Source organism: Panicum virgatum, chromosome 8K (assembly GCF_016808335.1).
Source record: "Panicum virgatum strain AP13 chromosome 8K, P.virgatum_v5, whole genome shotgun sequence".
In the NCBI taxonomy this organism is placed as follows: domain Eukaryota; kingdom Viridiplantae; phylum Streptophyta; class Magnoliopsida; order Poales; family Poaceae; genus Panicum; species Panicum virgatum.
Window position 1 is genome coordinate 1,997,024 of NC_053143.1, and position 52,470 is coordinate 2,049,493.

The window sequence follows — 52,470 nt, forward strand, 5'->3', positions numbered from 1 at the left end:
TCTGCTGCATATCTGCCATCTGAATCAAAAGAGATTCAAATGTTAGCTGAGAGCAAAAACAGGATACTGGTGCGTCAAAGAAAAATTCCTAGAGACAAGTAGGATGATGCAAAAATTCCGAGCTTTTACCAGCAATTGCTCAAGTAAAAGTTACACATTTTTGCTATTCAAAGGAAGAATTGATTCAACTCCTAAGATAAGGTTTTGCTAGGGTCTTTACATACACTCAGAATCAGAATTTCTGTGCTGAACATAACAAATGTAGAGGTTCTACAGATAGATTGGGTGACCCACCAATTCCCAAAATTTTATAGCTTACAGAGACTAAAATTTAGAACAACTTTTGTATAAGACATTTTGACAGTACGACCTTCTAACCATGTTGAAAAATTTCAGGATTGCAAACTGTTCATGCAGACAGAAACACAGGGCTTTACTTTTTGGATCAAAACCCTAAGAAATTTGGATCTAATAATTCCCAAATTTTTACAGAACTTAACTAACAACTTAATGCAACTTTTATTCCATAACCATACTAACAGAATTAATCCTTAGATACACCCAAAAATTCAATCTTTCTGCAGATCATGATTGCTAGATTCTCCTTAATCATATTATACACACCATGCTAAAAGTGTATCCTTAATGCTCAATCATGAGTGTCCTACTCGCCCTCTCAAAGAAATGAACTGCCAAGTACTCTTGGTCTTACGAAGTTAGTCAGATGGCACATTATAAATACGTCTCTCGCTATATTAGCTAGTCGCATTTCTATCCGTGATCTCCTATCAAACGGAGTTAGCATACCTGCAAAAGATGCAACAATATATATCCAATGAACCTTTCAAGCCAGCATGTCAAGAAAGCGTTCCCATTTATTACTGTTCACTATAGAAACAACATCTGTACAATTACCGCCGTACAGAGAACGTTAACATACGTTTCCAAAAGGTTACGTATTGACTGTGAACCGTATTAAACGGGGGTATGCACAGTGATCACCACACCCTGTGCCTAACCATTTACTCCCAATATAGTCAACCGAAGTTGGTATATTGGCAGCATCTCAAGTAAGGGCCACTGCTTGAGAACCAGCGTTCGGATTCACATTACCGACGGAAGGACCAAGCTCACTTAGTTGGTCAAGGCCAACACACTCCGCTGGCCGAGGATCCTTACCTTCTTACCTGGGCGATGAGTGCGTCGTTACAAAATTTAAGGTTGATTGTGCATGAAAGTAAATTTTAACAGAAATTAAACATTGCTGGGCGCCCGAAAGTTAGATATTATATAAAGTATAGCCATCTTTAATACCCATACAACATACTTTACCCTAGGGCTTTACGAACTATGCACAAACCTTAACGGTACCAACGAATTTTGTACAAAGCATTTGTTAACAAATTTTATACTAAAAAGGGTTTTTAAGATTATAAATAACTCCGGTATATACTGGTTCGCTCTGATACCAGTTGTGGCAGAACCACTTTAGAATTACACTGGCTCAAGTGCAAAGGGTATCACCCGCAGGTAATACTAACTCAGTTGCACTTCAAACAGTATAATCCTTTGGTCTGTCGGGTAACGTCCCGATAAACCATCGGAATCTCGGATCGAACACTAGTATATCCCACACGAAGGCGGGTCAAAGTTATAAACAACCATCGCATTATTACATCACTTAGAGGTACATTATTACAAACTGAGTTTTGAAACTGAAGCAACAACAGTACTCAGAGTTAACAGCGGGTATAAAACATCGACGGGCACTACACATCGCAAAAGACAACTCATTAAGCCTAAATGAGTTATCACTCATCTGCATCCTGGCCGTTCGGCTTCGGGTCCCAAACCACAAACCAGCCCTCAGGCAGAGTACAAGGCCAGGTCAGACTAGCTATCTGCTCCTCAAAAGTCATCTCTGAAACAAAATAACAACACAGCAAGGCTGAGTATACTAATACTCAGCAAGACTTATCCGTCATCGGTATAAATAGAACCGTATCTAGACCATGACAGGCTGAAAGCTCTAGGTTTATTTTGCTTAAAAGCAACAAAGAGTGGATCCTTATTTTCAAACTTTTAGCTTTCAACTTTCTAGTTCTTTAACCATTCTAGGTAAGCATCTATACTAAGCATTCATGGTAGAAACTTAATCAAGCATCAAGATTAAACTCTTATCATAATGCTCTTCTTACTCTGTGTAGCAAAGGGGTATAAGCAGTCTCATATACCGCGAGAAACGGACGATTCGAATCGATTTTCAACCTTGTAAGGTAAACCTAACTCACACGCTTGGAGTATTGTCGAGTCACACCCAAGCAACCGTTGACCTTTCTTTCCATCTCGTGGAGAGGGTCACTCTCCCCGACTACAGGGTACCACCTCGCCCCTGCAGCCGTGGTGTAGCGCTACAATAAATAAAAACGTCCTATCTCTAAGAGAGAGTGAAAGGTATCTCCACGACCCGGTCCGATTGGTTACTAGGCTTACCGCTACCATATTCACGGCATGTGGCTAGTACTTTCAAATGCTTAACCACCGCTACCACACCTTTCGACCTTAACAAATTTCATCGACACCGACAGGTCTCAATCAAAGACATGAATCATCGCACATGACCCGTCCGTCATCCTTATAGTGATTGCATGTAAATAAACAGTACAACTCCTATCAGCTCGCGAGTGACAGGCAACCACTCGACTTTTACCGGCATTATTAGCTTAGCATCTAGTCGGAGATAATGCTAGTACTCAAACAAGGATACCTAGGATCATGCAACTAAGGTTTCAAACAATTCCTAAATACCTAATGCATCAGTAAAGGAATTATAGGTTGCATAAGTGAAAGTATTTGGGATATGTCCGGGGCTTGCCTTCTGAGCTCTCAGGAACGGAGTTAGCAGCCTTGGGCTCTTCCGAGCGTTGGCTCGGGTCTTCTGCTATTTCTATTACGTTAGCTTGGACTTCAGGGACTTCTCCTTCTGGTTCCTGGATCACTTCATAGTCTCCATCGGCTAACGTCGAGGTGCCTACATGATGCAATGAAACCAAATTAAAATTGAGTAAAGCTTTCCTTCCTAAAGAAAGGAAAGGTTAAGCAAAGCAAGGAAAAACACACTTAATCACACTAAACAACTGAGTTGTTTTCATTAAGTAACATAAATTGCTTTCTAAATTAATTTAACTATTACATGAAGTAAGGTGGGTGGGTGTTAGCTTGGAACAAGCAATATTTAAAAGACACCCTAACAAAAATAAGATAGGAACAGGTTCTGAAGCTAGGAAAATTATACAGCACAGATCATTTAGGGACTAAACCACATACCAAAAAATCAACTCATTTTATGCAGCCAATAATTAACTAAAATTCTAGCAATCAGACAGCATATTTAAATTAAACATTTTGCACAGATTGCACCATAGCAAGATTAGGTCCAGAAATTTTACTGAACCCTCCTAACAAGGAAATGCAGCTACTGTAATTTTTCCAGCAATTAATTCTGTCTGGAACAGTGGTATAAAATCCAACATTCAAAAGCATTGATATATCTTAACAGAATTTTAACTACTGATTCAGACCAAGACTAATGCTCAAATTCTAAAGAAGATGAAACATGTTATAAAGAGTGTTCAGTAAATTTTTCAAGAGTTACCAACAACTAGATCTTGCTCACAAAAATAAACTCATACTAGCATATCTAATTCAAATAGTGTAGCTAGACAGTTTCTCTGCACTAGATAATTTAACCATGAAGTACAATCATCAAATAGAGTCTAGCATAAAATCTTAGCTTCAGAAACTGAATATAACAATCAATACAAAATAAGTAAGCATCAGCTCATGTAAGCAAGAAATATTTTCTAACCTAAGCTACCAAGCAAATCTATCCATGATATTTTAGCAGCAACACAGGCATAGAACGAGGAATTATTCTGCCAAAACTCAACCCTAGCCGAGCTATAGTACTAAAGTTTTAGCTAAAACATGCTTTTACTAAATGATTTTGTAACATTAAAAACATGCAGAGACTGACCAAAAGTTATTAACCAAAGTTGTAGAGCTAAGTTACAGGAGTACAGCAAAATTAGTTTCACATTTTTCTAATTTTTTCTACGATTAACTATGAATTTTCAAACTTCACTGGAAAACAAAGAAAGAGGGACTGAAAATTTGTAGATGGCCCCCTAGAAAGAAACAGATCCTTGCAATGTGGCCCTTGGCCACAACTCGCGGCGGGGGTGGTGCTGGCTGGTGAAATTCCGGCGAGCTCGCTCGCCTGCGGTGAGGGGTAGGGGGTGGAGCAACTCAAGAGAGGGCCAGAGGGGCTAGGAGTAGGGTTTGGCTCGGGTTGGGAGGTCGGGGCGGCGCTGACCACGGCAGCCAGGAAGCCATGGCGGCGGCCGGGGGCGGCGCTCGCGTTCCGGCGAGGGCACGGCGCAACACGGCCAGCTAAGGCGCGCATGGGCTAGAGGGGGTTCCAGGGATGCTGACCGGCAACCTGGATTGGAATGGAAAGGTCGGGAGGTAGCAGATCAACGGCAACTGACGGCGGCGGCGAGGGGTGCTCGTCGGCGGGATATCTCCGGCGACTGGCTGACGGCGGGAGGTGGTCGACGAGCTTCAGTGAAGGGAGGCGCTGCTGCTGGTGTACTCGGGAAGGGCTGGGGCGTAGCGTAGCTGCGACTCCATGGGCGAGCAGACGCGGCGGCGGTGGAGAGAGACTCCGGCGAGGTCGTGCGCAAGGGAGGAGGAAGGGAGGGACGGTTCTGGTGCGCGGAATGGAAAGGAGGGAGCGGTGCGTATCGGCTCGACTAGAGGGAGAAAAGGGGCTCGCCGGGGCCTTGCCACGCAAGGCCGGCGAGGTGGCGTCGGGCGGTGGCGGCGCGCGTGCGTGGTGGCACTGGAGGAGGCCAACACGACGGGGGTGGGGTCAGGGGAGCTGCAAGGGTGCCACGCAGGGCCGCTGCACGCCTGGAGCTAGCAGCTGCGTGGCGCCGGCGGCGCGGCGGCGCTCTGCATCGCCGGCGGAGAGGGGAGAGAGAGGTAGGAGAAGGGGGGTCTGCCAGGGACTTGTTTGTAAATTACAAAATCTCCAGGGATCTGACTGTAAAACAGTTTTTCCTACTATTCTAGAGCTCAAATGAAGTTGGTCCAAAAATGAAAGTTGTTCAACTTTTCAAACTCTACAACTTTGCTTTAAGGACCTAAGCCTGAATCTCAAAGGATAACATAATCCTTTGAAAATTAAGAGGAGGATTCAAATTAAATGGGTTTTCACTAATTATAATGCTATTTCACAAAGACCAGGTGTTTAAAAGTAATTTTTCTGCAAAGTAATGATTACATGAACATTTACAAACAAAACCCTAAACATTCAAACATTTACCTCCCTAATTCAAACATTTAGCACAAAAGTACTCATTATTTCATGTAATTGCACATATGCCCTTAATTTTATAAATTTAGCCCAAAAATTGCATGACATTTAAACTCAAAAATCATGATTCATGTCTGAATCCTATGTTTTAAATCCCAAGTAAAGTTTTAAACACCAGGGGTGTCACATTCTTCTACCATTATAAGACCATATTATTTTAAGACCTTAACGTGGGATGACATGCTATTGAAACCTACTTTTGAATGTCATGTAATGCCTCACAGGTTTTTAAATTTATATTTGCAAGTTGCTTTTGGAACCTGCTACAAAATTGTTGATGCTATATAGTTTTTTGTGCGCTCCACTTTTTGTCAAGGTTTTCTTATTTTGTCAAGCTCACAAGCCAACTCCAGCTGGCTCGAGCTTGTCAACGAGCCGAGCTGAGCCGAGTCGAGCCTTAAGTTTGGCTCATTTATTTAACCAAGCCGAGCTGAGCCGAGCCGAGCCAAGCCACCTTTGTACCAAGCTTTCATGAGCCGAGGCAAGCCTGGCTCGGCTCGTTTCCACCCCTACATAGGTCCAAATCGAAGCCCTCGACGATGCTTACAACTTTGGTATTCAACATTTTGTCATTTGAGGTCATTTAGATCTCCAAATTTTCTCTGCAAGATTATGTTGTCCTGGGTTGTGCAAATATATCTGAGGTTGACATGATCTCATGGATAACTTTCTTTATCTCTATTCATTCATGCTTAAGTCTCTCAAGCCCAAGGTTCATTGAATGTGTACACCTAGGAACATGAAATGGGTTTTTCAACCCATATGGTCCATTAGTAGATTGGTTGGGCTTCATCCGATAGGCTGGATTCCTTCGGACTCGTAGTTGGTTTCGGGCTCTGGATATAAATGCCCCAAATTGGGTTGTTTTTCTGCAAAAACACAACATACTCCAACATAATGCACATGTGAAAACGGGGTTATTTCAAGTACGAAGTGGCGAGTTAGTATAAGAATTAGTCCAAAATCTCCACTCTCCACCTAAATAGCACAAAAAGTGTACCATTAACGACTGCCAACAAAGGCCGAGGGTGTGCGGGCGGTATGGGAGTGCCGACGGTGTATGCGTGATTGACGGACAGAGAATTTTTTAAAACGGCAAATCGGGCATGCGGGCGGACGGGGGTTTTCGGCTTCACCACGAGGCGGTCGCGACTACCCTTTTCTATTTTTTAGTAGTACTTGGTTAATGGCCCGTGCGATGCTACGGGCACATAATTTTTAACAAAATAAAATAATTATAATATATAGATCCCACATACCATGGTTACACCTTTAAGAAAATCTCATAGGACATAAATGTAATTTTTATCGCTACCTTAACTGTAGCCAAGATGGAAACCAAATACTAATTTTTTAGCCTCATTTTTATATAGTCCGGTTTGGCTAAACTCTTGCACTTGATGTAGGAGATCGCCTTTGTACTAAACTGAAAGCCACTTATTACCATATAACATATTAAGGTGACCATGCAAATACACAGCAAAAAAAAATATCAAATTTGTCTGCCTTCTGTTGAAGCAACACTGGACAAATAGTTGATTTTCAACCCCTGCTCGTGTCACAATTCACAACACCCACAATGGTACAATTAATTAATGCTGATTTATCTAGCAATGCAGTGCCACATTAATCAATCGATAGTCTAATCAATCGATAGTCCTCTCGCACCTACAACATCTGATGTGATAGCGACTTCTGAAAAAAAAGTCCCGGACCCAAACAAGGCCTAAATGTTGAAGCAGGCCGCTCGCCACTCCGCCAGGCAGCCGCGGTCGGGGCGTGCAGAGTCTGCTCCGCCGGCGCGCGATACAGCAGATGCAGCGCGGCGAAGGCGGGGGCGGGAGAGCTCGTGCCGTATCGTGGCCAGCTCCGGCGCCTCGACCCCTCGGATGTGTTGATGGTGATGACGGACGACGGGGCCAGGATGGTGCCGGCGACGCGGCCACCCCCACAAGCAGCATCTTCATCAGCGTGCGCGGCGGTGAGGCCTGTGGCCGGTGTGCCGTGGCGCCGGGCGGAGTGCGACGGGACGCTTGGCCGAGCAGGCTGCGACGGGATGGACGGGCAGGCTGCGGCGCCACGGGCGCGGCGAGGCCTGCGACAGCTGGGCGGACGGGCTGCAGCGGCGAGGCCGGCGACGGCTGGGTGAGCGAGCGGCGGTGCGCAGCTCCAATCGGGTGGGGTGCTCGCCCCTTGGCACAGCTCCTCGACGACGGCCACGACAAAAGCAAGACCGCTGGAGCTCCTCCAAGCACATCAACGAGATGCGATTTGCTCTTATTCGGGTCTGATTTGAGTTTATTGTGCTTGATTTATTCATTTCCATGGATTGTTAATCGATTTCATGGATTTCTCTCTTTCTTAATCGATTTCGTGGGCGTAGTGCGCCGTGGCCTCCGTCGGCGGCCATCCCCCACGCCGGCGCCCCTCCCTCTCCCGCCGCGGAGCCGGACGTCGGACCGTGGAGCTGCGGCGGCCGGATCCCGCGCGCCGCCGTCCACCTCTTCCTTCCTACCTCGCCGCGCCCCTCCTCCCTCCTCCCTCCTTGCAGCGCGGCCTCCCGTGCCCGCCTGCTCTCGGGCCTCGCCGTCGCGGGGGACCCGCTCGGGACGGCGGCGTGCGTCGCCGTGGGGTTCCAGCTCGGCCCGATGCTCACGACGGCGGTTCATCCAACGCCGCGAGGCCCGCCGTCGGCCATCGGGATCCAGCTCGCCCCGGTGCTCGCGGCACCGCCCCTCCCCTGCTCCCTCGGCTGCCACGGCGGCCGCGAGCGGGCGGCAGCAACGGGAACCAGCAGCAGCGCGGATCCAGGCCGACACGACGCGGAGGGGCGTGAGCGGAGCCTCGGATCGAGCCGGATCCCGATGGCCGACGGCGGGCCTCGCGGCGGCGCTCGTCCTAGCGCTGCTCCCGGGCGAGGCGAGGCTCGCCAGGCGCACGGTGTGGGCGGTTCATCCAACGCGCGAGAGCGCCCGACGGCTGGACGAAAACAATCGGACGTTCAGCATCGATCCGTGGCTGATCGATCGCACGGAGGACCATTGGTAGACAAAAAAAAAAGTATTAGTTTGTGTCTTTTTAGTTGTAGAGATAGAGATAGTGATATATATAAGTAGTAAGTAGAGAAGAGATAGAGATTTTAGTAGTAGAGATAGTAGAGAAGAGATAGAGAAAAGATTTTTTTTTAGTAGTAGAGAAGAGAAGAGGAGAGAAGAGGAGAGAGCATATTCAGTAGTTTGTCAGCACACTACTAAAAAAAAGTAGTTTGAGTAAAGGTAGAAAGGTCTGTCCATAATAAACAACAAAAAAAGCCGCACTGCAGCCCAGAAGCTGTTGTGCCGCCGCTTCGCCGTCCATGGCCGCCGCCGCTTCGCCGTCTATGGCCGCCGTCGCGTCGCCGCCTGCGCGCCGTTTTCACGCCATCGCTCGCTGACGGAGCCGCCCCGCTGGCCTCCAGTGTCGTCGCCTCGCCGCTCGTGCGCCGTTGCCCGGAAGCCGCCTTGCTGTTTGTGGCCGCCGGCCTCTGCTGCCCTCATCGTCGATTGTCGTGTGCCGCTGTCCCACCGCGCTGAGGAAGGTCGTTGGAGATGACGGGGAGAAGAAGTTCAACAATTCGATTTATTCGTTGTTCTGATTTCAACAATTTATTTTCGCAATTTCTACATTTTTAGATCAAATGTTAAATATGTTGACGAGAGATGTTGAAAATTCTGTGCGGAATGTTGAATATGTTGAAGGAAAATGTAGAACGTGTTGAAGAAAATATTAAACATGTGTGCAACTTAATTGGGCCAAGGTGAACTTTAAAGATAGACGACTCCCCATTTCCGTCCAACTTTAAGCCCATTTCAGTTTACGTTGGACTTGTCGCTTTCCTAGGCTGGAAATCATATACATCTTCCGAAAAGTAAGTTTTTTCAACTTTTACTGTTTGAGATTCGTGCACTACACTTCTATTGTTAGATCCCAAAACCCTAATCCTCCTCCTCTTTCCCTCCCCTCTCTCCTAGTCCCCGACGACGACATGGGCGGGCGGGCGGCCGTCGTCCCCGCCAGCGCACCCCTGGCGCGCGCCGGCCAACCACTCGCCGCCGACGAGCTCCAATGTTCTCGCCGCTGCGCGGCGCCGATGCATCTCGCCGCGCGCGGCCGCTTCCCACCATCGTTCGCCCTCGCAGCAACCACGCGGCTGCCGCCTCGCGCAGCCCTGCGCCGTCGTGCACGTGCCGCTGCCGGCCGGAGACCAAACGGAGCTGCTGCTGTTGTATATTCAACTTTTCGAAACACTATATTCAACATGCTAAAACACTATATTCAACATTTTAAATAAACTGGTCCAACATTTGAAACAAAAAATGTTGAAGTAATTCATCCAATTTGTTGAGCCAGTACAATCAAACTGTTGAACATAGTGAATGAAAATATTGAACATAGTGAATCCAAATGTTGAACTAGTTGAATGGGCCATCACTAATTGGGCCTTGATGGGCTTTATAGATAGATCTCTTAACTCCTTTGGGCAGATGGATAAGAAGCGATTGTCTAAAAAAAAAAGATGGATAAGAAGCGCTTTCCGTCCAGTTCTAGAACTCGCACTACTCCCGTGTCCGTGTGATCCAAAGACCCGAATCGTCCCGTCACGTAATTCCCATAGCTGGAACTGGAAGCTCTTTCTCCCCAAAAGAAAAAAAAAGTAGAGGAGCCCCGCTCTTCCCTCCCTTCCCCTCACCGCCTGCGGCGGCGCCTGTTCGATTTCTTCCCCTCGCGCCCTCTTCAGCTGTTCCGGGTTCCAATCGAAACCGAGAGCGCGCGGGACGCGCGGAATAGGGAGATCCAGTGGCCGAGCCACAGAGGGCAAGTTAGATTAGTTGACCGAGGTTACCGGCCGCCTTTGTGTTCTCGTGTCATGGGGATGATGTTGCTAAATCGCCTCATGTTCAAGCAGGAGCGGAGGCGTCGCCGGCGAATCCGAGCCCACAGTAAGCCTCCCCTTGGTCCTCTCGATCTCTCTGTTATTCGTCTCTGCTACGTTGTGCTCATGTCCTGAATTGAAATCTGTCAGTACTGTTACCTGTTCTGCGTATTTTTGCTCCATGCCCTTATGGGCGACGCTCAATTGCTGCCTTTTATGTTTCTTCATAAAAAGATTAGATTTTTATGGTGTTTGCTGGTAGCGGCTTATGTTTTCCCACTGTTATCCAGTGGAAAAATACTCTCCTTTTGGTTGGAGGAGCAAACCGATACATTTAGATTGATATAAGCAGTCTATCCAATTCATTGTTTGTTGTGACCATATAAAATGTTAGATCGGTGGATTCTTGCGTTGAAATGTGGAATTCTGCATGAACAAAATTGGAACAAATTCCGTAGTAAATTGGCTGAAAGGCTCCTCCATCATGTACTTGGGTGGATGGCAATGTTTTTGCTGAGGGCACACAGCAATTTTTTTATGGTTCGTACTCCATTGAAGCTTTTTCCTTGAATTGAAACAAGTCGCCTTTTATATGCTTTGGTGTAGTAAGGTTTATAGTAAGCAATTTAGTATTCTTGTATATGTTGGACACTAGAAAAGGTTGTATTGTTATGCACATGTTATGATTGTTTTCTCCTGTTAATATTGATATTATATCTATTTATTTAGTAACATGCATGATACGCCGCAGATCAAAAGTCTACTAAAGTGCCCAAGGAAAAGGATTCACTCTGCCAAGAAGATGATCATTATGAGGATGGTAAAACATCAAGATATTCAGGGCCGAATCTTCCTGAGGTATGGCATAAACGTTGGTTATGGAAAGCTTATATCAAAACTAAAACATCAGTATTCTTTCTTTAACTGCTCAAATTGATGGACCTATGCTAGCTACATAAAAGTTTGTGAAAAAGATCTATTATTTACCCCTTTGTTATTGTGATACTGAAAGCTAAAGTCTAGTTTCCTCTATACTGATGTGAGTTTAGTCACATACTTACATGGCAACCATAACAAAAGTCTTTGTTTGAAATATTCAGCTTCCGGAAACCTGTGCACCTTTGGTTCACTTCCCCCCTTTGAAAGATGGAAACACATAACCAAATGCCATCCTTTTTTAACTTGATTACCATCTGGTCGGTAGTTACTTGCAGATTTACATGAGTCATTAAAAGTACCTTGTAGAACTTTGGCAGTTTTTGTTACATATCACTTTAAGATGAAGTAACAGCCTAACAGGTCCCTGCTTTGTAGTTCCCCATTCTGAGTTCCTGGGCTCATTTCTCTATGAAACCTTCCACTCGCTCTTTGTAGAAATAGGAGCAATCATGGCTGTATGGTTGGAGAAAGAGAAAGATGATCACTTGTGAACTTGAGGATACATGCATAAGTGAGACACTTCACTGAATTGTTCCATTGCTATGCTGCAAACAAGTTTCGACAAGTCTCCACATTTCCCTGCTCAGTATTGATTTCACTACAAAGCTTCGTACATCTACAGATGTCCTATTGAACTGCACATCCTTGTATGGTCTGCTGCGTAGTTGTGAAGGCATGTGCCATGTACCTTATTCTGTAGCTGCCAAAGCTTGCTAGGCTGTTTAAGTATCCATTAATAATTTGTACCATATGCAGAAGTTAATATACAACATGCCGTTTAGGATATTGACATGGTTTGCAGTGTGAAGGTTTGACCAATAATTTCTTTAGAATTATGACATTGAAATATGATATAGTGATAGTAGCTTGTCGCTTTAGCTACTAATAAGAAGTGTTATTTTGGGTAAACCCAGAGTCACCAATACCACACTTCTAGAAATAAGGAGAAGACAAGCTTACCTAATATGAACTACAATTGTATTGCATTGCACTATGTGTCGCTTGCACATTTGTACAAACATGAAGAGACCACCTGTGATAGAATTTTACTAAACGTAACCCCCGTTGCTTAAAAAAATCTGAAGAAATTATTTGCCTCAACAGTTCCAATGTTGAAGTTTTTTCTTTTCCATGCTTTTGCAGGATGTCTGGTGCCATATACATTCCCTAATGCCACTGCGAGATGCTGCCCAATCTGCTTGTGTATCTCATGCGTTTTTACGTTCTTGGAGGTGTCACCCCAATCTAAATTTAACCGAGACAACAATCTGCTTGAACAAAAGTGCATGCAGAAAAAAGGGTGGTATAGCAAGGTTTTTCACCATGAGAGTTGACAACATTCTGAAAAATCACTCAGGCATCGGTGTGAAAACACTCAATCTTGTAATCCCTGATTCTTGCAAGGTTGATACACACTGTCTTAATCGTTGGCTTCAGATTGCTATTGCACCTGGGATTGAAGAAGTCCTAATTTCTTTTCCTCAAAATTACAAGACAAAGTACAGTTTCCCATGCGCACTTTTATTTGGTGGGTGTGGAAACTCAATTCGACATCTCTGTCTCATTGACTGTGCCTTCCGTCCCCCGGTTGGATTTGATTGCTTGAGAAGCCTGACAAAGCTGCATCTATATGAAGTTTGTATCACGGGGGATGAGTTAGGGAATCTTTTCTCCAATTGTTTCACTCTGGAGCAGGTGCAACTCAGGTCTTGCGGTGAGCTAATCTCCCTGAAGATGCCATTCTGGCTGGAGCAGCTCAGCTTCCTTCGTGTGTCTGAATGCAACATGCTCCAAGTGATTGAGATCAATGCTCCAAACCTCCACACTCTGAAATTCTTCGGTGACCCAGTACACCTCACACTTGGAGAATCAGCGAAAGTGAAGAACCTAACATTTAAGCATTCAAATAATAGCTCTATCAGTTATGCTATTACCAAGCTTCCTTCCACTGTGCCAACTCTTGAAACTCTTGGAGTAACTTCGTTTAGCGAGGTATCCTCTGAAACTTTAGGTTACAGATACCAGTGTTATGATGTGTGACAGTAGTCATGCCCTGAAATATATTTAACCTGGTATGTTTATGCAGATTAATACACCTGTGGTAACCGACAAGTTTCTTAATCTGAAGTGTTTAAGGATTTATCTTTCTGGTGATGAGGTTTCCCCCCCAGCCTATGACTATTTGTCTTTGGTTTCGTTTCTGGATGCTTCACCTGCCTTGGAGACTTTCATCTTGAGTGTAAGTTGCTTTTCATCTTGCATATTCAGAGAAGAAGTGTTTATCTTGCAATATCTGTGGTTAGATTTAAAGGACACCAATTTGATCCCTTGCAGGTACATCACAAGGATGTGAAGCATGGTTCTGTTTTTGGGAATGCCTCGCATATGAGGCAGATTCTTGGGCACAAGCATGACAGGCTCAGGAAGGTGCAGATTAATGGCTTCTGGGCAGCAAAGAGCATGGTTGAGCTAACTTGTCATATTCTTGAGAATGCAACATCCCTTGAAAGTCTTACAGTGGACACCATATTTGATGGGTTCATGGGTGGTGATGTCCGTAGGTGCTCTATCCAAAGGGGAAGTAAATGTAGGCCCATTCCCAGGGATATGATATTGGAAGCACATAAAGCGCTCACGGCTGTCAATAGGTACATCCTAGGAAGGGTACCTCCTGCAGTTAAGTTAAATGTTTGGGAGCCTTGCAGTCAGTGCCATGCTATAGATGTTCAGTCACCTTAATTTTCCAATATTTGACCATTCTACAGTGCTGCGTACTGTTCCCATGACTGTTCAGTTTTAGTCTGATCTGAATGCATTTTTTTTTTTAGCTTCATGTGTGTGAGGGACTGAGGGTCGAGTCAATAAACAACTATTTGGATGGTGTGGTTTGCACTTTGTTTCTTATGTTATCATACTATTTCGACGTTGTGGTTTGATTTCGTTTTGGTAGTTTGCTTGGACTTAAAGTTCATTGGGCTTTATAAACCTCAGTTATGATCCGTAGGCGGGCTGCTATATATTAATGCCCTGTTGTTGCCGTTGCATAGCTGCAGTGTTGCATTTCTGCCTGATGGGCACCGCGCCACTAGTGTACTGCATCGTTTTATCAAGTCGGTCTCATACTTGTGAGGAAGTTGTATGAACGGAATGAATAGGCGCCAGGATCACGAGCAGAAGCTGCCGGAGCTGAGGAGGAACCGCTCGATCACCGCCGCCCTCTGAAATAAACCAGCTCTATGTCACGAACTCAACAATTTGTGTAATCTTTACTCTCTAATCTCACAAATATCACTCCACAAGTCCTCGTAATAGTAGAAATGTCTCTTTCTCACGATAGAAACCGTTCTTGTCGTCTTCCTCCTGCTCTCTTTCTCACGAATGAGAAAAAATATTTTAGTATTTGGTCAATTCGTAATTTTGATGGGTCTGTATCTTCTCACACCTTCTTTGGACCTTACAAGTAGGTCCAAATTGGTGAAAAAAGTTTTTAATTTGGATAAATGTAACTACCCAACGAAAGAATTGATATCCGCTCCTCTGTTTGCACCTCCAGATGATGAATTTTGGTAGCTAGAGATCAATGTAACCTGTTAACATTGCACAATTTTTTTTTTCTTTTTGACGGTTCACCTGCCTGAGATTTCATTCATTAGCCCATACACGTGCAAGTATGAAGCTCCAAGCTTAACAACCTCTGCCTGGTCAGATCAAATAAATTCAAGATGGGAATGGGTCGGTCCGGACCTGGCCTTGGACCCGGCCCCTATGGCCCCAAAGCCGATCTATGAGGCCACGGGTCGACCCAATTCAACGTTTGCATGCGGTCTCATTGACTCAATGGGTATAATGGGTCGCCCCATTCAAATATATTGAACACTAAATATTACAATAACAAACATATCATACGATCAAATTTTATCGAAATTGGTTGAAATTTGTTGGAGATGACTTAATATAACTGACATCTATTTTGTACAAAACGATATGGCTAGATCTATACATGGACCCCACATCAAGAGCCGGACCTTAGAAATAAAACCTCGTGTTCACAATATAAAATTTGATCGAACAACTACTTTGTGCAAAGCGTTATGGCTAGATCTGCACGTGAGCCGCACGTCAAGAGCCGGACCCTGAAAATAAAATCACGCGTTCTTTCTTTGGTAAAGCTTGCTTTCTTGAACCAAGATATTGTGCAAACTTCCCTTTAATCTTCTTTCGGAAATGTGTATAAGTATACTTTGTGTGTTCTTGTATGCACACTTCAAGGGGGAGTTTGGCTTATATCTTGTGGACTAACAGTTTCTTTCAAGTTTATGTTGTATAGTCTCACTTGTTGGAGAAAAGAATATGTCAAAGGATGTTGAATGGTTCCCGATGGTTTTTGGATGATCTAGTATTATTCCGGGAGATTCCACTCTTTTTGGCATTTGGACGATGAGTGAGTTTAAGAATGGAAGAAACTAAAGAATGGAACTCATTGTTAGCTCTCTATTGTGGAAATCCATGATCAATTCAACAACGGGTGGTAACTCCTACTTCCTAGTTTGCAAATGTTATGAATTTTACCTTTTGGTATCCTTGTGAGTTGCTTTAGGTAAAGGAAGAACTATGAACATAATATGGATCTTGGATGGTCACAAGAGCTCATTCACCATAATAAATCAATTGGGAGCTATTATTTTTCAAATGAATTGGACTTCACTTATCCAAGTCATTGATGTTTTGGTTGTCAATTCAATATAATTTTGTATGGTAATCCATCTACCTTGGTGGTGGTACGTATTCATTGGCGTAATTTCCATTGTTGCAAATTTCTTATGCCATGACCAAGATATAGGATGGAGTCCCCTAAATTCTTAATAGAACCAAGTGCATACGACAAGAAATTCGAACACTTGGTGCACATATCATGGGGGAGCCTTTCCTATGTCTTGTGTCTTTGAGACTAACCATTTCTTCTAGTGATCATATATGTAGTCTCTTAGTGAGAATGAGTTTCTCAAGGCTTAAATTATCTTGTTGAGTTGGATTGACAAATGGTGCATATATATTTGTCTTCCTCATAAATGTATATGCACTATCAAAAGGAGGGAACCTAATCTATGCTATGGTGTTCGACCCTTAGTGATCCACATGCCTTCCAAATCAAAAGGGTCACTATATGTGTGAAACTCAAGCTTGTACTATTGAAGCTATCTCTTGCCTTTATGTCTTATGATGGTGGCAACAAGAACTAGAAATTGGAACTCAATGTTATCAAGTGCAAGCTTTGAGAAGATTGTGGTGAAGAAAATGATCATCGATGAAATCAAGCCTTGAAACACCTAATTGAAGATTAAGGTCATTGATCCAAATAAATTCATAGAAGATAATGATGAAATTCATGATCAAGAGTTTTGAAATGTCCATGATGGGAGAGTTGAAGTATCTTATTGGATTAGAGTCAACCAACTCAAAATATGCATGCTCATTTGTCAAACCAAGTACCATAATCAAGGTCCTTTGATTTAAAGTTTTGGCCCTTTCAATTGGTATTTCAAGGACATGCTCAAATAGTTTGACATCAAGCATGCCAAGCCCATCAAGACAACAATTCTAATCATTGGACATCATAATCTATATGAAGAATGTGAGGCTTAGAGCAAAGGTATATCGCTCCATGAACTCTTGTAATATCTTTAATGCATCTAGGCCCTAACATGCTAGTGTGTGCATGTGTATGCAAAACCTTGAGTCACACCATGAGTTTGTCTTTTGGTGGTGATTGAAGAATTATTTAGATATTTGGTTGATACCTCGTGTGATGATAAGGACATGTTTGTCTTGTCAAGAAAATATTATATAAGTGAGGTATGACCCAAATATGCTAATTTCTCAAAAGTTTGACCTAGGGCTTTGTATACTTTGTTTCATAGAAAAAATAGGTGAGAAATACTATGTGCCAAACCATTACCTCATTGTTTTCCTTCACTTTTATCCCCTAATTTCTCCTTTTGGATGGAAACACCTTTTTGGAGATTGATGCCAAAGGGGGAGAGATTTTGGGATAATAGTTTAAAGAGGGAGAGTTTTTGCCAAATAAGATTTCTAATTTGTATGGTGTGTGCAAGAATAGATTTCAATTCGGTTTCTTTACTAAGGACCACTCATGATAGTATGTGATATTCATGTCTTGAATGGTGTAATGGTAATATCAAGATCTTTGGGTGAAATCACATATCATGAGCATCACGGTTATCATGTTGGACACCTTGCACCCCACGGATGCTAAGATATAGAAGGAATTCCAAAACACTACCTTAGTATGTGCATTTGGCGTTGCATGCCAAAAATATGAAGTTTCATTCAATACACATACTTAGGAGGAAATTGCTATATCTTAGGATTCAAAATCTTATTTTTAGCAATCATATGTAAGCTTTAATTGTGTTGTCATCAATCACAAAAAAGGGGGAGATTGAAAGTGCATCTAGGCCCCCTTGTGGGTTTTAGTGGTTGAATGACAAAGCAATTAAAGAACTAATGAGTTTGATGAGATTTGGATAGGTATCATTGCAAATAAGCATACCAAAGTCATAATATCTCAAATTGAAGAAAGAGCAAGCAAATTGAAAAAGCAAAAGAGATATAGTTGCAAGGGATATTATTTGGTCTCAATGGTGGCTTGCTTGAATGAATGAGTAAGGATTGATATAAAACGGTATTTTGATCAAGAAGGAAGAAATATGATCAATAGCTTTATATTTTAATAGAAGTGAACATTCTTGGTTGCTTGATCACAAAAAGGACGAAATATGATCAAGAGATGAATATTTCAATAGAAGTGAAGATCCATGGTTGATGGACCATAAAATTGCTATACGGATAAGTTTGTTGAAGGAATGAAATCCAATGAATATATAAATTGTGATGCAAGGCTACATGTGATTGAAGATGGCAAGATGGTTATGGGTTAGTAAGAACTTGGCTACGAGGTACTAAGTGAGGGAGAAGGGCAAGCGAAGGGCTTGGCGCCGAGGAACCCATGCTAGGGTGAAGAAGCAAGTTAGTGCTAACATTTATGGACCGGTCAAGGCCATGGATAATCACAAGTTGCTAAGTATCAATCATTGTTAAATCATATGGATTTGAGTGTCTTAAGGATGTCAAGTTGATTATTGATCATATATGATGAAGAAAATCAAGGCACTAGCTCAAGAAGGATAATGCTCAAGAAAGCGGCAAAGAAAATGTTTGCAAACTCTCAAAGTGTGATTTTGAAGAAAAGCGGCATTATGGAAGTATTCAAGCTCAAGAGTATGCTATTATGTTTATTATTTGATCTTGAGTATAGATAATGTCGTACTATCAAGAGGGGTGCGACGTTGATAGCTTTGCTTATGACTCGGTGCTCAAACCTAACCTTTCAAGTGCTAACATGAGAGAAACAATTATCAAAACACATTCACCTGATAGTCTTGGACATTGATTTCAGTTGGAATGGGTTGTCCTCTGAATAAGCTTTCCATAGAGTCCAAGATCATCGAATTCGGAGTCCGGAGTAAAAAGTTATGGCTTTTTCTCTAAGGTTACCTAGGCTGTCTGAAGGAAATCCGGACACTCCGGGGCAACGTCCGGAGACTCCGGAGATTTCTGAGAAAAATGATATGCTAACTTTGTCCGGAGTATCCGGACATATACCCAGAGTTTCCGGACATATTTTGAACATAACGGCTAGTTTTGGGGGTCCGGAGTCTCCGGACATATACCCGGAGTTTTCGGGTCTTAACAGCCCAACGGCTAGTTTTTGGGGGATGAGTATTTATACCCCTCACCTTCTCCCATTTGGGGCTGCTGGTTCCCCACACGAAATACACATATCCACAGCCATAAGAAGCTCTCCCCACTCTAGATTTGCAAGAGATTTGAGAAGAGAAGTGAGTTGGGGTTGAGAGAGAGATTGGGAAGGAAGTTTGAGTGAAAGTGAGCAAATCCATTCTTGAGCATCCGAGTTCATAGCGAGAAATCTTCGTGGCATTTGTTACTCTTGGGGATTCACTCCCCTAGACGGCAAGGAGTTGCCCGGCGAGCACCCAAGGATTGTAGTGTGCCGCGGGAAGTTTGTGAAGGTGTGATTTCGCCTCCGCAAGGGAAGAAATCAAGAAGTGAAGTGGGAAAAGGGTTGAGAGCGACCCGGCTTCTTTGGAAGCACCCAACGGAGATGTAGGAGTCCTTGAAGGGCTCTGAACTTTGGTATAACAAATCCTTGTCTCACTTGTTTTTGATTTTGTTGATTTCACTACTTGTTGCTTGTGCTAGCTCCTCTCTAGGATTTGAGCTTGATCTACTCATTTGCAAGTCTCTAGCTTATACTATCTTGTTAGAGTCACTCTAGAGGATCCCTAGGTACTTGCAAATTTACTTGATCTAATTTATGTACCTCGTTTCAATATTTCCGCATTTGTAGTTTCATATCAGGAGGGTCAGGGCGTGAACACCGGAGACTCCGGACTAAACATCCGGAGTGTCCGGACGCATACCCGGAGTATCCGGGTTACTTTGTCACTAACCGTTTGAAAAGTGTTTTAAGTTATAGAAACGCCTATTCACCCCCCTCTAGGCGACATCAAGGTCCTTTCAATTGGTATCAAAGCTAGGCTTCACATCAAAGCTTAACCGTCGTGAAGAAAGATGTCAACGCCTAATGAGGTACTTATTGAGCCACTTGTAAGTGATGGCTCTAACTATGCTTCTTGGTCTGCTCATATTCTTAATGTACTTAGAACCATGGGTCAACATGTTGAGCGGATTTTAGTTGCTAGCATTCTTCCACCAAAATTTGATATTGATCATATCGATTGGAAGAATATCACTCAAGAGGAGTTAGAGTGCTTGCAACTCAATTCTTGTGTTACTAACTTCTTGTGGAGTTGGCTTTGTAAAGATATTCAGGATACTATTCTTGAAATGAAGGATGTACGTAATGATGCACATCTTATTTGGGTCATTCTCAAGAATGCATTTGTTGAAGAAACACATAAAGTTAGTGAGTCAATTGAGGGTTGTTCAACCTCTTCAGCAGTAGCTGATCCTCAAATGACAACAAGTGAAGAATCAATCTCTGAAGATCAGTTTGGTCCTTATTCATCTCATCATCATTGCTTCATGGCCATGTCAGAAGAAGAATTAAATTCAGATAGTGGTGATGATAGTGATGATGAGGATGAAGAGTTGATGCTTGAGCTTAGAAAGATGAACAAGAAAAGCAGAAAAACAATCTTTGAAATGATGAAAAAGGTGGTGAGGCAAGATCAAGAGGTCAAGAGACAAAAGAAGCTTCTCAATAAGAAAGATGAAGAAATCAAGTGTCTTGCTCTTGTAGAATAAATAAATCAAGGTCTCAAGGCTCAAGTAGATGAGCTCACTAGCAAGCTTATGAATGGGCAAGCTTGTCATATGGAGCTCAAGTTCTCTAATGAAAGGCTTGTAGAACAACATGCCATGTCAGAGGTAGCTCATGAAGTCATGATCACAACAATGAGATCATATGAATCCATCAACAACACTTGCTCACAAAAGAATATGAAAGAGAAGCAATCATGGTTTGAGAAAGTAACATTGAAAGATTGCAACGATGATCTAGTTCTAGAGAATGAAGTACTTAAGCAAGAAGTTGAGAGGCTCTCAAGGGACTTGAAAAAGATGAAAGACAAGAGTGTAGTACAACCTTCTCAAAATAACCGTGAAACCATGGTGAAGAAGCTTGAGAAGGGTTCAACCGTACAAAGCTCATGCAATCAAGTACACAAGCCCAACAAGAGCAAGAATAAGGAGCAAAGTCAAGATAAGATCAAGATCCCTCTCACTTGTTTTAATTGCAAAAAGAAGGGTCATCATGTGAGAGATTGCTCCTTGATGAAAGAAAAGAAGGATACTAGCAAGAGCCAAAGTAAGAAGAAATGGATGGCTCGCATCATGTGCTTCATATGCTTCAAAATGGGACATTGTGCATCAATATGTTCCAACAAGGTTGACAAGACCTCACTACCAAAGAAGAAAACAACAAAATCAAAAAGGAAGTGTTATGGTTGTCATGAGAAGGGACATGAAATTGCATCATGTCCTCGCATTAAGGATGATCTTGGGAAATCATTGAACAAGAGGCAAATTGGCAACAAGCAAATCAAAAATCAAGATGAGAAGATGGGACATATTAGTAAGAAGTGTCCCAATGGTAAAATCTCTAAGCCCAACTCCTTTGTTGATTATTCTTTGCTTAGAAAGGTTAAAAATGGAATTTGTGTTTCCAAGGTGCCTTGTTCACCTTATGGTGGTGTAAGCATCTAGGCCCTTAAGGTATGTTTCGGTGATTAATGACAATCGTTAATTGTGACTAATGAGTTTGTGCAGCTTAAAGAATTATTATCGCTCATTGGATCATATGTCAAAGAGGCCCCCAAATTTCATTATTCAAAAAGGCGATCCCAGTATTCATTTCAAATATACAACAAGACTAAGGATCTTTCTAGTTCTAAGTGTCACAAGGTTGAGAAGGACACTTAGATTAGTATAGGTTTTATAGTTTTGTAGAGGTCGCACTATTAAGAGGGGTTAAGGCCAAGTAACTTGAGCATGGACATGATCTTTCAAAAATGGATGCACACTATGGTCACTCAGGTTATTAGAAGTTCAAATAAGTGGTTCTCGACTCATATCTCAAGAATATTTGGATTTCATTCAAGACTCAAATCAGAAAAGGCAAAAACAGAAAAAGTTCTATACACCGGTTTAACCGACGCTCTCAGTTTTCTATACGTCGGTTAAACGAAGTACTCAGTGTCTGGACAAGTGTGAACACCGGATTAACCGACGCTATTCAAATTTAACGTCGGTGCAGTTGTCCAGAGGGTTGGTTTTTCCAGGGTTTTGAAGCTTACATTCGCCGGTTAAACCGACGCTAGGATTTGAGTCAACGTCGGTGCAGTTGTCCAGTGAGATGAAATTTCAGTTGATCAAAAGGGCAACTACACTCACCGGTTAAACCGATGAGGCGTCGGTCAATTGGCCCAATCAGTAACGGCTAGTTTTTTGAAGGGCAGTTGACATTCACCGGTTAAACCGGCGATGACATTTGGAGGGACGTCGGATTAACCGGCGATCACGACTTTTCTGGCAGCATTTTCTCCAACGGCTCTATTCTCGTGGGCTGCCTATATATACCCCTCCAATGGGTCATTTTGTAACTCTTGACACCAGGCAACATCCATACACTCATACTATAGTCAAGAGCCACCTTGAGCTTCATCTTTCACACATTTGTTCATTCAATCATCCAAGAAGCAAGGCTAAGGACTTGAGTAGAGAGAAGCTTGTGTGCATCCGTTCTTGGTGATCGGTTCTTGCTCAAGTGAAGGCCCTAGCTTGTTACTCTTGGTGATTGGCATCACCTAGGCGATCTTGGTGATCGAGGTGTTTCTCGCGGAGCTTGCCAAGGATTGTGGGAGCCCGGAGAAGGAGATTGTACGTGGCTTGAGCTCCACCACGCCGGGATGGTGAACGGAGACTCTTAGTGAGCGCCCACGTCTTGGTGACATGGGAGGTGACAAGACTCTTTGTGAGTGTCACAACGTGGATTAGGGGTGTGTGCCAACACATCGATACCACGGGAAAAAATCCGGTTGTCTCTTGCCCGCTCTTTACTTTCAAGCACTTACTTTCTTGCAATTTATTCATATGCTTGACTTAGAGATCATAACTTAGCTCTACCTTGCTTAGCTTCATATCTTGTAGTTTCTCTCATAGCTTGTGTAGGTTGCTTAGTTAGCCGGTCGGTGAATTGGAGCCTCACTAGCATTGCATAGGTTAAGGTTGTTTTATATTGCTTTAGAAATTTGAAAAAGGCCCAATTCACCCCCCCCTCTTGGTCCATCGATCCTTACAGGTGGCACAAAGGCCATTTGGGTTACCTAAATATCTTGTGACTAACATTCAAGGACCCAACATGGATTGGGTACCAAAATGTGCTTGAGAGAATCTATAGGTACTTGGAGATGCATTGAATACTTGGCTCACTTGAGATGAATTATATTTCAAATCATATGTCAAGATTCTTTCAATTGATATTTCTCATAATGCGTGGAAAGGGTGCCAAGTATGGATATTATTGTTCTACTTCAAGACTCAATGTCATCTCGGTAACAAGTACTTCACTTGCAATATCTAGCATCTAGCCTTGTGTAGGTACGGTATCAGTTGTTTACAACTTGTTGTAGTGGTAAACACTTGGGTGGCTAGATTAGTTTTAGTTAAAATTCTACTTTATGCCATGTGATGCTTTTAATGGCTCTCTAGTAGAGCATGATCTTTGGATGGTTGTAGATGATAAATTCTTGGTATTGGCTAACAAGAATGGAAATGTGGATGATCAAGCATTTGTTGATATTTGAAAATTCATACTCATCGAGATGCTAGGAAATGCATATATTGGATTTCTCAATCTTTGATGGAAATTTCTTATATGTGACATCTAATCATCGGTGAAAGCTCATTCAACTAGTTTCAAGTATCACAATGATCAACTCATCGATGGTGTTAGTAAGGATATCAAAACTCTCCTACATGTTGCTTTGGTCTATGATTATTATCTATATACTCTATGGAGACTAACCATGTAGGTGAAGCAAAGAGAAATTAAATGAGCCTCCCACTATAAGCAAGATCATTGAATTGGACTTTATTTGTGAATTTCAAACCAAACAACTCAAGAAAGAACTATTCTATGGCTATATATGTGTTTATGAAGAGTTAACTTGAGGGATTTGATTACTTGGCTCACATATGAAGATGCAAAGCAATGCCAAGAGATAAGTTTTGAAGAATCAAACTCAAATTCTAGTGGATTCATTCATTGTTCACATTCTAGAAGTCTCCACAAGAACAACATATGATAGATTGCAAGGGTATCATTGTTATCTAATAAACAATCTACATGATATTATGGTTGTGAGTATTTGTTGGCTCAAGTGTCTTACTTTGCAAAATTTATTTGTGCCTTAACCCAAGATATAGGATTTGCTCATCTTGAGCCTTTGATGAACTCGTGCATGTTTATTATAATTCAAATACTTGGATGCACATATTTAGGGGGAGCTCATTCTATGTTTTGTGGTTATGAAACTAGCTTGCTTTCAAGTTGAAGTTCATGAACTTTTCATCTAGTTCTTTTTGTCTTTTTCAATCCAATCAATCTGGTGGTGAATCATTGATCTTTTTGCAAAGATTTTTGGTGGAAAGATTCACCATGTTGTTGTGAACTTATGGTTCAAATTTCATAATTTTTGGAGGTTGTTTGATCGAGTTTCGGATTTTTCTATCCTCTTCACGAAGGCTGTTTTGGGAGCTGTGGAGTCTCCGGACGTTTACCCGGAGTCTCCGGACTTTAATGCTGATTTTCGAAATTTTAGCTGCAACACTTTGTGTATTTGTGTTTTTGCTTCCATTGATCTTGAAAGTGCTTTCTAGCAACATTTCTTGGCTCATTAGTTTATTCATAGCTAAGTGAACTTGATCTTGCTAGAAGAGAGGGATTCATTTCCATGGCCTTGACATAGGGAAAGTGCTCAAAGGAACCATACAAACATATGCAAGCCTCAACACTAGCCAAACCAACTTGAAATACCTTTATGGCGATTTCCTCAGCTTGTCCCGGAGAGTCCGGGGTAGCGTCCGGACAACATTTCCGGAGTATTCGGACATATACCCGGAGTCTCCGGATACCGTTGCGCCCACTGCTAGTTTCCTGTGAGAGAGGTTTGAATTTCGGAATACTGCTCTTGAGCTGCGCAGGCATCGAGGCGCACTTGCTTGAGCTTACGCGGCCGGCCATGGCGGCCCCGTCTCCTCCAGGAAAATCTCTCTTTATTGGAGTCCCACGATTCCGTGGCCGGGGGTGGTTGCTGGTAGTTTTACTCCACGTGATGTCTGCTCCTCCCCTGCTGAGGTGTGCGTGTTTCCCGGTCCATGACATTGCAATTTCCGTCGTGATCATCTCCGATTTGCTGGTTTCTCTCTTTGCATAAACTTCAGTTCAGCTCAATGGATACATGATCTATCAATTCATAATTTGATTAGATTTTATGTGCACTTTTAGGGGTAGCGCGAGAGGGTGAGAGCACCTGAACTTCTCCCCAATGACAGGATAAAAGGCCAAACAATTCCAACGAGCAGAAGCCTAATTTTCATAGGAAAAAGTAGTAAACGTCCAAAATTTTCAAACATAGAATCCTGAAATTCAAAGGATCAAATGAACAATAGTGACATCTAGTAGGATACTAGGATACCCACATTCAAAACAGGAACAGTCTGTGTCAGCTGTTGATGCAATGCCCTTTAATTTGTGGGTATCACAGAGGTAGACGACTAGCTAGAATACCTTTGACAGGCTATGGATATTAGTATAATTGAAGCTGGTATTGCACTGTACATATTTACATTCACTAGAAATTAAAAAAAACACTATCTATTTACTGCAACTATCCAAGACTAACTTTTTTTTGACATAGCTATCCAAGACTAACTTAATCAAGTAACAACTAGAATATCAAATTGAAGCTTAAGTTCTACTAATATCTACTTAAGGATGAATCATCTAGAGACAACCCGTGAATTGGAGGCACGAGTGTTCAAGAATGAGCTCAGCTGGCTCCAGAGAGAAATCTTGGAACCATAGAGCCGCACACTAACTGATTTCCTTGACCCTTCTCTGATAAACTCCAGCTCCCTCGACACACCATGCTCAGCATAGCTGGGTTCTTCGAGAAACGGCAGGTCGATTGATCCCTCAGACTCGAGGTTCTTCAGCCACCCGCGGAGTAAGTAGTTTATAACCTGATGGACAGAAAATTATTACAGATCTCATTGATATAAAAACTACAATAATCAAGTAAACAATCATAGAAAGTTTCCAGGAGTGTGGTAATTAAAATACACTCTCCCAAATAGGACCATTCTGGAGTTCAAACATCTATGCCTGAGGAAATGTTGAAAGATTGAAGTAGGTCGCCACTCTCATCAACTCATTAGCCAGTTGGCAGTGACAAAAAGGTCCAAGAAGGAAAATTATTTTTGTAAAATTGAGGTGGAGCTGCGGATTCAATTGTTGAAGACAATGATCTCCAGAGAGTTATGTAATGTTCTACAATATACCGAGCTTTTTAGAGGCTATCAATTGTACATGGCCACTACAGATGAATAAGAAGAGATCCTTGTCTCATACACTAATTAAGGAATTGTTATGCCTGCTAATTGTAATTGCACTAAAATTCCTAGTAGATTTCCCCCATACGATAGCATTATGTTCTTAACAGAGAAACATTTTTTCCCACTTTTGCGGAACTCATTAACTTCTTTGTTTGTGCACGATTATGTTATTATGTTAACTATATGTAATCTGGTTAGGATAGTTATCGCGCAAGTACCATACTAATGCCGTTCATTTCCCTGCAGGAGGATTGCACTGGATAGTGCCCCTACAACATGTTGTCCAAGTCCCAACAGTTATTTGAACTAGTTTATGTCATCTACTTCGATGATGAACCCCTGATTTGTATCTTGTTCACTTATAGAGAACTCCTTGAAAATAAATGTATATCCGAAATCCATTAGAAATTACCGCTTGGAATATGACATTAAAACCAAAAGGAGAGCTGGAATTTATAAATGAAGTGCAATCCTAACCTCAGGGACCTCATCATGAGGACAATGACCGGCAGGGCTGATTTCATAATAAGGTGCTTCTGGCACCTGCTGTTTGACTTTGATTCCCCAAATAGGTCTAACCCAAGGATCCTCTCTTCCATACATAAGAGATATGGGGACACCTTGGCTTTGGCACCTACAAAATGATGAGTGTTAAAATGGAACAGGCAAATTTTTATGTAATGTTTCACTAGATCATATCTAACTCACCTAGAGATTGCCTCTTGGAAGGATATCTGACCCCTTGGGGCAAACATGATGGAGGCAAATGATGCAGCAGCAGCTGGGTGTTGTGTTATCTCCACAATACGAGAGAATACCTTGTCCACATTTGTTGAGTGGTCAGCATATACTTGTTTGAGTATGTCATGTATGCTTCTTGGGTCACTTATCTTCTGCCAACTAGATCACAGAGGAAATTACAAACAATTAATTTCTAGAATCCAATGTGTGCATGATTTACAAATTTACATGATACGATGCGGTAAATGTTTTGCTCACATGAGTCTATTTCCAAAATTTCAGTTTCACAGGAGTAATAAGTAAACTAGATCTCTATGATAATATTATTTTCAAAAGTAAAATCTACACATATAATGGTTCTCAAAATATGCAAATCTCACAGAAAGTTCATTGATTAATACAGGAAGTTAATACTTCAGAAATTATTAGTCCGCATCAGGGAGAAATCTATAGTAAAAAAAATTGAATATGTTCTCCATTACTAATAAACAACACTTACACTGCTTCAGTAAGTTTCCTCACAAATGATGGAAGAGGAAATGTCCCAGCCCATGGGAAAATCTTTGACAATCGTGGAGATGTAGCAGGGTTAGGAAAGAATCCCCAAAATGGTGTTGCATTAAGCAATGTGACGCCTTTTACAAGGTGTGGACAGGACGCAGCAAAATACAGAGCAACAAATCCTCCAAGAGAGTTCCCCACAATGTAAACTGGCTCACGGATAACCTGGAAGCTTATGAGATATGTCGTATAAATCTCATGATGAAATTATATGGTATTTACAAGCAACCTTTAAAAGCTTCTCCATAATACAAAGCAATAGATAGTTAAACCATGCATCTATGAAGCTTAAACCTTGCATTGCATGTGCAATTTTGAACAGAAGAATCAAGACAACTACTCCATTTCCAGCAGTAAAATCTGCATGTGTTCACTCTTTTGAGCAGCATGTCAGCACAAGAACTGAAGAAATTCAAGCAATGTCCCAATTCTGATACATGTGAATAAGGAAAAAGGTAGTAACTAGTAACAGGTCTATGAGGAGTTTCCAAGAGGCATGCCAAGATTTTCCCACTAAACATAAATGACATTTGAGCAAAACAAACTTTGTAAGACACAATTGAGAATCCAAGGAGTACCTCTTCAATGAAATGCTGAACTTGGTTTTGCCATAAATCTACAGAATACACCAGCTCTTCTGCCCAAGGCTGCGAATCTTGTCCAAAGCCCCAAAACGTGTCCTCACTCTGATCCCCTGCTATGCTACTAGGAGCAGGGTCTTCACACGGCAACGACATTCCCTGGCCAAGAAAACCCATCGTCCACACCTTATGATCGCGACCAAGATCCCTCAGTTGCTTCTCATAATGGAATGTCCCAACTCCGAACCCCGGCAGGAAGAGCACCGCAGGCGCTTTGCTGTTCTCGGTGCCAGACCTCTCATAGTACACCGTCAGCTTCGGCTTCCACTCCCAGAATCCAGTACTGATCGGAGAGCTATCAGGGAGGCCCTGAATCATCACCTTTTCAATCTCTCCGGCTTTTCTGGAAGGAATACCCTGCAGGGCTGCATCCACAAATCCCTGGGCGGCATGAACCTTGCTGGAATCGTCCGGAATTGAAGTTCCTCTTGTGGTTCCAACACAAAGAATATAATCGCACTTCTTCTGGGCCGAGTAGACTTGGCATACCCCAGACCAGCACCACCGCCCCGAATCCTCCAGGAACTTCTATGCCGAGCAGGAGTGGCTGCAAGAGACCACCTCCATGATCGCTGCGATGGTTGCTAGTTCTGCAAACAAAGGGAGGCAGACAACTTCACCGGACTGAACTGGAAACAACAATTCGACCGCTTGGATTGAGCGGTAAATGAGCTCCGTGTTCTACGAGTGATTGGTGTCTTACTAATTCCACTAGCAAATTGCCTAAACTTGCCGAATCGGCGCCGATGGCAGCAAATTGCGAGGGGAAAAAAAAGTGAGGAAGCATACATGCAGATCTGCACCTGCCGGCTGCTTGGCGCCCAGTTTGAAGAAGCAAATTTGCTCCAGTTGTTGAGGTTGTGAGCTTAGCAGGAGGGGGAGGAACGGGAAGTATGGTCTGCTTAAGACTAGCTAGAGCCTAGAGTGCGAACCTGGGAAGGCTCCAGCACAGACCACGGAGTGAAGTGCGTGCACGCCATCCGCGTGGAAGAGAGGAGTGGAGGAGAGGAGCTCGGCGCGCACGGTGCCGTCCCACATGGACCAGGTCAAGCATGTGTCGGAAACTGGGAGCTTCTCCTGCCCCAGAAACAGAACAATGTTGGCCTGCACTGCGCCGTGTCCACGGAGGGATGAGCTCTTGGTTTGCCCCTTCGCTCCGTGGCAGACGCGTAGAAGACACAAAGACAGGCTCGGAACCAACTACATAGAAAAAGACCGCCACGTGGTCAGAGTGGTAGGATTTTTTTTTCACATCAAATGATTTGTGTTGCAATAAAAATGCAAGGATTCTGATTCCAAGAGAAACAGTTATTGTAGCTTGGAAACTATAGTTCAAACATATAAAAATGGAGCAAAGTTTTCTTCAAAAAAATGGAGAAAAGTTTGATGTGTTTGCTTCTCATTTTACATGGAGACATGGACCCAAACAATCCACCTCACCTTTTGTACTACCTCCATCCTAAAATATACTAATTTTTAGACTTGGTCAAATTCAAATGTTTCGTCTTTCATCAATAATATCTTCAAATATAATTAATTTTAAAGAAAAGGTTACATGATATGGTAGTTGGTTTATTATGAATTAACTAATATTATTTTTATATTACCATTTTAAACTAATTATAGGCAAAGTTTAGAAATTTTGATTTGGAAAAAATCTAAACATAGCTATATTTCGGGATAGAGTGAGTATTATTTATCTTAGAAACCAATAACAGATGGGCGTAATAAAGCAATATCTAGTGGTGCAATCAATAGCATAGATTTCCCTTAGCCCGACACTGCAAGAAAATGATTATAATTCATTGATAAATTGAATATGTAGAAACGAAGGCAATTCATGGCCCGAGCTTGACTGCAAATCCGCAATGCTATGTTTGGTCGTCGCACCATGCGCCGAGGCAGCAGGAGGGCCCAGTTTAGATTGCGAAAATTTTCGCACGGTACAGTAACTTCGAGCGTTTGATCACCAATTAGGAGTATTAAATATGGATAACTGACAAAACTCATTTCATAACCCTAGGATGAAATTGCGAGACGAATCTAATGAGCCTACTTAATCCATATTTTGCAACAATGATGCTACAGTAACCATCCGCTAATTATGGATTAATTACCTTCTAATTACCGTCATTAGATTCGTCTTGCAATTTTCAGACGAGATCTGTAATTGGTTTTATTATTAGTCTACGTTTACTACTCCTGAATATTAAAGATTCCTTCCAAAAAATTTCGCAATCTAAACGCAGCCTAAATTTGAGGCTTGTGAATGTGAGCCAACTCAGCTCGTTTACAGGTTCAGCTCAATTCAGCTTGGCTCTATCTCTCAAACAAATTTAGCCAAAACTTAATTTTAGCTAGTTTTTCTGATGGTGCAGCTCGTGAATTGCTCATGACTCATGAGCTACTCGATTAGCTTACTAGACCCAATAATTAAATATCACAATACCAAAATGTTTTTTACTAATAGATATGTATTATTATTATTATTATTTGGCAAAATAAACTTTTCATTTAACTTATAAGTCAAATGTGGAACTAATTATAATTAAGTATATTTTGAATTTTCAAACGTCCGTGTTCGAATGCTTAGCTCATGAGCCAAACAAACGGCTCAAGCTGCTGGAATGAACCGAGGCAAACTTAATTTTTAGCTCGTTAACCTTAACAAGTCGAGTCAAGCTACCTCATTAAGTCATTATGAAACGAATTGAACCAAAACGAGCCGAACCATAACTAGCAGCTCGTCAGCCTGCCCTAGACTCCAACGGAATCGTCGTTTCTGGGTTGTGGTATAGAGCTGCTGCCACTGCCAGTGGTTAATTTGACTGACCCATTAGGGGCGTCAGCTCATCACATGCATTGGACTATCAAATGAGGTCGTATAAATTAGCCGGCTTGCATGTAGCAGCTAGTTGACCAGGCGACAGTGTCGGACCAGCACACACGTACGCTTGGCAACCGACGAATCGACAAGGCCGGCCGAAAACGTCATGGGTCCAGTACACCATCAGGTACTTAATTGGCTAAAGAAAACACGTCTCGGTTGGCTGCACGCATGGGTGCTGATCGACGACGATCCCAGCTCATCTCTTCCGCGCTGCGTGTGCTCCGGCCGGCCGGCCGGGCGACAGATGATCGAGGGAGCCCGGTGAAAAAAAAAAGAGACAAGCAGGTAGCTAGCCCTCCCGTGAACGGGGCCGGCGACGTTACGTGACAACTGGACGACGGGCCCCACTCGACGTGGAGGCAGCTAGCGTACCAGCTCCTACTCGTCCCACTCCCACGCCATGCAGCAGGGAACATATCTGCAATAAGGATCCTTCAGGAAGATCAGACAGAGAACTGTATAACATAATAGAAGAATTCTGGTATGGGATAATCATCCATTTCTGTTGCCAGTGAACCTTCATTGGACTATGAGTTTCCAACCAATCCATTCCCAATATATCATATCATATGAGGACAATGGAAGCACCTTGAGAGTTGACTGGAAGGTGACATCACAAACTGACCACTGGGCTTGCTGGATATATATGAGATGTACATTGCAATACAGTGCCATTGGCAACCTGGACCTTCAGAGTATCAGTAAGCAAAGAGACACCACTGAGATTCTGAGCAACAGAAGCACTTAGGAAGGAGTGTGAGCTGCCAGAATCAACTAAAATGCCAAGGGGAACTTCCTGAATCCTGCCTGATAACACCATAGAATGAGAAGATGGTGCTCCTGTAACTGCTTTGCTTGACGCACTCTGCTTTGCTGCTGCAACTAGGGCCGTGTTTGGTTTGGTCTAGCATGTCTAGCACAAGCTACTGTAGCTTATTTTGACCATTAATTAAGGGCATTAAATAAAAGTATTTTACAAAACTAACTCCACAGCCATGTACTACTTCGCGAGACGATTCTAACAAGATCTTTGACCGGATGATTAGAGAATGGTTACTGTAGCATTACTGTAGCCAATCATGGATTAATTAGTGTCATTAGATTCGTCGCGGAAAGTTGTATCTATTTGTAAAAAGGTTTTGCAAATAAAATTTGTTTAATGCTTCATGCATGCAAGGTTCTTGTTTAGCGCTAGTTGCGCTAAATTGAACCAAACAGGGCCTAGCTAGCTGGAAGGAACACAAAGATGGCACCCATCGACCTCAAATTAAGCTGAGTATTCTTACGTCATTCAGGTATTGTGACAGACAGATAGGATTAGACTGGCAATCCCAATTGAAAAAACTGCTGCAGTGCAGGACGGTTGTAAAAAGGCTCGGTAGACCAAATCAGTAGGTGACGTACGTGAGGGTGATAGGTTCCTGAAAATGCATTGTTGCTTCCGTTGAATTGTTCATCGCTCTCCCGGAAGAAGAAAAATAAATAAAACTATAAAAGAGAGAAAAAGAAAAGAATTGTTCATTGCTGGCGTTAGCCGAATTGAGCCTTAAGAGTTAAGATGCAGACTAACGCAGCATAGGACATGGAGGGAACTATGGGCTCGCTTGGTTTGGTACCAAATTTACCATGCCAAAACATTGGCAAGAGTCTTTTACCAAAATTTTAGCAACTACTTTGTGAGATGAACTACTTTTTTTATTCCAACTAAATGGATGCCAAAATTTATAGTTGCCAAAATTTTGGCAAGGCAACTTTTGGAACCAAACCAAGCAAGCTCTGTATGAGGGCAATTATTAAAATAGGTCTCATGGTACCGCTAGGTGCTATTTGGAAAAAGGAAAAGAAAGAAATAACTGAAAACCATCAAAAAGAAAGAGATGGCCGTGGAAGCACCTATGACCGCCCATTTTGGTAGCCCTTGATGTGCTACACTGAACTGGTTAATCAAGATCAGTATAGCTCATGGAAGGTCATAGCAAGAGGGGCAGCCATTTGCGCTTCCACTACCAACTCCAATCAAATCACGTTATCAGATGTGACGAGAGGGAACCCATGTGTCTTAATTTATGGAGACAATATGCATCCAAAGTTTTACATATGGGATTAAACTTTGGTACTCGATATCATATACGTGATACATGTCACGTAAACTAGCTGGGAAGGAGGCCATCTTGGCGTGTGCATAAAAGCCCGGCCCATCAATCACATATCGTACGTATACAGACACATACATAATATTAGGTCTTGTTTAGTTACCCGTCAAAATTTTTACACATCAATCACATCGAATCTTTGAACACATGTATGGAGTATTAAATGTAGATAGAAAAAATAACTAATTGCACAGTTTGGCTGTAAATCACGAGACGAATCTAATAAGCCTGATTAGACTGTGATTAGACACTAATTACCAAATACAAACGAAAGTGCTATAGTATCGAACAGTTCAAAAATTTTGGAACTAAACAAAGGCTTATGCTAAATTCCAACTTTGAGACTCCGATCAGGTTGGTCTCCCATGCACGCACTGATGCCGGCCTGGCCTGACACCACAAGGGCGTGCATGGAGCATTCCTTTTGACAAAGTCAAACCAGCCGCTCCACCACTTCGGACATTCCTTTCCTTTCGTGACCATTTATGTGACTATTTATGTGTATTATTAGCTACTTGCACCCAACATATCATTATTATATTATATTCGTTCCCGACCGATTATTGTAGAATCTTGATTATTCTGGGCCTGCAGAAGCCGTACCAAACGGTGTACTCTGTCGGCAGCTCCACCTGCTTGAAGTTGAGAAAGCCGGAGCTCTTTTTTGATGCTCCAATGGAGCCGGCGGAGCCGCAAAATATGGCTCCATCAGCTCCAGCTTCGACTCCACCTCTTGGACGAGCCCTCCCAAACGGAACCTATTTATTCTGAATGAATGAATGAGAATGCAAGAGAAAATGATCGGCTTTGTAACAATTTGCATCGGCGACAAGGAAAGCAAGAAAGACGGGCACCACACTACGAGACGACTGACTCGGCTAGGCTAGTACGCAGTACGTACGGTTTACATGTTAACTTCAACGGCGACTCAGCTCAAAAATTTCCTTTACCGCTGTCACATTCCCAACAACCCCCGCTGGTCATGGCACGGTAAAATGATCCAATAATTTACTTTTCTTCCGAACAGTAACACAAAAGTTATCTATAGTTTCACCATTTACATGTGATGCAACCCATATAGAGCATTCTGTATATGTTCTGAATTCTGACGGCAGCCTTCCTTCACATCATCTCCAAATATTGTACATCCATATACCCCCAAAAAAATTCTCTAGAATTTTGTTTTGAACTCCACAGGCAACCTGCTAGTGCTAGTAATCTCTGTGTCCAATAGTAGTAATTAATCACTAGCCGTTTATATTGATTAATTAGGCGGCATTAACCATGCTCCATGCATATGGACACGAGCGGCGCCGGCGCCGGCGGCGATCACCACCACCACCAGAGCGGCCTGACCCTGCACCCCCTGCTCACCGCCGCCACCTCCCCCTCCAGCCTGTCCACGGCCACGTCGCACCGCGCCTTCACGTCCACCGTCCACGTCCGCAGCACCTTCCCGAAGCGCAGCCGCACGGGCACCCGCGCCTCCATCTCCAGCGGCACGGCGCCCGCGGCCCGGTCCGCGGCGAGCCGCCTCGCCTGCTCCTCCGTCAGCCGCACGCCCTGCCCCCGCATCGCCACCGCGAGCACCGTCGCGTTCCGCGGCGGCTGCCGGAACGCGGGCCACGGCCCCGCGGCGAGCCGCTGCCCGGCGTAGGAGACCGCGACGCTCCCGCCGCCGCGGTACTCGACGCCGACCTTCCGGTTCGCGCCGTTGTCCGCGCGCACGGCGGCGTCGACCTCGGGGGAGAGGCCGGACGAGGACGTGGAGGAGGAGAGGGCGGCGGCGTCGAGGCCGCGGATGGAGAGGGAGGCGACGGAGAAGGCCGGCGCGCGCGGGCGGAAGAGGAGGTAGACCGCGCCGGCGAGGGCCGCGGCGAGGAGGAGCAGGAGGAGGAGCGCGGCGCAGGAGCAGCAGCAGGCGCGGCGGAGGAGGCGGCGCCGGGCGGGGCGCGCGGCGAGCTTCCTGTAGCGGCGCGCGCGGTCCGGGGGCGGGACGCGGAGGACCTGGTCCTTGGGCACGTGGACGATGTAGGTGCCGGGCGGCGGCGAGAGCGGGCGGTTGAAGGACGGGTGCAGCGGCGTGGTCTCCGTGGGCGGCTCGCCGGCGGCACCAGAGGCGGCAGCGTCGGCGGGTGGTTGATCGGGTCGTCGTCGAGACGGAGGCGCCGGCACGGGGTGGACGCGGTCGGCCATGGAGGCAGGGTGATGGTGAAGCTTGCTGCAGGGTTGTTGCGAGCTGAGGATGAAGCAAGGCTCGATCTGTAGTGAACGTTGGCTGCGGCTAGCTGCTTATGTATGCTGGATGAGGGCGACAAAGCCCGCCGCGTCGAAAAGCTTGCGCGTGGGAGGAAGAGAAGAAGAAAGGGACACGAGGGAGATGGAGGGAAACGGTCATCTCAGGAGACATATCTGATGCAATCACGGAACTGGTGAAATCACCGTGCAATCCGACTAAAAAGGTTTTCAAAAAATTCTGAAAAAAATCATGAATGTACATCTCGGTCTACCCCATCTACATATAAATTTCTACGATCAAATTCATCTTACACTTGCAGTTACAAAAAAGACAAATTTGGGCTGCATTTGAACGTTACTGATTGTCAGAAAATTTGTCTTTTTTGTAACTACAAGTGTAAGATGAATTTGATCGTGGAAATTTATATGTAGATGGGGTAGACTGAGATGTACATTCATGATTTTTTTCAGAATTTTTTAAACACCTTTTTAGTCGGATTGCACGGTGATTTCATCATCTCACGCTCTTCGTACTTCACGGCTACCTGCTGTAAAATTAAATACAGGGACTGCTTCTCCTTGAGCACAGACCAGGTGCCATGGTGTCACTTTTTTTTTTTTACATTTAATACAGGAGTTGTTGTTTGATCATGCGTGATAATGAAGTTTGGGGCTCGAGGAGATGAAGGAAGGCAGAGTCAGAGAACACGAGGTTCCACACTGCCCTTCCTCCTTTTTTTCAAAAAAAAAATCTGCTAGAGCTTTGTTTATCTGTCTATTATGAAACATGCCTGCTCTCCCCTTTCTGCACCTTCCTCTGTGATCTCGTAATGCTCGGTTTCAACCCCTTTTTGTTTTGTAATGCGTGCCAGAGGCAGGCTGGAGTACTTCACACCACGCTGCAGTTCAGTTTTGCTGTGCTATAACATTGTTCAATTTTTTTTTTCAAAATAGATTAGCAGCCGCATCTTGTTCTTCTACCTTACTAACTGAGCTTTAAGGTCCGATGCATGTCATAATATGTGCTACGCGCGACAGTGGCCTTTTTGGTCGTCAACGCGTGCATCTTTCCCCTCCAATCTGGGAGGCATCTTTACTATTCACACCAGACCGGATGAGATAGCTAGGAAGGCAGTGCTAGCTGCCCTGTAGCCTTCTACACGAGTTTATTCTTGGATCCAGGCATCCGGAATATATATATATATATATATATATATATATATATATATATATACTATATATATATGGCTGTGCTATTCTACACCTTCCTTCTACAACTAGCAAAAATAATCGTCAGATTACTGAACAAAATGTACCGAGTTACTGAATATCCTTCAGTAATCGCTTGCCGGTTACTGAATTAATGAAAACTTGTTCAGTGATTCTGATCATTTTAGCTATTGGTGTAGAATAAAGTGCTACACCTAAAGTGTAGAATAGCATTTGGGTATATATATATATATATATATATATGAAAAATTCTTTCTACACCCGCGTGTAGCTACTCCTACATGATGTGTATCTCATGATGTATGATGTATTTGACCTAACGGAAGGTATGAACGAGGTTATGTAATCATACTAGACCATCTGTGATGGTATATTCATTAAACAATTTTTAATAAGAATTCCATATTGATGTTCCAACTTCAAACTCTGAAAAGGGTGTATGTTTTCAAACATGACCTGCCGAGAGTAAAAAGCATCTAAAATCAGCTTTACCTTTTCCAGCCGGCATCTCACACAAAACCATTTGAATAGTGTGGTATTCAAAGACGTCGAGGTACTATTTCAGAAGTAGTAGGTGGGATTCATCAAGGAAAATAAAGAATCTAAGCTTTGATTAAGTTGGCGATGTGGGGAAAATGGTGCTGTAAATTAAGAAAGGTTCTCTAGGTTTAGGTAGACGATCGACCGAGTGTAATTTTTTTCCCTTCGCTTTGTCCATCCCAATCTTCTTGTTGCTTCATGTAGTTAATTATTAACTATGCAACTCTGCCTCCATTATTCCGTGTATCATATATATATCTCTCCCTTTGTCTTTTATACTTGTCTAATTTCGTGGTGCAGCCTGTGCTCGGTGTTATCCAGCATGTATGTCCCTTTCGCATCGATCTATGTTTGTGCTGAGTCCATTTGGAAGCAACTTCCCTTTAATTTGAGCCAGTTTTTATTTTATTTTATTTTGATAAGTCTTTGAGCAAGTTTAAGGGAACGCTAATATAAAATTTGTGTGCTTCCCAGCCTTCCAGGCCATGACCGCCTCTGTATTTTTCTCTTGTTTTTTTTCCTTTTGCTAAAACCTCTGTACTTTTCATTCAGGATTTTTAACTTTAGGGACAAGTTTATTAACTCACGAGTCTCCCAAAATTGTAACTGTACTCATTTGTGTAGAACAAAAGGATATATATAAGTGAGGTTCAAGTTTTAGGAAATTCCATACAGCTGTACGGCTCCAGTAATCAAAGGTTAGCTACCTAAACCGTACGTGCAGGATACTAATAAGTTTGTACCACGCGCATGCACGAAATGGTCGCAAACTTCAGCGGCACAAAAGAAAGAAAAAGCCGGTGCATGCATTGCATGTATACGACCCAGCATGCATGCAGCCACAGCAAGGAAATATAATAATCAATAATAAAAGGTTAGTCTGCATTGACATCATGTGCATACCTTTCTCGTGTGTGTTTGTACCATACCGCATGCACGCACGAATTGAACCAACGAACGAACTGCACGCAAATTAAACTTAATTCACCGACACGTACAAAAGAAAGAAAAAGTATCGAATTCAATTCAAATCTTTGTATAAGAATGTTTAAAGGCAAAATAGCCAAATACATCCCTCAACTATCGTGCTTGGATCAATTTCATCCCTCAACTATGAAAACGTCCAATTCAATCCCTGAACTATCAAAATTGGCCTAATATCGTCCATTTGCTGACAAGGCACGTCACGTTGGCTCGCCTCGTCACCGTCCAGTCAGCTTAGGGTTTCAACTCCTATTGAAATGACCATTTACACGTCCTCATTTTAAATAGACCAGCAACATCTCATTTATGCCAACTGCTCTGTACAAAAGAAGATGTTGACCGGTCTGGTCTGTTAAAAAAGAAATCCTGCTGATTGGTCTAGTATGTTAAAAAAAAAGAGATGATGCTGCTCTGTTCAAAACGAGGACAGGGGTAAATGGTCATTTCAATAGGAGTGAACCCCTAAGCTGACTAAGCAGTGACAAGGCGAGCCAAGTGGCGTGCCACATCAGCAAATGGGTGAAGTTGGGCCAATTTGGATAGTTCAGGGACTGAATTGGACGCTTTCATAGTTGAGGGACCAAACTGAGCCAAGCACAAAAGTTCAGGGACGAATTCGACTATTTTGCCATGTTTAAATAATGAACAATACATAAAATCTTTGCACTATACCACCTGCAAGGGAAGCACGTCCAAATGGAGACATGCATCATCGTGCTTAATTAGGGACAAATTAAAGCTATCCATAGCCAAGGATGAAAAAAACTTCCCTATCTATCAAAAGGACACCCGTTGCCGTTGGTTGCATCACATGCATGTTCAGTTGTGTATTCATCAGAATCTCATGCATTAATCACACCAGCTGACCAGCCTTTTGATTTTCAGATGTTCAGCTCTGTATTAATTCGGTCTGAATTGAATGTAGAGGATTGGACAGGTATGCGGCCAGCTTCAGGGCAGATTCATTCGGCATGTGAAACGAATTGAAAGAAACAGCAACGACCATTTTGTTGCAGCCAGCCTACAGCCGTGCGTACGTACAATTCGACCATGTTCAGAAATCAGAACACTAGCCAGGCAGGTTTGTCAAAGTTTGATGTGATGGAGGTAATGCAAATATGCAATTGCTACTTATGCACGGAGATAGGATTAGGATACACGAGGCAGACAGAATATGAGAAGAAGTGAATTGAAGCAACAGAGTAGTAGCTGACGGCGCAAGATCTCATAGCTAAACCTTCAGAAATGTCATAAGCTTAGCTTCGTCAGAAAGAAAGAAACAGCACAAGCTGCGAGAGGAGCTAGAGAGGAATGGATGAGCGTCTTCACGGACGTGCTGCCGCATAACCTCACAGGACAATCAGAAGGTGCGGTGTCGACCAAGCTGCCATGGCCGGCTGCACGAGCTTAAGCACGCGCGCCGCTGATCGGCGTGCTCGCTCGGCTCCGATGGCCGCCATGTGATGAGGGAGCGGGACTTGCTGCGGGAGGGATGGGATCCTGGGGACTCACGCTTCGGATGGATACCGGCTCGGCGCTCCCGGATGGTACTGACGGTGGGGACCCCAGCGGTGGCGCCGGGTCATCGTCGGCGAACACGCCGGCGGAGGGACATAGCCGAATTCAAGATCGAAATGAGGGGGCAGATTGCAAATATTCGGATCGCGATTGGTAATCGCGATACGAACCAGGGGTCTATATGTAAATAGATGGGGGTGTTTTTATAAATATTCGGATCGCGATTAGAAATCGCGATCCGAACTAGGGGTGTATTTGTAAATATGAGGGGGTATTTTGAAAACAAAACCTGGCCGCCGTCGAGATCTCGTCCTCATCCAGACATCCAGGCAGCGGCGAGCAGCGTCCGCCCCTTGGCGCTGCATTCCGCGCCAAGCCACGCGCGGGACGCCCGGCCCTAACTCCCCTGCAGCAGAAGCCCGTGGAGAGCGCGGCGGCCATGGAGGGCGAGGAATCGGATTCAGAAGAAAAGAGCTGCGTCGCCTACAGCTTGAAGAGTGGCGGCCGGCGGCGACGAAGGTCCCACTTGTTCGTCGGGTCCGTCAAACCAACGCAATGCGGCGGCAGCTCGGTAAGCTTGTTTCCTCTGTCCCGTTCGGCTCAAGCTGCAGAGCAAGCACAAGCAGATCCAGGTCCAGGTCTGTCTGTGGTGACTTGTTTGATTTGGTGAGCATATCTTGTCATTACCTATTAATAATTATGATGAGTTTTATCCTTTTTTCCGTCGAAGAGTTAAAAAAGGTCATCTGAGCTTTGAAAGCATCTGCTTTGGTATGGATTGCAGGACATGGTTGAATATCAGACAACTTTGGCTAGGGAGGATGAAGCCCCGGTTAGTAGACGACAGTGGTCAGTTACTGAAACTTGAGATCAACTAATAGATACTGTCTTAATAAATTTTCACCCTCTCATCCTCCTTATTTTATGTTTGGGTTTAAGAAAAAGCAAAACACTCAGAATTCTTGTTTTGGTTACAGTTTTATCTCATCTTAACATCTTTGCTACAGATTCGTCATCCATCAGTCAAAACTCGAGTGCCAGGCTTCCATAAAGCTAGAAAGGTGAACTTTCTTGTCGTTGAAGCTTTCATGATGATCCAGGATCTACCGGCGTGGTAACAGTACATCTTTGATTTACATAACTAATTAATCCATCGGTAGAAGTAGAATATATGAAATATATGAAATAGACAAACAGATTTCCATTACGAAATCTTGCACTTTGACAGATAAACTAGTGATCCATGCTACTAGAAAACTGCAACTCCGAATATCACCATATTCTGTCAGAAAGGAAAAATAAAACAGTATGAACAGAGTAACCAAGAGAGGGAGGGAAAATTATGGACACCGACATGTTCATCAATTGTTCTGCAAAGATCAAAAATATTTCCAAGGAGATGATGTAGCTGCACGCTATGATCAAATATTTACTCCCATGTCTCTTCAGCTGGCTGCCCTTGAGTAATAGAAGACTAAACCCTTTCAAGTTATTCTTTGACCTCAATTGCTTTTTGTACCATCAGATCCGGATGTTTCATCGCGATTCAGAACATTGGTCTCCATGGCATGCAATCCTGAGTTTAGCTCCACAGAATCCAGGATTGCTTCACCATCTCCAGCATCATCGTTCCTTAAGTGCACAAAAGCAGAACTGATATCTTCACTAGAATTTGCATCAAGAACTGGCACACAAGAATCAGTCTTCCCATTATCACCAAAAAAGAGCTCTGAGCTATGAGGCGTCTGTGCCGGCGCTTCATCTTGCAGTTGACTGAACAGTGAGTTCATCTCTTCAACCGAGCTTGCTTCTAGAACAGGAAGCTCACCATTTTCAGTCAACAGCTCCTTTGATTTACATTGGACCTTCGCAGCCACCGGATTGTCGAGAGTCGAACATGAATGACCATCTTTGATTTGCAGTTCTGGAGTATGCCCATTTTCCACAGGCAATGGTTCACTTGATCTGTCTTGTATTGGCTCATTATCGTAACTGGAGTCAGAAGCAGCAGATTCTAATGCTTCTCCATTTAGCTGTGCAAATTGTGAACTCAAGTCTTCTACTGATCTTGCTTCAATTACAGGCATTGCAGATTCTGCGGATGAAGTACCATTCAATTGGTGTTCAAGTTTAACTGTCAAGGGTTGATCAATACCGGACTCTGTAATGGACTGCACTAGTACTTCCTCCATGCGACACTTAAATAATGAGTTAACTTCACTGATGGAGTCGGCTTCAATGATATGTTTCTCGGTATTATATTCTTCTGATAGAGTACACATTAGCAATTGCTCACAACCTGCACCATATCAGCCTTGGTTGAGTAAATTTTGAAAATATATTGTTTGAATAGCATTTGTAATAATCTGAAAATGACCCATATTACCTGCAGAAACTGAACCATTCGCTTCTGACGTGCTGGATATAGATTTTTGGATATAAAATGAATCTGTGCCATTGATGGACGCGGTACTTTCAGTGCCTTCCTTAATTCCATGATTTACTTCTAACACGCATACGTCTGAAATCGCCGCACTTAATATTTTAATTTCATCACCAACATGTGGTTCCAGTGAGCCAAATAACTTGCCATTGTTCAATGCTGGCTCAGAATCGCTGTCTGAGTGGTAGTCACCCACATTTTTTTCATCGACTTCAGGCTTCTCCGGCTTTATGCTGTTGTGATGTCGCAGATAAGTAGACTGCCTTAAATACAAGTTCTCATGTTTCCTACACTGTGCTGATGAAAAGCAAGAGCGAGGAGTCCATGTTTCCTGCAAATGACTGTTACAGTCCACAATTTGGTCAAATGGAATATCAAATGGTTTTCTCCAGGGAAGTAGAACAGATGGTGCTGAATCAGGAATTTGTGGTAACTCTACTATTTCCTCTGAAGGCCTTGGTGTAGAAATGGAGGGAACCTGAACACGGAAGCGTGATGCCTCCTCCATTTTCTGAATTGCATCAGCGGCTTGCATGTCCATTAACTTCCTGTCAAGTTCAAACTTCAGAATATTCTTTGCTTTTCGCCGCTCCATCAAACTCTCCATGTTCCCATTGTTTTCCATGTCCGCAGAGTTTGAATCCATAAAGTCCTTCCGGTTATTTCCGTCATCTTTCTTCACTTCTGCCCTATCTTCATCTGAGCTTAGGTCACCATCCTCCTCTAATTCATCTTCACCATCATCTGATGAGGAATTCAGGTTGTATCTGAAGGTTGAGGAAGGGTGATCGGTTCCGAAGTTTAGTGGAGGGTTTAACTCGTCGAGCATTGGAATAATGTCGGTTATTGATGCATCAGAAGAACTGTCGCTAAGATCAGATTCAGAATCAGAACAAGGTTCCTGCCTCATAACAGGTTCCCAACATGAGCTCATGAGTTCACCAAACTGATACTGATTGTTCACTTCATAATGACACCTTTCAGTATTGGTGCTCTCAAAATTCTGGGGCTCAACCTTCTCACATATTTCCTTGACACGCTCTTCTTCTTCTGTTTTCACAGTAACTTCGTTCTCGGTAAGTTCAGAAGTTTCTGCAGAAAGAAAAGTATCGGCTGACACAGATATCACATTCTCCTCATCACGGTGAGTATCATGCATCAAGATGCCAGAAGTTATTTCCTCAATGCAAACAACTGGACTTTCAAAACTCTTTGCCGCACGGGTAACAGCAGCATTCTGAAGCTCCTCAAGTGAAGATTCAGTAACGGAGACTTTGGCTTCAGGGGGCGATTTTTTCAGGTTCTCCAATGTTTCCTCTCCAATCAATGGAGCACTTTGTTCTCCATAATTCAATAGTGCTCCAAGAAGAAGTGCAGTTAACAGGAACACCGGACATGAAGGCAGAAGGAAAGTAAGCAGAGAAGGGCAAAGTTTGTGTAGGAACAGCAAGAAAACTCCAATGCCGAGTACTACAGGATAGTCACAAGCAGATTGATAGCCAAGTCTGACAGAATGATAGATTATTCTCTTGATGTGAAACATAATATCGTTCGTATGAAATGACATTTTGGTCTTCTTGAATTCAGCCCTGAGATAGAAATATAACCTGGAAATAGAAAGGAGGAAGGAGATCAGTATGGTAACAGTTAGAAAAATAAATGAAGATGTAGTCGTTTAAGCATCTAAACATGTGAAGGAAAGTCAACCGCTTGATATGAGGGGGTCAAGTGAGCACAATTAGAGCTACACATCAAGAGAAATAGGAGAAATGGCAGCCCGTCTGATCTTTCTAGCTGGAGAACATTTCATCTTTGCAACTCTGATGTCTAGTAACAATGAAACCAGGTTGCGAAATGCTTGATCTCTACCGGTAAAAGAAGTGAAAGTTGAGGAAATTTGCAGATCAAACTTACTCTATGAAAATTACGAGTAACAATGAAACCAGGTTGCGAAATGCTTTCACTGACGATGAATCCAACAATGACTCTCAACAAAAAGAGAGCAGTTTATATGTACGGCGCAGTAAACAAAATCCATCGCACAAGAAGTAGGAAACTCACCTGCCTCGACGAGACGACGGGCAGCGGCGAGAGCCAAGAATCCCTCACAGAGAGTTGCCTGGAACGAGAATGCAGCAACCTTTTTCAAAAGAGAGAGAGAGAGAGAGAGAGAGAGAGAGAGAGAGAGAGAGAGAGAGAGAGAGAGATAAAGAATGCAGCAACACTTGACGGGGCGTGGGTGGATGGGGAAAGCAATGGAGGAATGGAGTGACTGCCCTGAGGGAGAGAGGGAATAAAGCAAGCAGAGGAGGGAGGCAGGAAGCTGCAGCGCAGTGTCTCCCTTTTGGTGTAGGGATTCCTTGCCTGGAGGGAGATGGAAGAAGCAGCAGCGGACACTTAAGCGCTGCGCCTGCGCCGGCAAGAATGCTTTGGCCGGCACGGAAAGGCGACCATGACCCGTGGCAATGTCTGTCCTGCGAGCCTGCTGCGTGGGGAAAGCGAAAGGGAAAGTGCAGGACCATCATAGCATCAACCCTTACTCTATAGCTGTCGTGCTCACCTCGCCTCATTTCTTCCAAATGAAACAATGGCATGTCTGACCTGTCTGCTCGTGCATCCCTGCGGATTGTACTGGTAGTTAAGAGCGAGGACCATACCATACAGCTCCCAAGCTAGCACTGATTAAATGGCATGAAGCCAGACCCCTCTGACCTTCAACAGAGCCAAGCTGCGGCATTCTTTCAACAGAGCTAGCACTGGTAGTTTGATTTTGAGCTCAGTAGCTCACACCATCAACTTTTTTGCTGTCTGCGTGGAGGTGAAAAAAAGAAAACATGCTAATGTTAATCTATGCAATTAAATCTACATGTAAAGCTAACAATCTTATTTTTTCTAATAACAAGTTCCCAGCTGCACAGTGATACTGCAGCATGTGCTCGCCTTCTTTCCTTGTGGGGTAGGAGGGCAATGGTGGAGCGTGCAGCAATGAATGAACCGGTGCCTGCTTGTGACAGAACCGTCAAATTAAAACTCAAATTAAGCTAAATGGCCATCATTTGAACACATCAGTCACATTTGGCTTAACGGTTTAATTTGACAGTCCTTTCGAAACCGACATTCCGATCGAAACAAACACCAGTAGTCCCACGCGAAGGTGAGCGCAGGCAGTACAAATATGACGAGTACATATAAATACGATTACAATACTGAGTGGAGTACACTAAGTTCTACAGACCTGGTTTAATTACATATGTAATATACAAGAGCAACTTTATTTTAAAACAAGACCAATATAGAAACCTGACGTCTATATTACACGAAGTGCCGTATCGAATCACACACTCAGCCCACGGGTGTGTGATTTGGAAACTAGCAATGACTAAGCATCTGATCCGGTCACCTCCCAACCATCCGCGCCCAGCTGTATAAATTTAGCACAACACGGGCAGAAGTCTACGTCTTGGGGTCCTGAAATAATAATGGTGGCAACAAACCCTGAGTATTCTAATACTCAGCAATGCTTACCCGACCAGGGGTATACATAGCCCCTATATCTAGACATGTACGGCTTTCTGGCTCATAGTTGTTTTGCAGAAAAAGCATCTATAATTAAATCCTTACTTTCAATGTTCTAGCCTCATATTCTATGTAGAAAGACTCTCATCTAATGTTGGCCTAACTAAAACAATCATGTTGGAGCATTACAATAACAATTCGAAATAGTTCCATCATGTATCACTAATATTTCTAATACATTTCTACGTGGCGACAAAGAGATCAAGGCCCTCATAACCGCGAGACACGGCGAATCGATCCGATTTAACCTTGCAAGGTGGACCTAACCAACACGGCACGTATTTGCCCCGTCGGACAATACAAACCAACCATTCCCCTCCCCGCCCCGAACTACAGAACCGCCCCACCTACATATAGTCAGCCGGGCTCAACGAGAGACCACCAAAAGTAAACATATGCATCCCAATTCTCCGCGACTACCCGACTCGCCCTAAGGGGTGGTGATGAAGTTCTGTACTTTCGAAACAAGGCAGTACTCGGCTTACCGGTTTCGACTACCTCCTACTCCCGGCATGCGGTTAGTACAATTCAATCCCCGATCAGCACTGCCACAACGACCGGTCCTTGATCGACACAGGCGGAGCTAAGACAACCAGGAACCCTGTCCTGCTGCCATACCTAAACATCATCACTCTCCGCCCGGTCTCACAATTCCATATCACTTTCAATAACTCAGATACTGTAACATAACTATACATATAACTTTATATCTCGCGAGTAACTGGAAATTACTCGTCTTCTAAACATCCTATATCTCGCGAGTGACAAGCAGTCACCCGACTTCTATCGATACTTATTAAGCATAGCGTTACTATCGCCCTATACATACTAGTACAACTCAAGGAACTACGGATCATGCAACTAGGTTTCAAATCAACTCCTAAAACGTAATGCATAAGTAATAGTAACATATATGGATGTCATAATTTTAAAATACTAGGACATGCACCGGGGCTTGCCTGTGGGCTGCTGCTCAGAGCTAGTGTCCACTGGGCCTTGGGCCGGGTCGTCACGAAACGCCTGCGGGGCTGGCTCCGTCTGCTCCTGCGGCTCCGCGATCACCTCGTATACGACTTCCTCGGTCGCGGATTCTAGGGTCGATTTGAGCCGTCAAGCGACGAAAACGATGGTCGGATGAGGGAGTTCGACGGCGACCAGAGCTCCGAGCGGCTTTAATGGCTGGCGGCCGGGAAACCTCCGATTTCCGATGAAGCAGGGGTCGTGGCTAGGATTGAAGGGGTTGGGAAGGTCGCTAGAGAGGTGGAGGAGCTTTGGGTGAAGTGGATTTGGAATTCGTGGAGCGGAGCTCGCGAATCGGTCCGACGAATGCGAGGAGCTTCAAGAGCCGTTCATGGCGAACGCAGGGAGGAGAAAGAGAGGAACGGGAGCGTGAACGAGAGTGAAGGCAGGTGGCGAGCTCGGGAGACGTCGTGGGCGACTTGGCGGCGTCACCGACGGCCGGGAAACCGGGATCGGGCTCCACGACGACACGCACGGCGGGGAGCTTCGGGAGACCGCCATTACTGCGACGTGCAGCACAGGAAGAAGTATGGGAGAGGGGAGGGAGAGACTGACATGTGGGGGCCACGTGTAAGATTTGATTTTTATTAAATCTCTAATTTTTGGATTATTACAATCCTTCCCCCTAAAAGAAATCTCGTCCCGAGATTTAGGAGAAAAGTGCCGAATTGAAAGGAAGTCGGAAAATCATATACCTTGATATAATTGGAGCAACTCAGGACATTTGGATTGAACAAATTCCTCCGTTTCCCAGGTAGCTTCTCGCTCTGAGTGATTACTCCATTGTACCTTATAGAAATTGCTGGTTTGATTTCGAGTGACCCGAGTCTTGTGATCAACAATTTTCACTGGATGCTCTGGATAGACAAGATCGGGCTCCACTTGTAACTTTTCTATGTCCATTATCTTGTCTGGAACACGGAGGCATTTCCTGAGCTGGGAGACATGGAATATATTATGAACTGCGGATAATTGGGCAGGAAGTTCCAGGCGATATGCTACTGGCCCACATCGCTCAATGATAGGAAAAGGCCCAACATAGCGAGGGGCGAGCTTTCCCTTCACACCGAACCGTTGGACTCCTCTCATTGGAGATACCCGTAAATAGACATGATCTCCCGCTTGGAACGAGATCGCTTGACGTTTCTTGTCCGCATAGCTTTTCTGCCGGGATTGGGCTATTTTTAAGTTCTCCTGTATAACCCGGACTTGTTCTTCCGCCTCACTAACCATATCAGGGCCGAATACATTTCTCTCACCGGTTTCTGACCAATTCAATGGAGTTCTACACCTTCGCCCATATAACGCCTCAAAAGGAGCCATCCTGATGCTCTCTTGATAGCTATTATTATAAGCGAACTCAGCTAAGGGTAGAGATTCATCCCACTTCTGACTGTAGGTGAGTGCACATGCTCTAAGCATATCCTCCAGAATCTGGTTAATTCTCTCTGTCTGACCATCTGTCTGAGGATGATAGGCCGAACTACGGATCAGTTGAGTGCCCAGAGCGGCGTGAAAGTGCTCCCAGAACCGGGCAATGAACTGAGTGCCCCGGTCTGAAATAATTGTCTTTGGAATCCCATGAAGACTCACAATACGGTCCATATACAGCTGAGCGTATTGCTTCGCTGTATGTGTGGTCTTTACCGGTAGAAAATGGGCCGACTTGGTGAGGCGATCCACAATAACCCATATCGAGTCATACCCCTTGGAAGTTTTGGGTAAGCCGACTATGAAATCCATACTGATGTCCTCCCATTTCCAGGATGGAATACTCAAAGGCTGAAGAGGACCTGCTGCTTTTAAATGGCTCGCTTTGACCCTTCTACAGGTGTCACATTCAGACACATATTTAGCAATCTCCCGCTTCATTCTTGTCCACCAGAATCGTTGCTTCAAATCTTGATACATTTTATTACTGCCCGGGTGGATAGAATACCTAGAGAGATGAGCTTCATCAAAGATTTGTTTTCGGAGCTCTAAATCTTTAGGTACCACCAAACGATCCTTGAACCATAGAATTCCAGCCTCATCTAAATGAAAACAATTCACCCCCGGGTCATTTTCCGCAAGTCTTTGGCGAATCTTTTCCATCCCGACATTATGTTGTTGGGCAGAAATAATCCGATCTCGAAGAGTAGGTGAAAGGACTAAATTATCAAGACTGCCTTGCGTGATGATCCCCAAGTTTAATTTTTCCAGTTCATAACAAAGGGTTTCATTAAAAGGCACAATAGACAGGCAGTTGCACTGAGCCTTGCGGCTTAAAGCATCTGCTACCACATTGGCCTTACCCGGGTGATAATGAATCTCCAAATCATAATCCTTAATCAATTCCAACCATCGCCTTTGGCGTAGATTTAGCTCATTCTGGGTGAAGATATACTTGAGACTTTTATGGTCCGTATATATATGAACAGGATTGCCCAGAAGGTAATGACGCCAGATCTTCAAAGCATGAACCACTGCTGCTAGTTCTAAATCATGAGTGGCATAATTTTCCTCATGTCGCCGGAGTGCTCGTGAAGCATAAGCAATTACTCGACGGTCTTGCATGAGGACATAACCTAAACCCGTACCTGATGCATCACAATATACATCAAAGGGTCGAGTAATATCAGGTTGGGCTAAAACAGGGGCAGATGTCAATAGTTTCCTCAAGGTCAGAAAAGCCTGATCACATTTATCGTTCCAATTAAATTTCACCCCTTTCTTGAGCAACTCAGTCATGGGCTTAGCAATTTTTGAAAAATCCGGAACAAACCGCCGGTAATATCCTGCTAGCCCAAGAAAACTCCGAATTTCCGGAACAGATGTAGGTGCTTCCCAATTCAAAACATCTTGGATTTTACTAGGGTCAACAGAAATTCCATCTTCTGATATAACATGACCCAGGAATGGAACCTTCTTCAGCCAGAACTCACACTTAGTGAATTTGGCATACAACTCGTGTTCCCGAAGACGCTGGAGAACAATGCGAAGATGCTCAGCATGTTCTTCTTCATTCTTGGAATATATAAGAATGTCGTCAATGAAAACCACGACAAACTTATCTAACTCGGGCATAAACACCGAGTTCATGAGATACATGAAATGAGCTGGGGCATTCGTCAATCCAAATGACATAACGAGATATTCATAAAGCCCATATCGTGTGGAGAAAGCTGTCTTTGGGATATCTTCGAGCCTAATTTTTATTTGATGATAGCCCGATCGAAGATCAATTTTGGAGAATACCTTAGCCCCGACTAACTGATCAAACAAAATATCAATTCGGGGAAGTGGATATTTGTTTTTGATAGTGACAGCATTCAAAGGCCGATAGTCCACACACAACCTGAGGCTTTGATCTTTCTTTTTAACAAAGAGCGCTGGACAGCCCCAAGGTGAAGTGCTAGGACGGATATAACCCTTATCAAGCAACTCCTGCAATTGCTTCTTTAGTTCTGCTAACTCATTGGGTGGCATACGATAAGGTCTTCTGGAAATTGGTGCCGTTCCCGGTTGCAATTCAATGGCAAACTCTATCTTACGGTCAGGTGGCATGCCTGGTAAGTCATCCGGAAAAACATCCGGATATTCACACACCACTGGTATTTCAGCCAGACTTTTGGCCTCAACCTGATTCACTGTGGGCGTTGAAGGTATATGGTCCATCAGATTCAAAATCATAGAACCATGCAGAGGAGAATTAATGTGTACAGTTTGCGAAAGAGTGTCCAAGAGAACTCCGTGTATTTTCATCCAATTCATGCCAAGTATAATATCCACTCTCTGAGCTGGTAACAAGATCAAATGAGTGGCAAAAACTTTTTCTTGGAGCTGCAAAGGTACTTGTTTAGCAGTTTGATTCGTTATTAATTGCCCCCCGGGTGAATGAATATTGTATGATATCGCCATGCTTTCTATCTCCAACCCAAGTCTACTGGCACATTCATTGCTAATAAAAGTGTGTGAGGCACCAGAATCAAACAATACAGTAACAGGGAGATTGTTAACTGAAAACATACCCGCCATCACTTGAGCTCTCTCAGGAACATTCTCTAGCGTGGTATAATGCACGCGTCCAGGCTTGAAATGAGCCACTTTCGGCTTCTGATTGTGCTGATTAGAACCCTGAACTTGTTTAGGTGGCATAGGGCATTCACGTGCAAAATGACCAACTTGACCACAGTTGAAACAGGGAGGAAGATTAGGGCGTACACCCTGTGGCTGCAACCCCGTCTTCTGCACATTCTGCTGAGGCACCGGAGATCTGGTTACCCCCAGAGGCTGTGGGTACTGAGGTGGTCTATATCCCGACTGATACTGTGTTGGCCGATAACCCGACTGCTGTTGTGGAGGCCGATATGTGGCCTGATACTGCACTGGTCGGTACACCGGCCGATGCTGATAAGGTGCACGAGGGGGTCCGGCCTGAATCAGACGAAACCTCTGATTAGCCTGACTGGAAGACCCACCCATTGGTGCCTTCCTCTTTTTCTCTGCCTGGTGAGCTATACGGGCGTCCTCTTGAGTGATAGCCCCATTGACCAGCTCACTAAAGGTGTTGAATTTGAACATAATCAAGCGTTCCTGGAGCTTGCTGCTAAGCCCCTGCCTGAAGCACGCTTGTTTCTTTTCATCTGTTTCCACATGATACCCAGCATATTGAGACAAGGTGTTAAAAGCTTGAGCATATTGTGTCACATTATTATTGCCTTGTTTCAGCGCTAAGAACTCATTGAGCTTCCTGCGTATCACCCCTGCAGGGATATGATGTGCCCTGAAAGCTTCCTTGAACTCATCCCAAGAAAACCGAGTGCCAGCAGGGAACATAGCTACGTGATTATCCCACCACGTACGTGCAGGACCTCTGAGTTGTTGAGCTGCAAATGATGCCTTGTCATTGTCATTATACTGGTATAGAGTGAACTTGGACTCAATGGTCCGGAGCCAACTGTCAGCTTCCAGTGGCTCATCCGCCTTATGGAAAAGCGGTGGCTGAGTACCCAAGAACTCCTGATACCCAGGGACAGGCGGCTGGTGATGATTATGATTTCCATGCCGCGGTGCAGCACCCTGATGAACGAGCTGACGGAGCAGTTCCGTCTGTTCATCGCGCCCAGTCAACATGGCCGCGATTGCCTCAACCAAATTGGGAGGCGGTGGCAGCGCATTAGCACTATTGGGCGCAGAGGAGTCATTATCGGTGTTCGGCATTCTGCAATTAATCATGAATTGATTAGTCCCAATACCTTGATTAAATTAAATAATCATGATAGCAACTAATATTCAATTCATGAAAAATGCTGAATTTAGAACACCGATTAAATAACTCAACAATTGTATCGCCACTTTTATGGCCCAAAATGGGAATAAGAATAACTGGATCATGCATGAGGGAGGTAAAACCATTTTTGCA

General features: G+C 43.7%; 4 protein-coding genes, 1 long non-coding RNA gene and 1 pseudogene across 9 annotated transcripts; 3 read left to right on the forward strand and 3 right to left on the reverse strand.

Moving 5' to 3' along the window:
- The first annotated feature begins 7,156 nt into the window (after positions 1–7,156).
- Positions 7,157–8,786, forward strand: LOC120646057 (translation initiation factor IF-2-like). The gene is made up of 2 exons (XM_039922763.1): positions 7,157–7,725; positions 7,824–8,786. The coding sequence occupies exons 1-2, from the start codon at positions 7,256–7,258 to the stop codon at positions 8,554–8,556; spliced, it is 1,203 nt and encodes a 400-aa protein (XP_039778697.1). The 5' UTR covers positions 7,157–7,255; the 3' UTR covers positions 8,557–8,786.
- Positions 8,787–10,037: 1,251 nt separating this feature from the next.
- Positions 10,038–14,231, forward strand: LOC120646059. Of its 3 annotated transcripts, XM_039922767.1 has the most exons (6): positions 10,040–10,419; positions 11,104–11,210; positions 11,727–11,802; positions 12,435–13,283; positions 13,378–13,530; positions 13,626–14,231. In XM_039922767.1, exons 4-6 carry the CDS (start codon positions 12,462–12,464, stop codon positions 14,028–14,030), a joined length of 1,380 nt encoding a protein of 459 aa, XP_039778701.1. In that variant the 5' UTR covers positions 10,040–10,419; positions 11,104–11,210; positions 11,727–11,802; positions 12,435–12,461; the 3' UTR covers positions 14,031–14,231. The 3 variants fall into 3 exon arrangements, with proteins under 3 accessions (XP_039778699.1, XP_039778701.1, XP_039778700.1); XM_039922765.1 differs by lacking the exon at positions 11,727–11,802 and having other exon boundaries at positions 10,038–10,419; XM_039922766.1 differs by lacking the exons at positions 10,040–10,419; positions 11,104–11,210; positions 11,727–11,802 and adding an exon at positions 11,821–11,964.
- An 11,461-nt stretch (positions 14,232–25,692) lies between these two features.
- LOC120646060 lies at positions 25,693–29,046 on the reverse strand (annotated as a pseudogene). The gene is made up of 5 exons (XR_005664264.1): positions 28,412–29,046; positions 27,772–27,998; positions 27,240–27,431; positions 27,009–27,165; positions 25,693–26,159 (listed from the first exon to the last, which is right to left on the reverse strand). The product of XR_005664264.1 is annotated as a pheophytinase, chloroplastic-like (transcript).
- A 5,468-nt stretch (positions 29,047–34,514) lies between these two features.
- On the reverse strand, positions 34,515–35,873 carry LOC120646061 (NDR1/HIN1-like protein 13). Its single transcript, XM_039922769.1, has one exon. It carries the CDS (start codon positions 35,711–35,713, stop codon positions 34,847–34,849), a length of 867 nt encoding a protein of 288 aa, XP_039778703.1. The 5' UTR covers positions 35,714–35,873; the 3' UTR covers positions 34,515–34,846.
- A 4,429-nt stretch (positions 35,874–40,302) lies between these two features.
- Positions 40,303–42,441, forward strand: LOC120646063. 2 transcript variants are annotated; one of them, XR_005664266.1, is made up of 4 exons: positions 40,303–40,693; positions 40,812–40,876; positions 41,035–41,141; positions 41,553–42,441. It is a non-coding gene; the product is annotated as an uncharacterized LOC120646063 (long non-coding RNA). The 2 variants fall into 2 exon arrangements; XR_005664265.1 differs by having other exon boundaries at positions 40,304–40,693; positions 41,035–41,088.
- Positions 41,196–45,235, reverse strand: LOC120646062. The gene is made up of 3 exons (XM_039922770.1): positions 44,532–45,235; positions 42,414–44,077; positions 41,196–42,326 (listed from the first exon to the last, which is right to left on the reverse strand). The coding sequence occupies exons 2-3, from the start codon at positions 44,035–44,037 to the stop codon at positions 41,530–41,532; spliced, it is 2,421 nt and encodes an 806-aa protein (XP_039778704.1). The 5' UTR covers positions 44,038–44,077; positions 44,532–45,235; the 3' UTR covers positions 41,196–41,529.
- Positions 45,236–52,470: the final 7,235 nt, after the last annotated feature.

What these genes read in the sequence shown, in the direction of transcription:
- LOC120646057 (XM_039922763.1), top strand. Translation starts at nt 7,256, where the DNA reads ATGCAGCGCGGCGAAGGCGGGGGCGGGAGAGCTCGTGCCGTATCGTGG. An exon ending in TGCGATTTGCTCTTATTCGG is followed by an intron (nt 7,726 to 7,823) that starts GTCTGATTTGAG and finishes TCGTGGGCGTAG; the next exon opens with TGCGCCGTGGCCTCCGTCGG.
- LOC120646059 (XM_039922765.1), top strand. Translation starts at nt 10,347, where the DNA reads ATGGGGATGATGTTGCTAAATCGCCTCATGTTCAAGCAGGAGCGGAGG. An exon ending in CCGGCGAATCCGAGCCCACA is followed by an intron (nt 10,420 to 11,103) that starts GTAAGCCTCCCC and finishes GATACGCCGCAG; the next exon opens with ATCAAAAGTCTACTAAAGTG. An exon ending in TGGAGACTTTCATCTTGAGT is followed by an intron (nt 13,531 to 13,625) that starts GTAAGTTGCTTT and finishes GATCCCTTGCAG; the next exon opens with GTACATCACAAGGATGTGAA.
- LOC120646061 (XM_039922769.1), bottom strand. Translation starts at nt 35,713, where the DNA reads ATGGCCGACCGCGTCCACCCCGTGCCGGCGCCTCCGTCTCGACGACGA.
- LOC120646062 (XM_039922770.1), bottom strand. Translation starts at nt 44,037, where the DNA reads ATGTCATTTCATACGAACGATATTATGTTTCACATCAAGAGAATAATC. An exon ending in GAATGGTTCAGTTTCTGCAG is followed by an intron (nt 42,327 to 42,413) that starts GTAATATGGGTC and finishes GATATGGTGCAG; the next exon opens with GTTGTGAGCAATTGCTAATG.